This window comes from Ochotona princeps, chromosome 9 (assembly GCF_030435755.1).
Source record: "Ochotona princeps isolate mOchPri1 chromosome 9, mOchPri1.hap1, whole genome shotgun sequence".
NCBI lineage: Eukaryota > Metazoa > Chordata > Mammalia > Lagomorpha > Ochotonidae > Ochotona > Ochotona princeps.
Genome location: NC_080840.1, coordinates 17824925 through 17897013, shown reverse-complemented (window position 1 = coordinate 17897013; position 72089 = coordinate 17824925). Strand labels below are relative to the sequence as shown.

The 72089-nt window shown below is 37.6% G+C and overlaps 1 protein-coding gene across 1 annotated transcript; it reads left to right on the top strand.

Annotated features, from left to right (window-relative positions):
• Positions 1 to 29741: 29741 nt before the first annotated feature.
• On the top strand, positions 29742 to 66884 carry COLEC10 (collectin subfamily member 10). Its single transcript, XM_004580699.4, has 6 exons — positions 29742 to 29949; positions 48887 to 48958; positions 52094 to 52165; positions 61759 to 61812; positions 63146 to 63241; positions 65215 to 66884. The coding sequence occupies exons 1-6, from the start codon at positions 29802 to 29804 to the stop codon at positions 65604 to 65606; spliced, it is 834 nt and encodes a 277-aa protein (XP_004580756.1). The 5' UTR covers positions 29742 to 29801; the 3' UTR covers positions 65607 to 66884.
• Positions 66885 to 72089: the final 5205 nt, after the last annotated feature.

The window sequence follows — 72089 nt, the reverse complement described above, 5'->3', positions numbered from 1 at the left end:
AGGAGTCCGGTTGTGGTTCCTGTTTTCCCAGACCCTCAAAAGTGTGCCTTGTTGGTAGTGTCGTTGCTGGTCAGCGACAAACCAAAATAGGAGTGATGGAAAGAAATTCAGTAGTAGCAGCCTTAAGTTGAGGGGCTAGCTATCGGGAAGCTTGTCTTCTCTCCACTTATCTGGAGCTTCCCACAGACTGAAACCGAGCAGAAACCAGAGCACAGATCCGCTTCATAGGGACAAGCATATCTGAAGGACCAAAAAATTAAAGATTCCCACCACAGACATTATTTCTTAAGCACCTACACATATTTCCTGTTTCCTCGGTGGAGCCTTCTCTTCTAAAATTGGGAACATGTAACTCCTGCTTATTATTTAAAAATATCTCTGGAGCTGGTTAATACTTATTCCATGAAAACCGCTTTCATGTTTAATTGGGTTCATTTCTTGAATTATCATATTCAAGATGAAATGTTGTTTCCAGCTCTGAGAGACTGGGCATCTTGTTTTCATCTTGCTGTTGACAAACACAGAGTTTGACATGTAATAGGTACAAAAATACAAGTTGAATTTCTCCAGCTTTTCAGTATTCTCAATCCTTTTGCTGAGCTGTGCCAGATAAATCCCCAGACTTTTGGAAATGCTGCAGGAAAACTGACTCTCTCTTTCTAATGAGGAACATGGCAGGACAGAATCAACCGAGACTTTGATTTGGGACTGACCTGGGCTCCCATCACAGCTTTGCCTTTTTTAACTTGATAACCTTGATCATTATTTAACTTGGGTGAGCTTGCTGGGAGAAGCTAACAGGATTACACACGTCGTAATTCACTGCCACTTCATAAAATATTAGCTTCCCTTCTTCTATCCCCTTCTCCTTATGGATGGTGAACATTATTCTCTGGTGAAAGGCAAAGGATGGACTAACGGATCAATGGGGGATTTTGAGGACCTTATTGTAATTTTAGAAAAGTGGCATGGCACAACAGGGACCAGCATTCCTCTTTTAATATTTCTTTTGTATGAGATGTGGGAATCTAATCTTAGAACCTTACGGTTTTCTGTCAAACAAAGGAACATAAAAGAAAAAAATCTGAGCAAACACCAGCGTTTATACATATTCACTCTCCTTTCTTCTGTATAAAACTGGCATGTGCCCTTGTTTTACATTTACATTTGAACCAAAATATGCTAGTGTCCAAATGGACATGGAATGACTCTGACTCTCTCACTCTGATTCACTTGTGAAATCTTGACCTTGAGAACTTCTGCCAAGATTTTATTCATTAGTTCAGCTGTCCTCACTACTTACTTCGTATTCGTGAATTGTAGTCAGGTTTTCGACCTTCTCAGATTGCTCCTGATCTTCTAGGTCTATCTTGCGTCTTTTCTACTGTCTTACTTTACTTGTGTTCAAACACCTGAGGCTTCTTTGAGTTATTCCCTGCTACATATGACCACTGAAATTCTGTTAGCCATATAATTAAATATCAATATATACTTAATAACTACATTACCATAACACTAGTTTCTATTCCCACAGGAAGAAGGTACACAGTCTATCACACATGTCCCTCTGTTCATATTTGACAGCTCCCACCCCCACAGACCTTGGCTCTACCTATTTAGAAACTACTTTGAGAGTGCACAAAGGCATTTTTAAAGTTCTAAGACATACTCTTTCTACTATTTTAGTTCCTTATGTACCAGCCTCCGATTCCACCATACTTTCAAGGTTGCTATGTTTCTATTCATACTGCAGAAGTTTTCGGCTTGAAATAACTGCCTTGGATCCCTGCCAACACACCTACTATTCACTCCACCTATTGGGTCATCTTAGAACACTTCTCCTCCTCAGGGTAATACCTTCCACACACTAGTGTTTATGTTTATTTTACTCTGTGGATCATTCTACCTGAGTACAATACTCAAGAGGTAGATAGAGCACCTGGTATGGTGTATGACTGATACAAGGCGCTTAATAATAATAATACTTTGAATTGCTGAGCTACAGACATGAAAACACAGGGAGGGTGGAAGGGGAAACCTGAGCCTAAGGAACTGTTTCATGAAAATTAAATAAAAAATAAATAAATAAATAAGAACATTTGGTGTAAAATCGTGTCAGTTTCCATTTGGCACTGTTATAAGCTACCATAAACTGAATCGTTTAAAAATTCCAACTAATTATTGGCAATTTTGGAGATCAGAATTCATAAAATGGATCTCACTAAGCTAAAATTAAGGCACTAGTGAGGCTTGTTTGATCTGAGGGTGCTGGGTGGAGGCTCCTTCCTTGGCTTTTCCAGCTTCTGGAAGCCCTGCTGGTGGCCACTTTCTCTTCAGAGCTGATTCCTTCCTTTGCACATTGTCTTCTTTCTGGCTCCTGCCTGTCTCTGCTCCTAGCAAGGGCTCTGACGCCACTGAGTTCATTTGGATAATCCAGGAAAATCTTACTATTTAAAGTAAGTTGATTTAACTAGCTTAAATGGATATTTTAATTCCATTTATACCCTAAAATCCCCCTTATCCTATATTCCAAACTGTTCATATTTTCTAATTAAAAAATGGCCATCTTTGATAAGTGTCTTTCTGTTGCTCTTTTACTCAGTCTTTCTACATGGAAAGGTATGAGCTGCAGGAGTAGAATTCCAAGAGACAGCCTATTTCTAACCTATACAAAGCCCGGTATTGAACCCAGGCACTCTGAAATAAGATTCAGTTATAGCTGTGGGCATCTTAACCACTAGGCCAAATATTCACTCATATTTTTGCTATTGATCCAACTTGACTATAGTTTTTAAGATAATCTTGAAATTATCTTAAATAAGGATTGTCGCTTTATTTTTTAAGATTTATTTTTCTAAAAGGCAGAGTTACAAAGAGAGAAAAGATACACAAAGGGAGATCTACCATCTGTGGGTTCACTCTGCCAATGGCTCTAACAGTGAGGATGGGGCCAAGCAAAACCAGGAACTTCCTTCATTTCTCCCTCATGGGCATCGGGGCCCAGTGACCTGGGACATCTTCCACTGCTTTCCCAAGCACATTAGTTGGGAACTCAAACCAGAGCCCATATATGATGCTGCCACTGCAGGGCCATGACTTAACCCACTGAACCACAGTACCATCCACAATCCCCCAAAAAGCATTTTCTCAACTTTTAGGTGGAAAACGGAAATGCAGCTTTACATTAAGTCATTTTTTGAACTGTAAGGTAAATTTAAAATATATTATCTCAAAAGTAAAAGAAAAATAGAGGCATGAGAGGGAGCATGAGCAGGAAGCAAGGAGAGAGAGTAGAGAAAGGAATAATTTTTGTATTTTTGAACTATCTTAAATCTGCTTAAACTAATTAAAATTTTAAAAAATACAGTTCAAGAAAGGAAAAAAATAAAATAGAAAGAAAATGGAACTTTATCCTAAACCATTAAAAGTGAAATTTAAGATACATTACAGGGGATATTTATCCTAATGGAAAGAAGAAAAGCCCATCCCTCTTGGTTCAAGGCAACGTAGGGAGAAAGGTGTGGTGAATGGGCGCTGTTAGTAAAGTAAGCATGCTGGCTCTCCTTCCTGTAGTAACAGCAGGAAACTGCATATTCAATTGCATGCAAAAGGTAAGGTTAGTGAAAGGACTGCTAAAAGGTTAGGAAGCAGCAGTCAATGCTGAAGCACTGACAGCTACCAGCAAAAAGGAAGAACCAGGAACTGCAGCCACTGATAAAGACCCACGGTTAGAACTATACCTGGCTCCACTTGCACTTTCATTTAGGAAACAAAACAAATCACAGGGCAACTGAGATTGTGAGAGCATCTGAATAAAAAAAAAGGGCAAATGGAAGATGATACAAAGTGTCTCATATATGGTAGATTGTGGATGACAGGCTCCAAACAGCAGGGTGAAACTTTAGATTCAGTCTGACAGCATGGCACAGCAGCACATACGTCCTGGTGTAAGAGGGGCTTTGGGGAAACTGGAACCAAAGCAGGCTTGGAGCCGAGTCTCCAACATGGCTTTGCCTTGCTCCAAACCGTACACTATGGTGGCTGCCGGGTGCCGGCTCCTGCTAACTCATCAGAGGAGAAAGCACTCAGGCAGTTTTTTGTTTTCCTTCTAATGTGATCCCTGAAGATTGAGTAAAAGTAAACTATTTCCTGAAGATTTTTTTTTCTCAAAAAATATGCACTATATCCATTGATAGCCAAAGATTATAGGGAAGCATTCTAAACATTTTCATAAATTTGAATGGAAACAAAAAGTACAATTTAACAGAATTGTTAAGTGCTACTGAGTTTGTAATCTCTTGAACGGCATGTTTTAGGTTTAATCTCTTGCCTCGACTCTAGAAAGCAACTTAAATTATTGGCATCTCCTGTTCTGCATTCATAAATTTGAAATAGACTACCACTTATGATTGTTGTTTTAAGTAGTGCTTAGAAGATTATGTGACATACAATAAAGAATAAGAATTCAATAGCTGTTAATATCATGACTTATCAAAATACAATCTATCTTAATGAAGCCAACTTTTAGTTATGACCTGTACATAAGCAACATTGGAATTCAGCAGGAAAAATATGCTACTCAGTGGAGAGTAGCACATGGTAGGGGAGAGGGGGTCATAGATATTGTGGTTGTATTAGCCATGCAAATTTATTGAGGCTGTCACAAATTTAGACTGACCAAGCTGAAATTAGGATATAGGTAGCCATGGGGAAGTATTAAATGGGGCCTCCAGCATTTTTGTTTAATGTAACTGTGCTTTGTTGAAGATTGACGATGATATTATAATTTTTGTTTCTTGAGGTTTCTTTTTTATCTTTTCTTCATTTTTCTGAGGAAATTAATTGTGTTTTATGGAATTTATACTAGACACAAGTCCAGGGCATGGGTTCAAGTGTGGGTTCTGCCACTTCATGGTTTTGCAGCCCTGGAGGGGCCTCTCTGAGCCTTGGTTGTTCATCTATAAAGAAGCCAGAACACATCTCTTTCTTGTTGACTTCATCGATAACTACAACCCACACTGCATAAACAGGGTTGGAAATGGAGGCATGTACAATTGAGAAAATAAGAAATGAGACAGACACAAAAACTGAAAAATTTGGCAGTCAGAAAGAAGCCCCTTCTCTGAAGAAGGAGGCAGATCAAGAAGGTTTGCTACCTCAACTGTTTACTGAACTGCTTGTGGAGTCAAATTACAGGAGTTGATGTGGCACAAATATTGATAGCTAGGTCCCATATATGTGTTAGCCAGCCAGTGCTTAAAGTCAGGAGGCAACAGCATGCTCCAAGTACAGAAGTCAGTACGTGACTATCTCAAGGATATTGTAAAGCACACAGTCCTGTAGCCTTGGATCCTTGCCCAACTACGGACCCTCACCCACAGGCCTTGACCTTGGTCTTGGACTTCTTCCCACACACAGACTGCTGCCCACAGAGTTTGACCTCAGTCTCCAGCACAAGAAGTCTGTGAACTCAAGATTCCATTCCAGGCACAGTTTGTCCTGCTCTTCTATATCAAGTCACACTGTTGTTTTTGTTTTTGTTTTTCTTTTAACAAGCTGTCTGTGGTATAGATCATCATGAAGGCCAAATATCTCATTGAATGTGCTAGTAAGAGTTTTGAAACTATAAGACTTTGTGTAAATATGAACAAGAGATTTACTCTCCCATAGTAGACCTTGAAGACAGTAAACCATAGTTGTTAAGGACACAGGCTTTCGATTTTCGATGCAGGTGGTGTTGAATCCTGACTCTGTCATTCACTAACTGTTTCAACTGGGCTGAATGATTGATCTTTCTGACCCTCAGTCTCTACAGTTGTGTTCTAGAAAAAAAATATCCTCTAAAATTCATTTCTAGTATTGCTAGGGGTGGTCTATATAAAATGCTCAGTATACTATCAACGCCATAGCTCAAAAATAGCAATTTTTCATTACTTTATTTATGTTGCTATATCTTGACTAGAAACATATGTAGCAATCAAATAAAAAGCTGTTTCAACTTCAGTTTACAGCAAAGAATCCTAGTAGGGGGAAGGAAGTGTTGTGACATAACATGCTAAACCACAGCTTGTGTCATTGGTGTCCCGTATTAGAAGGACTAGTGTAAGCTCCAACTGATCTGCTTCAAATCCAACTCCCTGCTTCTGCTCTTGGAAGAGCAAAGAAGACATCGTAAATGCTGGGTCCCCTGACACAAAGCAATCACGCATGGAGTTTTGGACTGCTGATTTTGAGTTGGCCCAGCCCCAGCCATTGACAATCTGAGGAATGAACCAGTGGATAGAAAATCTTCTTTCTCTCTACCCTCTTTTTATCTTTCTCTCACAGACACACACACGGACACACTCGTACACACACGTGCACACACACACACACACACACACACACACAACTTTGCCTTTCAAATAGCTAAATCTTTCAAAAAAAAGTCATGACAGAAGCGAGAAACCAAATGTGTTTATGTGTGTTTCCTCCTGGACATATGATTTGAGGCAATTTTGAAATGCCAGAGTTCAGACAAGCTGCATGGAAACACAAAGCATTACTCCAATTGTGCTTGCCACATATGCAGAAAGCAGATAAGGTTTATCACTTATAATTTTAAAAAAGAGAATTTATTAAAATGATACAGATCTCGAAGTTATGATGAATTGTTTCTTATCCAACCACTTTTATGTTTTTAATAATTCACACCTCTAAAATTACATCGACTATGTAATTCCCTTTCACTGCTCAGTCTTTCCTTTCAGAAAACACATAAAAGACTGTAAGAATTTGCAGACATACAGAAACAATGGTAACATAATCTACATAAAAATTGAAGGTGAGTCAAATAGGGAAAGTCTTGTAACCAAGAGCAACCAGACAGTGTCTGGTGTGACTTTTCCACATAAGAGACCCTGTTATAGCACCAAAGCCACCAGGATGCAATGGTGTAGAGTTTTGCCAAAGATACACAAGATGAAACACTTCCTGTCTGAACTATTGAGTTGCTATGGCAATATGTCTCTGAGTGTGACTTTCAGGATGCATGTGGAATTCTACTCTCTTTTCAAAGAAAATACTACCAACAATACTTTTCAAACGCACATTCTGGTTACTTTCTTGCTTATTATTCTCTTTGTAGTTGACCTGTGGATTTCATGTGTGTATACTAATGCAAGGCATCAAACAGTTCAGGGAGGTAGGCATTCACTGGAGGAGTCAAATGGCCAGTTAGGATGACTGTGTGTCATATTGGAGGGTGTAGACTGAAGTCTGGTTCTGGCTCATAATTTCAACCTCCTGGTAATGCAAACCCTGGAAGGCAGTGGTGACGGTTCTAATAGCTAGTTTCTTGCCACAACATGTGGGACATATGGATTGAGTTCTCAGCATGCAACATCTCTCTATAATCAATGCAGCCACTTTGTTCTTTAGGAGTGTAACCAGCTGGTTTAGGAGAGCCGTTTCTTTCTCTCTCTCGAACAAAAGAATGTTGAAAACAGTGAAAAGTGAAATCAAAGGTAATTTTATGTTCAAAATTTTGAACTTTATGTAGTTTATTTGTAACATTCACTTTCATGAACTTTTTAAAGATACTTCATGTATACATGAGCATATACACATACATACATACAAACATACATGTTAAAAGGAAGGTCTAGAACTCATATACCAGTAGAGCTAAAGGAAAGCTTAATGGTGTCTTTGTCCAATTGTTATCTAGAATGTATACAAATGAAATAGAAATAGGAGCATAATTTTTTTCTTCCTTCTTTACTTGTCCAAAATATTGTGCTGTGTTTCAGCTCCAAGGAAAAACATGAAAATTAAAAACAATCAAATGCTACACAAAATGCTCTACAAATCAAACAGATGTGAATATCTGAATACAAGAGAGACTTATGTTCTGTTTTAAGTGCTTCAAATACTAAAGTGAGGGCTATTACATGCCACGGTTTTCTAAGAATGGCTCAAGTTTGCGCCTATTGTTCTAGTGTAATAATCATTAGCCTGTACCTTCCTTTGCAATCAGAAATGTGCTGGTAGGTGATAATTTATAGGATTGTCATAATGAAATTCAAATTTAATGTTGAATGTAACAGATTTGACAATGAATTTTAAAACTTGGCTTCCCATAGGAAATATTCAAACAATATCATAAGAATTTGGGGGGATTAAAAACAAGGGTACATGATGCTGTATGTTTAAAAGTTACCAAAATGGCACAGAATGACTATGGAAATGATAAACTTTGTCAGAAACACTCAAGCAGATGCAAGAGTACTTTGAGCAGTTCATGAGACATTAAATTAAAACAGAAGTTTGTTTTCATGGGAAAAAAATCTTTGCATAGTTTTTCATAATATCTGTTTTCCACAGACCTTTTAAAGACTCGCCCATGTCTATTTTTGTAAGATGTGTTCAATGAGAACTGTGATTATGTTTCTGCTTTCACTTGTTTCAAACAAATGAAATTCAGGTAAGTGAAAGAATGATACAGTCACGCTTTCTTTGAAAAGAACACAGTGGAAGTCAAGACTCAAGTGCACATCTCAGCACAGTGTGTCTTAAGGCTAATTGCTTTGTTTCCTTGTGCCTTGCTGCTTCTATCATTTGTAAAACAAAAGGGATGGATTAGATGATCTCTGACTTTTTGTAGCTTTAATTTTAGACTTTGATAAGCTGCCTAAAGAATTTTCACTTTTTTTTTCCTTTCCCAGGAAAATGTCTTACGCATCTGTGCCCTAATTGATCCCAAGTATTAGAATTTCAAAAGGTAGATAACTGACACCAAGTATGTCTCCTTCTAGAATTCCTGTATGGAATTCATATGATCTAAACACCAAGATCTAAGAACCAAGAGAGTCACTTCTCAGCTACTCTAGTGCCCTTCCTGGGACAGATGTCGCCTGCTTATCTCACACTCCATTTTATCAGATTAGAGGCCAACCTGCACACCCATGACCTTGATAAAATGTGGCATGGTCAATTAGTTCAACTCTGGTTTCTCTTCCATTTGTTCAAACCTTAACCAGCAACTCATGTTGACAATAGAGAAAGCAGAAATGACGGGATTAGATATGCTATAACCTTTTCTGATGGTGTGAATAGACCTAGCTTCATTTTTCTGACTCAACTGCTGAGTTTTAATGAGAGGTCTGAAGGTCAATTACTTATGACTGCTTATATAGAGAAAAATCTAATATCTGGGGAAAATTGATTGTAGTATTCACTCTAAATACACAGCAGATTGGTTGTTTGCTTATAGAGAATGTTTTTAATTAGTGTTTGAATTGTGCATTAAAATTGGCATCCATAAATAGTTAACAGATGTGATATTTTATACCTTAAAATTCAAAACTTTTCCCCCCATTTGATGAATTCTAAACCCATAGCTCTCTGTTTATATGTTTGCTATTTTGGTTCTGTGTAATTCTAGAAATAACTAGTTTCAGACAGTTATGGTTTAGTGAACGCGGGGAATTGCTTTAGCTAAAATTATTGTTGCTTGTTTCTAAAACTCCTACAGAATAAATCTACAGCCTTTGGAAAAGCAGAAGTTATTTCCAATGACACATACTATTTGCTGAAAATTTACGGTAGGTTGACTCATGCATCTTTGCATTGTACTCAGATCAAAATACTATAGCTCTGGCGGAGGGATAGATGTGTCAGTGGCCTTGCTGTGGCTCGGCAGTTTGTTTTGATAGGGCAGAGAAAGTTTGCCTAATTATAGGAGGCTCGTTATTGGTTCTGAAGGAGGAAAAAACTCATTTCAACATTGATTTCTTCTGGAAATGAATCATGCAGCTGTATAACTTCTAGTACAGCTGTCTGTCTCCATCTCTGATCATTTTTTTCCTCTTTTAGCTAATGTGAAGTTTGTCATTTCAAATAATGTCTGATGTCTGGTTCCAGGCTATTTGTAGACTTAACCTACCCAACATGTGTCACTCATCTTTGTTTAGAATCTGTAAACTTCATCCTAGCAACCTCTTTTTATTCTATCCTTACTTTTACTTCTTTGGTGGCTCAGTATTAAATATAACAGGCTCTCACAGTAGGACTATGATTAATGGTGAGAACAGATGTACGGTAAATTGGAATTGTTGACATGAATTTATCTTCCAGATAAATATTACTGCATCTTAGTTCAACTGTTATTTAGACCATATTTTATAATAGCCATGTCATGCTTCCAGTGGTGCCTCCTAAGGAAACAATAGAGTTCGAATGTTTTACCTGACGCATCCAATCTCTGAGTTAAAGCTAGGGAAGTCAGAATTCTTGCAAATATAGAAAGGTCTTTGATTTCCAAGCAGCTTTAATTTATATATTAGTGTTTCATGATACTTATTTCATGTTCAATTGATTATCTGATGACAAATTTAAAAAAATCTAACATGTTACTGTCTGCTTAGAAAACAATGTTTTCTTTGCTTGTAAGGTATTTATTAACTTGAAAGACAGAAAGAAAGACAGAAAGAAAGAGATCTTACATACTTCTCCATTCCCTAAATGTCTACAAGAGCAGAGGCTGGATCACGCAAAAATTGGAGCTGGAAACTCCATCTGGGTCTCTTATATGCTTAGCAAATTCTCAACTATCTGAGACATCACATGTTGCTTCTAAGGATGTGCATCAATAGGAAGTTGGAATCAAGTGTGGAAATAGGGCCTGTTATGATGGCTCAATGGCGAAACCGTCATGTTGCAACTTCTAGAATCCCATATGGGCTCCATTTCATGTCTTGGCTGCTGCACTTCCCATCCAGATCCCTGCTTATGGCCTGGGAAAGCAGTGCAGGATGGTCCAAAGTCTTGATGCCCTGCACCTCTGTGGGAGACCTGGAAAGAAGCTCCTGGATCCTGACTTTGGATCTGTTCAACTCTTGCCATTGCAGCCATTTGGGGTATGAACCAGTGGATGAAAGAATTTTGTCTTGCCTTCTCTCCATAAATCAGATCTGCCTTTCAAATAAAAATAAATAAATCTTAAAAAAAAAGCAGAGAGAGAACTCAAACTCACATTCTGATATGGGACATGGACATCACAAACAGCATCTGAACTCAAATATCTGTCCCATCCTTTCTTATAATTCTTATTTGCACCTGATCCTAAACTGTAGGCCTTTGTCCTATAGTTTAATGGGCCAGTCAATTGTCCCTACACACACTGAACACCAGAATTTGCTATAACTTCAGCTTTAACATGCATGAGTAAATCATCCAGAACTTCTGCGTGGATGACACGACTGAGACTGTGCTGAGACTTTGGGGATAGCATGCCGCTGGAAAACTCCATAGCTCTCCATGTGATTGGCTCAACTATTCAAACACCGTATTTATTTGGAATAAAAAGCAGCAGGTATTAATGGGTACCACTTCCAAAAAGATAATGTATCCTGATTAAAAAGGCACAAGCACTCTTCAAGAAAGAAACTTTTGCATCAGCAACCAAGGTAAACAATTAAGGTGTGTTTGAACCTTGGTGCAGCTGGTTTGCCACTTTGTTCTCTTGCCACACTGGTAACAGGTCAGGCAACCAGAAAATCATGGACTCATTTCAACGGTGGAATTTCAGGGCATGAATCCAAGCCAAAAGTGTGGCTATGGCCAAATGCCTCCAGTTTCTGTGTGTATTCAGTAACCAAGAGCAAGATGCAGCGCAAGCTTTGTTAAATGCAATCGTGAGGCTTCCAGACCATGGTAGGGGAACACTTTTTGCATTTGGTGCACCAGATAAAAAGCTTTGTTTGAACTGTATAAGTCAATCAGCATCAAAGAGTTGAAAGAGAAACCCATATCTAAAGCCAACATCCAGTTTTGTCTCCTTTTAGAAATGACTTGCATATGAGCCATATAAATTCAGGTTTCCATGCAGGTTTCCAGACTACCTCCACTGTCAGTTGAAATAATGAAGAACTTCCTCTCTGAAAATGTTTATGTGTAGTTATAGAATATTTCAAGCAAAATGGCAAAAGAAGTGTTGGTTAATATTCTGTACTGCAGTCCTCCAGTTTTCTACATTTTATTGTAAGAAAACAAAACAATGTCAAAGGTATCATGCAAACAATAATTTTAATGAAGCTAATTAATAAAAACACAGCCCTTACCAACAGTGTAAATAAATAAAGAATTTGAATGAATTGTCCTGTTCTAGTAAACAGAAAAAGCAATGTCAGGAAAGCAAGCATATACCATTAATTTTATCTACTAAAATTGGTGTTTAAAGTAAATTCTAGAGTCTGAGGAGATTCATCTCCATATGTGTATCCTTTTATTGTACTATAGAATAAGATCCATCAATGTAGACGATTAACAGCCAGTCTTTTGAGGCTTAAAGAAATGAATTATTTTGACATATTTATTATATTCAAAAATCTGTATATATAAATGCATGAAATGTGTTCACCTTATATAAATAAACTTAATTTCAAGTAAAATATTTTAACGTATTTCCCAACATAGAATAGTAGGATAGCAGTTTGCAAAGTTTTGTTTCTTTTTGAATTGATTTTTACCAAAGGGAGGTTCTTAAACTTAAGCAACAAGTTCTATCCATTGCACTGTCTCCTGGAATTAGGTAAATGCATAGCACACAGTGGGTGTTCATAACTGCACACAAGTCAACGTGTTTCAACACAAATTATGGTAGATGGTAGTCCTAGCTTTGAAGGGGAAGCAAAAAGCTGCCTCGAATTGATGGCGTCTACATGAACCATACTGTAGCTTCTGTTACTAATATCTGTGTCCCTCAATAGTCACAGAATTTAATTATCTAAAAATCTAATTTTCTCCATTTTGGGAGGAATATGATATTGTTATGACCGAACAGCTGTTGCTAGAAGAGGCAGTATAGTTCAAACTAAACTCGAGCATGCACATGTAATGGAAGAGTAAGGAGCAGCAAATACATAATGTTTAAATTTTATTTCCTTATAGACCCTTCAGGTCCTTAATTAAATGAAAGTATTTGCTGAACCTCACAGATCCTCTTCAAACCTGAAATCCTGGTTGACTAAGTTGTTCTGAAAGACATTGTGTTTTCTTTAAATACTTAGCTTTGAAAAGAGGATAGAAATAAAGATTGATTCATTTTAAGAAGCAGTCAAGTTTTCTCTTTTGCTCTAGCTCACCCTTAGCTCCAATATTTATTGATACTCCAGTATTTGCTGTAAAGGAGACTTCATTTTAAGATGTATGGAAAATCAATTTGTTAACTGAACGTGAAGGCATGAAGGTGCCATTTCTCAAAAGTCTAATACACACATTGCTTAATATTTTAAAGCAATATGACAAACAATATAGATAAAGATTCTGAATCTATTGTCAGGGCATGGTGATAGATTTCCAGGTTTGGCCTAAGTTTTGGGCTTAAATCGCAGCTTTGCATCTCCATTTCTGTGAATGTTAGGAAAGCTGTTTAAACTCTGTGTCTTCAGTTCTCTCATACATGAAACAGGAAGGATAGCAGTTGTATTATGGTAGCATTAGTATTCAAAGAAATCGCTACGGTGCTCATAAAAAGAAATGAGCCTTGCAGGGTAACTTTGTCAGTCCCTGAGTACATGATAATAGAAAATATAAAAGAATGACAAAAATGTTATAATAATATTCATTTTACATTTTAGCAAACCTATTTAAGTTTCTCATTTTACTATTTAATAAATATTTATTTACTTATGTGAAAGTTACTCAGAGAGAGAGAGAGAAACCAAGTGAGAGAAAAACCTTCTATTCACTGCTTCACTCCCCAGATAGCCACAATGGCCAGGCTAGAACAGACTGGAGCCAGGAGCCTGGAGCTTTCTCTGGATCTCTTCTGAGCAGGTAAGGACCCAAACACTGGTGCCATCTTTTGGTGCTTTTCCCAGATTATTAACTGAGAGCTGGATGAGAAGTGTAGCAGCCTGGACACAAACTGATACCCATGTGACATGCTGGTATCATAGCTGGTAGCTATACTCACCAGGTCACAATACCAATACTTGTTACTCATTCTTAAGCAAAATTCCTTTACCTTAGTGAATACAAAACATTTTAGCTAATATGTTCCTAGCAAATCAGTTGTAGAGCTTAGGAATCACATGCACTTTCCATGAGATCAGTTATTAGTGAAATTATGGAGAAAAGTGACCAAGGTCTTGCTTATACTGACCTCTTACAAGGAACACATTGATACCACCAGGGCAATGTCACTGGGTACGAGCTCTTTTACAAGTCCTATCTGCCACATAAATACTTGAAACACCCTGGAAACTCACTCCGTTATTCAAGACATCATGCCTAACTGAATACTTTATTATTTAAAAAAATTTTATTTTTATTGGAAAGTCAGATATACAGAGAGGAGAAGAGACAGAGAGGAAGATCTTCTATCCACTGATGCACTTCTCAGAAGGCTGCAACGGCCGGAGCTCAGTCGATCCAAAGCCAGCAGCCAGGAGCCAGGAGCCTCTTTCCGGGCTCCCACGTGGATTCAGTGTTCCAAGGCTTTGGGCCATCCTCAACTGCCATCCCAGGCCACAAGCATGGAGCTGGATGGTAAGCAGCCCCAATAGGACACTAACTGGCACCCATATGGTATCTGGGCGCATGCAAGGCTGCTATATTACCGCACCTGGGTCCCTAACTGAATTATTAAAGCCACAACCATTATCACTGACATGATTACTTCAGTCTGAGTCTAGCTCTAACATTGATTAATTATGCAAGTTTTTAGTTTTCTGAAAGTCTGTGAACTTCCATTTCCTCACAAAGTGAAATTATCAAATGAAAGTACCATCTGTGGGACAAAGTATAAGAAGTGTGTAAGCCGTTGTTTTTTCCCAGTAATGTTTTTAGTTTGGTAATGCTTTCTGTGCCATCCCACCTTCAGTAGAAAGACAAGTATGTATGATTCCACTCTACTTTCTGATGGTCACACATCTGTTAAGGAAAAGGGGACTATTTCATTTTAAACATCAGCAGGCAAATTTAGTGGAAACAAAGCCAAAAAAATTGAAATTGTTGTAAAATGAAAACAAGAGCAAAAAAAAACCCTGATATCTTTTCTGACAGCACAAGAGGAAGTGGTGTTGAGAGCAACTGGAAGCTGACACAAGAGGAGAAGGGCAACCTTCTGGAGGTAAATACTGAGAGGAAAAGGTCCCAGAGAAGATGGCGACAAAGGAAGTCTTAGTGTGACATCAAATGCAGAGTTTGAAAGAAGGTTAAGTGCCTCACACCCAATTGTAAGTGATTTAATGTGCTCTGAAATAACTGCCTCATGTTAAGCTCAGCTTTTCTGATAAGAAGAAGAGAAGCAATATAGAATTTCCTTAAGCCGTGTTGCTTCTGGGGTGTCATGGAGGGCTATATTCTCTCTGAGGGTGAAGGCAGGATGGAGAGTCCGAGGGAAATGTAGGAAGGTGGGGTAAGGGAAAATCTGAATATCTTATGAAGGAATCAAACCAACAAATTTATCAAATGGATTTATCCATTTATCAAATGGAAGCTCAAGACAAAGGTACTTTAAGAAGTATTAATGACCCCAGAAAGTAGGAAAACCTGAGGACCCTTACGTGGCTGACACCAGATTCCATGTATCCTGACTTCCAGAGTATGGGAAGCTGTGTTTGGGGGGTGTGAGATGGTTCACGAAGCTGATTTGCTGTCCACACTCAGGGTTTGAACCCTGATTTCATTACTTCTCAGTAAAACCTGCAGGAAGACAATAGACCCTTCTAGTGTCAGTTCCTTATTTGCAATGTGCAGATAACACCTGCTGCTCAGAATGACAGGCAATAAAAAGTGAAATAAAATCCCTAGGGTGAAGGCATGCTCATGGTTGAACTTACAAAAAGGCATCTGTGGTTTCCTTCAGTCTTGATTTAGTTCATTAACTTGGGATCAAGTACTTCCAGGATGTAACTCGTGAATGTAATTACTCATTAGGAAAGTCTTTGTGTCAAGAGATTGCAGTCTATTCGGCAGAGAGGTTTATAGTTCAAAAGGTGTAAATGCTGAATTTATTTCTATAGACATTTGTGACAAAGAGCCACTTATCAGAGACACAACAGACCCGCAGTTGCTTTGAAGAATGAAACACAAGCCAAGAATGACCTGAGTTCTACAGTATAAACCTACACCCGGCACCTACAGCATTCTACCAGAAGACCTTGGATTCCAACTTCTATTTTCTATGATATATTCTTGCCTCTGCAATTTTGCATTTAAAAATATTTTTGCAACCAAATGTTTAGTTTCAAAGAAATTGGTCTTCAATGTTACATAAATTGTGACATGCCCTGGTAAGCTTTATGATCTCTTGAAACAGAAAATAATTACATGAGGAGTCTATTTCAGTATGTAACAAAGTAGAAATTTTAGAATCATTTATGGGAACTTAGATAATGAAAGATATTTTCTCAATGATTAAGCCCAGACATTCTCAAAAGTATTTCATGACAATATGCTTTGAGAATTAAGTATCACATAAGCAACCATAATTCATGATGCGAAGTCTTTAAAACATAAACAGAGCATTTTAAAATGGAATGTATCATTTATTAGTCACATGCTTCCCAGCAGAGCTGAAATAAATATTTATCTCCATAAGGAAGAAAATATTTTCCCAGGAATGTGTTATATTCTGTATTTTATCAGTTGTCAGATAATCTGTCTTAATTCTTCCATGTTGAATGCCAAACAAATATAAAAGGTCAGCTGTATACTATTCAGTCTGTGTGAAAACGCTACTGACAAATCTCAGAAGCAAGGAATAAAGGAAGATGGCAGGTGGAGTTATGCTGAAGATGGCTCTGCCATGACTCCTGTTTTCAGTAAGGAGAGGATGCAATGCTCTTTAGCAACATAAGCCTCAACTGCCTACAGGAGCCAGGTAGCATGAGCTTGTTTCTGACCTGCTGCACAGGAGGGTTTAGAACTTGAATGCCACATGAGCAAAACAAAGAACTGACATACAGAACAAGTCAATAATCATTGCAGAAGCAAAATGCATGATGGAATTGAAAATGTGGTCCAGTCTTGTGAAACGTCAAAACAGAAATCACACTGTTTAATATAGTTTTTGTTATACATTCAATTTAATCATTGACATGTCCTGGTGAACATAAAGCATTTAAAAGAGATCCTGTATTTGAACTGACTAAAAGAATAAAAAGGCCTTGTCAAAAAAAGGAGGGAAAATGCTATAAAATATCAATTTCCCTTTAGTACTGCCAAAAAACATGAAAGACCTCCCAGTTATAAACTCTGAGCTACACAGAGTTGACAGACACATCATCAAATCTTATCAATTCAGTCTTTAAAACATTTTGGCTCTTTTTTTTCCTTATTTCTGTTGGTGGAGATCTTATCCATCCCAACTGGCTTTAGTTATCAATGATTCATAGATGACTGTCTAGTCTCTACCTTTGGTGGGCGTCTTATGAGCCACTGAATATGTTTCCTTGAATTCGCCATAAAACTGCTGGCCTCAAAACTGAGATTGTAGTCCATCGTCTTTTCATTATTTGTATGTTTTCATAAATAGCACCACAACCACATGTTCAAGGCGGAGACCTAGGAATGACCCTGACTCCTTCCTCTCCTCTCCTCTCCATTTCTAAAGCATCAGTGGTTCTTATTGCTTCTACTATTGTTACTATATTTGGAATAATTCCGTTTTTCTGTATCTCAATTTTTCGTGGATAATGTTCATAGTACTCTGAATAAACCCTATAGACGTGTTGCCTATTCATTAACGATTGTTGCTTCGCAAGCACTAATTTACCTAATTAGACACTTACTCTCCTAGTTGCTTTGTCGCTAGCAAAGGTCCTTCCCAGTGAAATATAAGTAGATTTCAGCAGAGATGTTGTCCAGGAAGGCTGTTTAAAGATGTTCACTAATTTATCCTTCTTCTTTCTTCAGTCCTTGGTCTGCTATATTTCCTTTCATCCTGCTTGCAAGATAGGTACAATGTTTGAAACCATAGCAGCCCTTGAATAGCTGTGAAGAGAAAAACCACATGCAAGATGTTGTGAAGCAAATATGTACTGTCTTGGGCTCTGGTGACTTCGTGGGACTGCTGCTGGGATTCTCAGCCTGCATAATTCATGGCAACTGAAAAAGTATATAACTAATAACAAAATCAACAATAAAAATATCATGCCCTATTTCATGAAGCCATATTCCACTTTCTCTGGGTTTCTATTACATGAAGCCCATGAAGTTCTGTCTCTCACATATCTCTCAACTTCTGTTTTTCATTTCTAGCTGTGACAGCTTTGTCTTAAAATTGCATGTGGACCTTAACTTCATTGAGAATGGACCACATACGGAAAATTACCAACAACACCTGCTGACCAGGGGCAAAAAGAACCCTATTTCACTGCTGGTGGGATTGCAGGCTGGTGCAGCCGCTGTGGAAGTCAGCATGGAGAACACACAGACAACAGAAAATTCACCTAGCAGCAATCCCTCTCCTGGGAATATATCCAAAGGACCTGATACATATACATTGGCTCACACCCCTGTATTCATTGCAGCATAATCAACAATTGCAAAACTGTGGAAACAACTTAGATACCCATTGAAAGAGGATTGAATTAAAAAAACTGATACATCTGCTCTATGGAATATTACTCAGCTATTGAAAAGAATGAAATTCTATTATTTGCATCCAAATGGACCCAATTGAAGAATATTATGATAAGTGAAATGAGCCAATCCCAAAAGGACAGTTATCCTATGTTCACTCTAACATAAGACAACTTCCATCAAAAATACAAAACAAAAAAATAAAGGTGATTAAATAGTGTGTAACCCCACAATGAAGGATGATATGGAGACCAGAATACCAGGAATCAAAGAAAATTAGCAGAATGCATCTCTGCTAAGAATTGGAGGTATATCCCCATTGAAACTTCTAAATATACCCAGACAGCAAAAAGTCAGAATCTCTACTATTACCTATGCCAGCAATGCCACGACCCATGTAAAGAGCAGAAAGTTGGAACCATTTCTCTTTCATCTCTAGTTTTAAGTGGTTGTCCTCTTGTTGTTGCTCATGACTATTGGATTGTTTTGCTCATCGGTTTAGGGAATGGCTTTTTCTTGTTTCAACTTTTAGATTTTCTTTGTTTCAAATCCAATTATTTTTGCTGAATTTTATGAATTTTACTCTTTTGCACTTCCTCTTCATTTGTGTCTTTTCCAGTAAATTCCAGTGATTCATTAATCATTCATATGAAACATTTTGATTTTTTATAATTATCTAATATCATAAATGTCCCTTTCAACACTGTTTTTGCTACATCTCATGGGCATTTCTTCAATGCCACATGGGCCACGCACTAGCATTATTTTCTACAAGAAGGTTTTTGATTTTCTTTTTCATCACTTTAGTGACACATTGTTCATTCAGTAGCATGTTGTTTAACTTCAGTGAATGTAAATTTTCTGTTTTTCCCACTGTTGTGGATTGTGTTTTCTGGCTCTGCATTTAATGGCATGTATGATAGAAGTGTAGCAGAGACGAACATGTCCAGATATGGACACATAGTGCATTACACATCTCTGTATCCAGACCAAAGATGGACTCCCAGTGAACCTGTTGAATATGTGCTGACACCAGGAGGCTGGACTCTGATATTGTGCATGCCTACAGTGTTGGGAAACGCTTCAATAACAGAATGAAGGACTATCCATTGTAATACTTGTGGGGAAATCAGGAGGTGGGGGACTTGGGGAGTGGGAGGGAAATCTCAGAGCCTATGGAACTATACCATAAAATAGTAATAATAATAATGTTTAAAAAGTTGCATGTGGACTCCCATTGCCCATAAATCATTTTCCAAACTACAGAGCAGCACAGCGTCCGGTGCTCCAGCCTCAGAAATGTCCATCTATTTCCAGCCCACATGCTGTTCCAATCAAGTATCTTCCTTCTACTTCTGCCCAACTTTACCTGTTGAACTCTGACAGATTTTCCAAATACTTGTATCTTCTTAGGAATACCTATCTTGATCCAAGCTTAGGTCAGGTGCCTTTGCCCTGGGCTCCCATGACAACCATACATTTTGGTTATTTGATGGATATTTATCCCATCAAAACATTTTTCACAGTCATGACTGCTACTTTTATACTTGTCTGTCCCTTCAACAAGGTAAAGATACATTTCTTAAGGGAAGAACCAGGCTCACTGTTTTGATTCCATAGCTAATCAAATTGATAAGTAATATTATTGAATGAGGTAAGTGAATGGATTTTTATTGCACATACCTGTCATATGTGCATCTATGTTATGCATCTGTAGAGTTGTCTGTCGTAATTCATCCAATATTATCCAGGACATTGCTATATGTAATTAGTCACAAAGCAACCATAATGAAAATCGAGAATGTGCTTCTAGCTCCGTTATGATCAGAAGAGAGTATTGATCCCTTTGTAAGTAAAACAGCTTGGGGAGATCTGTGATCATGAAGGTAATTAATTTTTACAATTCATTTTCAAATTAGGTGTATTTAAATAATAAAATTTAGTTATATGTCTTTATTAAAGTTTTTGTCATTATATAGATACATATAATTTTAAATCCATTACTTTGACTGAAAAAGTGGCAGTGACACTGCTTGGGCGTGCCAAACCAGAACACGTCTCCAAATTCAGAGACAAAACCAAATTTATTTCATGATCTATTTCTATACCTATATAAACCACCAAGAATGGTAACCATTGTAAGAGTTTTGGAATCCACTTTTCATGATAGCCATTCTATAGTTTTATACAGATATAAATAGATCACAATTAATCAATTGTAAGTGAAGTTTGAGTTTTTAGTATTTTTATATGAAAGAACATCAAATTTCTCTTGAAGAAAGAATTAATATCAGGTTTTTTGTGGCAAAAAAATTGAAACCCATGAGGTTTTTCAAGTCATGAGAAGACCATATTATTGATTTCAAATGAAGTTTGCACAAAAATAAACAACTTTTAATTCGATTTTCAATGAAATTTCTATTAAAGATTTATATTTTTATTGGAAAGTCACATTTACAGAAAAGTAAAGCAGAAAGATCTTCTGTCTGATGGTTTATTCCTAAGTGGCCACAACAGCTGAATCTAAGCCAATCTAAAGTCAGAAGCCAGGAGTTTCTTCCAGGTCTCCCACATTGGTGCAGGGTTCCAAAACTTTGGGCAATCTTCTACTAGCAAGGAGCTATCTGGAGATTGGAGCATCCAGGACATCAACTGGTGCCCATATGGGATCCTGGTGCATGAAAATAGAAGATTTAGCCATTAACCTATTGTGCCTGGTCCTCAATGAATTTTTTTTTCCATATTTTTCTTCGTTTTTGACAATCTTTACATAGTTAATTATGGCACAACAGTTCAAGGGCTACAGGATAGTGGGTAAGACAATTATTTCCATATTTTTTTTTTCTGTATCTGGGGTAAAGGGTGACATAAAGGGAAAAGCTCCACCCATCCCAGGTCCCCTATGTGGAGCTTGCTCCGAGGGTCCTGCTCAAGCAGTTTTGATAGTTCAACAGTTCCGAATTGCTGCCAATCTCGCCACTTCAATCACAATGAAATTTATTCAGAATCCACTGGCTGACATAGTCCCTTCCTTGTTGGGATTCTGAGATCAGCAGTTCAGTTGGAAGGCTCTCCAAAGAAACTTCGTCTGAGGTGCTCAATGAATTTTTTAACTACCCTTATAGCTGTGCAAGTTTTGTAGGCATCAGGATTCTTGCAACTCCTCCCCTTCTCCCTCTCTGTTTTCCACGTTTGCCATTTTCTCCCAAATTATCACAGTAGTATAATGCAGTAGTAACAGTTACAAGGTTAACTTTCTGCAAGATAAATGTATCATGACATGGTAGCTGTAGGCAAAGGTAGAACATCTAGTATCATGTTGTTAAGGTATATTTCCATGTTATATTGGAAGTCACATTTTTGTCAGGAGTAGAGACATGTACTGCAACATATCTTTGGTTCCTGATATTCTCATCCCTGTTATGTCATTCATCTATAAGATTATATGTGTATGCTTAATTTCCTGTATACCAATTTTTTATACTTTGTATGAAAACTGTCTTACATCAGAGAATAGATCTGGTATTCATCATCTTGGGATTGATTTATTTCACTAAACATGATGTTCTCCAGTTGAAACCATTGTATTGTAAACGCTACAATTCTTTCTGATGGTTATGTAGTATTCTGCAGAGTAGATGTACTAGAATTTCTTTATCCATTCATCTATTGATGAGCACTTGGATTGCTTCCATGTCTTCACTATTGATTGTGAATTGTTCCGCTGTAAATATAGGACCACATTTCACTCTCACAAATGCAGATTTCATTTCATTTGGATATATTTCCAGTAGTGGAACAGTTGGGTCATAAACTTCAAACAACTAATGTGCAGACTCCCTAGCTGTTGGGAAGATGCAAGTAAAAACCATATTGAGGTTTCACCTAACTAGTGAGAATGGCCTTCAGAGAGACATTAGCTGACAACTGTTGGTGAGGATGTGGGGAAAGGTACCCACCCTAACACACTACCAATGGGAATGTACACTAGTGTAGCCACTTTAAAAGTCAGTATGGAAGTTCTCAGACAACTGCGAATTAACCTACCAGTATCATTCAGTTTTTTGACACAGCCATCACCTCCAAAACTTCCTTTGTGTTCCTGCGAAGTTAAAACCCGCTTTGAGGAAACTCCATCAATTTCATACAAAAGGAATCCTACGATATATGCAGTGGTTTGCATTTTCTCATCCTTGTTGTTTTCTAGCTTACAGATATGCTAGATTCTGTTTGATTTGTCCTTTCGAGTCAGTTTTTAGCTATTATGAGCATCTTGGTAAGAGCACTCCTCTGTGAATACTTAATACGGGCATATGTTGTGATATTAGATATCTCAGAGTTTCATGTCTGGGTTATCGTTGAAATTGATGTTTAACTTGTAAAGAAGATTCCAGATTGTTTTCCAGAGTGATCAGATTTTTTGTACAGGGTTTAATTACTGGAGGCAAGGGTTTGCTTTATCCTAATTTATTCTTGGTATTGCCATATTTATTTTTACTTGATATCATCTTATCTGTGTATAGTAGTATCTCACTGAAATTTGGTAACTAAAGATTATGGGTATCTTTTCAAATGCATATTAGTTATTTATCTTCTTGTTGAAATGTCTATTCAAATCATTTTTCAAAATTTATGTTATCCTTTGTGTTTACTTGGATACAAACACTTACTGAATATAAGGTTTTCAAATATTTTTTCTAGTTTATGATTTACTGGTTTATGTTTGTTTCTTCAATGATAGGCTTTTTTGAAGCACATGTGATTTTAACTTTATTATAGCATAATTTATAAATTTCTAATTATCATGCTTTTGATATAATATCTTGGAGATTTTTGCCTAGCCAAAGATTGAAAAAAAAGTATGCATTATACATTTTACAGTTTAATCGCTGAGATGAACGGAGTGATATGGTCTGCTCCAGGCATGAAGACTTCACACTTCTCTTGAATAAAATATTACCTGTTTCCCAGACCCCCCAGAATTTTCTAAACTTTTTCCTTGGATCCATTCTCAAAGCACAGAAGTAAAAAAAAAAAAAATCTATAAAATGTTAGGTGCATTGGTGAAAAAGGTCTTCTGGTATCTTACACAGCCAGGGTTAGAATTTCCTACATATGCCAGATCTTAATAGGAAAATATGGTACAGAACTTTATTCTGCACAACAGGAGTTTTTACTTGTGTTATATTTGTTTTCATATATTCTATGTTTGATTATAAAGTATTCTTACAGCAGATTAAATCTATATGTGATTTTTTTTAGTCACTGCTCCATGCAGATTGTCAGCAAAATACCAGCAGTAGGATAAAAGCAAATGAGCGGTCACCCATAATAGAAAGAAAAGACTACAAGAAACAAAAGGAAAGTGACACTATTATTATTTTGGAAGCTAGCAAAAGTGTATATAAGTGGTTACTGTTTTCACAGACCGGAAAAATGTGAAAACTATCTGTTACTGGGAACAGAAAGATTAAGTTGACAACACACCAGAAATTCAAAGGTCTCAGAAACCAAAGATACTTGATGTTGTGTAACTTGAGTGGTAACAAAATGTGGCTAGAGAAACGTGATTGAAAAATCGGTAAAATGAGAATGAGCAATTACTGCTCCAGATTTCCGTACCCATTCCATGCAGCTAAAACTCCACATCCGCAACACTTGAGAACAAGACCAAAGTGTGGCTCCACATGGGTTTAACACTTGCAATTCTCAGCAATACATGAGGTGATAGCAAGCTACTAGATATTAACAGGAAGATAAAATAGTGAGACACTTCATTTCCCGTCTTTATCAGAATGCTAATAGTGAGAGAAAAATATCATGTTAGATGAATGAATAAAATTTTCCAACAAGGAAAATGACATATGGAAAATGAGAATCATGATCTTTCCACAATTTATGCCCTTTTTAATTCTACCATGCTGCTTTTAATTCTAACCGCTGTCCACTAATACCAAACTCCACCTATATACATCAGCACATAAGTGATTCCTACAACGAAGTAATCAGCATATGATATCTATACATTTCAATAGCCACCAGAAACACATTCCACAGAATCAAAGAAGCAGGGGAGAAAAGGCAGAGTTATACAGAGAAAAGAACAGGCAGAGAGAGAGAGAGAGATCTTCATTTTACTGGTTCACTCCGTAAATGGTTGCCATAGCGAGAAGCCAGAAGCTTCTGGATTTCCTAGGTGGGTCCAGGGGTCCAAAAACTTCAGCCATCATCCTCTACTGCTTTCTCCAACCCAAAGTGGGAAGCTAGATCGGGCTACCAGAACATGGACTGGAGCCCATAAGGAGTCCCAGAACCACAGATGGAAGTTTAGTGCGCAATACAATTACACCAGGATATCTTTGAAAAGCTATACTTTGTAGACAAGATCATAAATCATTAAAACAAAGACAGATGCTATAAAGCAGGAAATCCTAGCAAGACTGACCTATAGTGTACTCTTGATAAAATTTGTTGAATAAATTGCCTTCATTATTATCAAGGTTATATGTGTTTTACAATGGCTCAATATATACCAAACATTCAACAGAAAAGTTGAAAGGTTATTCATATATATATATATATATATATATATATATATATATATATATGTCATCAACTCAGGAAACTGAACCAGAAGAAAAAAAAATGCAGTTAATAAATCAATAAAGGACTTAAATATACAGTTATAAATATATAAATAAAAGATTCATTTTATTTTGCTTAAAAAGAGTTACAGGGTGAGAGAGACAGAAGAAGGAGAGATGTTTTATCTGCTGATTGGCCGATGCAACTGCCTGAGCTGGTCTGGGCTGAAGCTGGGAGCCGAGGTAGAAGTCTCCTCTGGGTCTGTAATATGGGTGCAGGGGCCCAAGGACATGGTCCCTCATCTACTGCTTTAGCAAGTGATTAGCAGGGAGCTGGATCAGCAGTGGAGCAGCTGGGATTCAAACCAGTGCCCATAAGTCAATTTCTCAACAATAATACTAGAAATCAGAAAGGAATGAAACAATATTTTTATATCTCAAGGTGAAAATCATTTCACCTGATGATTTTATATCTAGCCAAAATATCACATGCTTTGATGATAGAATTATTGAACTTTCAGCCTTGCGATCTCTAAAAAATTTATCTGCAGTTCATTCACTTTTAGACACTACTAGAGAACACACTATATGAAAATAGTGAATAAAACCAGGAGAAAAAGATGTGGATACCAACAAAAGAAAAATAACTTGTGATACAGACTCCTAGATAAGCGTGATGAGAAGGTTGAGGACAAACAGCTCCAGAACAAGCCATTCTGTCAGGCTGGACCAATACGCTTGAGGCCTTATGAAAAGACATTGCTTTAAAAAAAAGCAATAGAAATTAATTAGTTTACATTCCCACAGAACTGACAAATCTAAGAAAAAAAAATGGGTACTTATGGTGGGATTGGTACACAGTAAGCTATGCCAAAGTAAACCAAACAATTATTAAGCTTAGGAAAAACATAATTAGTACAAGAAGTAAATTGTCACCCTAATGCACCATGTATCTCAGCTGTGAATAAGAGAAACAGAGCTATTCTAATATAAATACTAGGCACCATATTAAAGTTGTATTCCTAAGTTACAAACACAGAGAGAAGTAAAATGTGTTTGAGGGAGAATAGATAGAGAGCTAGGAATTAGAGAGAAATGTTTACCATGCATGGTAAGTAAATATCTAATTGGAAAAACCACAACAAGAACATCAGGTTGTTATTTTGAAATATAGAGAGCATAAATGAAGAAGCAGTAAAATTATTATTAAAATACTTCCTTTCTTGGACACAGTCAGCAGCAGGAAGACAGAGCAGGACGCTTCTACTTCTGCCTACTGAGCCTGTGAAAACCATTTGATTTCTTAAAACATATGCTTTTATGAATCTGAAATTTGAAATGCAAAAGAAAAGTGTGTGCCTTTGCATTTTGCCTCCTAAATATGAGTCAGTTTAAAAAAAAACTTTCTTCAAATTTCCATTTCTTACAGAGTACACTAAATTCAATTAGTGCAGCAGAGAGGACTTCAATCCAAGAAGGTGCTTATGGAACTGGCAAAGCCAAACCCAAGCCCACAGTTGAGTTACATCAGTTTGCTGGAAGTCTCTTGTGGAGATGATGTTGTCTTTTTGTGATTATCTTCTTTTAACTGAAAAAAAGACCTCTCCTTCAGGATATGCTTGTTGCATAGCCTGCATTTTATTTCCCCTCCAGATAGCATCTAAGCTGAATGCAAAATAATTAAAATGTACCAGAACAGATGCTGCTAGGTCTCTGTCAGGCACTGAGCAAATGTTCTGATACGTCATTTCTTCCAGTAACAGTGTGAGAATAGTGCAAGAATGATGTGTGTTTCCCAGGGCTGCCATTGCAAATTACTGCAAAGTTGGTGTCTTAAAAGAAGAAAAATACATTATCTCACAGTTTTGAAGGCCCCGGTTTGCAGTGAAGGTGTTGACAAGGCTGAGGCAGTGGTAGAAGCCGTAAGGGAGGACCCCTTCCAGCCTTTTATAGTATTTTGTGGTTGCAGCACCGTATCTTAGCTTGCAGCTGCATGACTCCACTGGCCTGCCTTCACATGTCCTTCCCCCCTTGCAAGTGCCTCTCTCCTCGGCAAGTCAGTTACAAGGGTAGTTAGATTTAGAGTCCATTCCTATAAGATGGTATCATCCTGGACTCTTAGCTTCATCACATCTGGAAAGATCTTTTCAGCAAATCAGGTCATTTTTCCAGGAGGCAGAGATTGGGATGTGCACATATCCTTGATCGCTTTTCTAGGCCAGAAGCAGGGAGCTGGACAGGAAGCAGCACTGCCAGGATTAGAACCGGTGCCCATATGGGATCCCAGGTGCATGCAAGGCGAGGACTTTTACTGCCAGACTACTGCATCAGGCCCTATCTGTATTGATTTTAAAAATATATGGGAAAACGGACAAGTAAAATATTCTGAAAAACGATGTTAAGGACTATTTTTCACTTCAAATTTTGAGAATGGATTTCTATGTATAAATGCAGTTATTCTGTTTTTGTTGTATTCCAGAGAATACTTACACGACAGAAGAAGTGAAGTACACTCAGAGTAGCTTTGTGACTATTGAAATTGAGTGATTGCTTGTATGTAATTTATATGGCTGTGACAAATGTGGAATTTGCTGCTTCTAACATCATTCTATTAATTTTCTCTATTTTCTTATCACTGTTAACCTGACAAATGAATCCACTTTGGACATTTTAAGCATGTATGAAAATTAATGCATTTTCAGAGCTTAAGATTTATCCTTAGGGAAACAAAATAGTATTTTTAAAGCAGAAATTCCTGCAAGTAATTCTTATTTGACTTTAACTGTTGAAGAATAAATGTTCCTGTATGAGCTGCTTACCTTTCGTGAGCCCCAGCTCCATTGCCTGCAAAATGGAAGGATCACTGTATACGCCACTGGGCTAATTTGAGATTTACAGAAGATAAACTTGGCAACAGCCCTTAGTTTGTACACAAGGTCTCTTTGATCAATGTCCATTCCTTTCCCTTGCTCTTAATTCAGCCACTGTAAGAAATTAATGGATTGGGATCCCGTACGATGACTCAGTGGCTAAACCCTCACCTTGCACATGCCAGGATTCCATATGGGCTTCAGTTCATGTCCTAGCTGTTCCATTTCCAATCCAGTTCCCTGTTTGTGTTCTGTCATAGCAGTAAAGGATGGCCCTAAACCTTAGGACCCCACACCTGCATGGAAGGCCTAAACAGTCTCCTGGTTCTGGGCTTCAATCAGCTCAGCTCCAGCTGTTGTGGTCACTTGAGGGGTGAACCAATAGATGGATGATCTTTCTCTGTCTCTGCTTCTCTCTGTAAATATAAATAAATCTTAAAAAATAAACTAATGGGTTGAATCATGTTCCTCTGACACCAAAATAAATCTGTTGAAATTCTGAGCCTCATACCTCAGGAAAACTTTTTTTTAATTAAACCAGCAAGACTTACAGGGTGTGTTGTAGCAGTAGTGCTAGTTTTTATTATTCAGATTGACCACTGCTTATGATGGTAACATCTCTTTGAGATAATTATTTAGCAATTTTTGTTGGGATATGTAAGGTCCTTCTTTTACAGTTTTAAAGAAAATAAATTCAAAATCCCTTCTGCCAAAATCTTAGTTACTATGACTTTTAAAGAATGGAGAAAACCAGGAGCCTCTTAAAAGTTTGTTATTCTGGTTCTACTTTTCAAATATCTTATTAAGCCTGAACTAGTAACGCAAGTTACAGGATGGTGGAATAGGCAGACTGAAAGATAAATTTCAATCTCTCTGTGCCTGTATCATATCTACACAATTTACACCAAATCTGTACTAAGAATCGTAGTATTAAAATTTCCCCAACCCATTATAAAAAATGAACTCAGCATTGCCACTATCACCCTTTTGATAAACTATCATGTTAATCCCTCTTACATGTTTTTGTTAAGAATAGTCTACTACGCCTTCATGTATTTTGGGCAGTTGATACCCCTACCCCTTTTCGCCATAGCTCTTCAAATAAAAATGTTTCCATACTTCAGAATATCTCCTTGGGCTAGTGTGCCAAGTGCAACTTTTAGGCCAAAGGTCAGAAACATTTTTAACATTCTTAATACATATTGCCTAATCATTTTACAGAGAAATTGATTATTCTGTCCTTTTGAGTTCAGTCCCATGATAATTCATGGTAGCAGGAGGAGGAAAGCAAGGTCAGAGAAGGCATTGGAAGTGTTAGAACTCAACTTGCATAAGCAAGTAATGTACATTACTTTTGAAAAGGTCAAAGACATAGCATGTGGATAAGTGAAGAAATCTCTCATTCACAGCCTTCCTGGAGCTCAGAATTTAAATGCAACATAACCTATTAAATTGTCAGCCCAAGTACTGAGTAAAGACATCTCTACCCTCTCTGCTCTTGGGAATGTTTCTTCTGATAGGCACTCTGAGTGTTTAGTTCAGAGATAATTTAAAATAAACTGCTGTCAATTGAAAATAAACAGTCTGGACAATGTATGGTCCATTTGGAATACTGAGAAAATAAACAATCCACGATATATTTCTTGCTTTTGTAACCTTTTTGGAATGTGTGCTTCACATACTGCCCTTTCTTCCCCAAAGCTGAAGGTTTGATTTAAAATAAAGCTACCTAGTTAGCGTTTCTTGGAAACCCCTTTCTGAGCATCCAACAGCAATGAATGGCTTCGGAACCCTGCTTCTACGAAACCAGTTTATCCTCCTGGTGCTATTTCTCTTGCACATTCAGAGTCTGAGTCTAGACATGGATAGTCGCCCCACGCCAGAAGTTTGTGCCACGCACACAATTTCACCAGGACCAAAAGGTGAGGAAAGAAATCAAGATTCTTCATAAATCTGGCCTCTTCCCACATTTCTTGGCCTTGTCCTAACTGACAATCCCTCTCCTCTCTCTCCCACTTCCATTCTATTCTGGAAAAAAATCTGTGGGTTGATTCTTATTTAAAGTCTTTTCATGTTAGGTGGGAGAGTTGGGGATGCCAAAACCACTGGGGAGGAATCTAGCCAAATCTACCCAAGATCTGGAGGAATTTCCTCTTCCAGAGGATGTCTTTCTTTAACAGCATCTGTACTTTTTTTCTTTCTTTAAAAGAATGTCTCTGTTCTCAAATAGTTTTTGTGCTACTGCTTTTTCATACTGATTCTGGTTAAGCTATTTAAGCGAAAGAAAAAACAAACAAAAAAGATTCAATAATGTAAGAACCAAATACTTATTTATCTCATAAATGAATTGGTTCTTGAGTTCCAATGAGTAGGATAAGATAACTTTGTCAATGATTTAGAAAGTAGTACATAAATGAGCATTTCTTTATTTGAAAGTGAAGACTTTGATGCCATGCGCCTTTTGCTGAAGAATGCTAGCATATTTCAATTTTTGTTTCAAGTAGAGCCAAGGCCCAAACATGCTTTAAGCAACTAGTGGATTAAAACAGAAATCTTGTTTTCCTGATTTCAGCTCTTACACTTTTGTTCTGAGAGTGGTCACTGCAGTGCAGATTTGTGCTTTCATTAGGAATTCGTGCTATGTTTCTCCAGGCTATAGGGTGGAAGAATTGCAGCTGCTTAAAATTTTAAGCAGAAAACGAGTCTTTCCAAAAAAAAAAAAAAATCAAATGTACGTGGCCCTGTGCTTGTCAGTTATTTAAATGTGCATTGCTTAAAGTGCATTTTCTTCATCAGTGAATTAATTTCCCTCTAAGATTGCAATCCAAGTTTTAACCTTTGATACCATAAAATAAATGCAGAGAGGAACAATGAGACCTTACGGCTTCCAAATAATTTCTTGGGTGAGTAAATGAATAATGTAAGGGCAAGCATTCAAAAAAGAACAGTTTCTATTAGAAATAAAGTATTCACCAAAAACTGTTACTGGAAATTTTTTTTTTCAGAGCGGGTAGCAAACTTGCCTGATTCCTGGAGTCTTATGAGGAATGCTGAAAATTTAAGGCTTTCCTTGAGTGTGCAAGTGGGAGAATTCATTTGAGAACAGCGCTGTTTAAACAATTTTCTTTGCAGAGACACTGCAACTTTCAAACTGCAAGAAGATGGACAAACATGTTGGTGTTCAAAGAATGCTTAAAATATGATTCATTTCAATCCAACGGTCTGTTTATTCCAGCTCAGTATATTAATACTGTGCTTATTAAATGGCAAATACTATCCTAGGCACCAGAGATACATTACAGAACATATATGAGTGTCATGAGCACTGAACAAATTAATAATTTAGGAGGGGAAATGAGGGCCCCAAGAGATTTTCTCAGAAAGTAGTTATTGAGTCGGGCACATTCAAGGGAGAGGCAAAGCTTAGTAGAAAGAGAAGAGAAAATGCATAGCATGTGCTTGGTGGGGAGGATCTCATTAATTCCCACTTTTGAGGATTTTATTAAGTCCAGGTTAAAAAAAAAATCTTAACTATTTTCCAGAAAACAGCCAGGAATATACCTTTAAATTGGAAGATATGCTTAATGTTTCCTTATCATTTCATCAGATGCAATAAGTATTTATTGAATACCTGCAGGGTGGCCGTCAGGAATCCTCCTATAATGTTTCTTCACCTACCACAAAGCTCCTTCCTTGCCTGTTACGATTTCAAACAATGGAGACCTCTCTAACTCTCTTCTTTTGGCCATGTGAATGATGAGATGATTCAAGCCCAGCTGATGTAAGGCGAGACACTGCATATTCCCCAGGCAAGAAGGACCCGGGTTTCTCAGAATTCTGAGTTTGGGAACCAAGTCTACTGTACACTCTGGTGTGGGTCCTGCTGATCTTTCTCTAGAAGTTGGGAATTTCTGTTTCAAAGAGATTCTAAGTCCTCTTAAGAAAGATTTACCACAATTCTGGAGTGTTCTGAATTACAATAAGCCCTAGATATCATGTTAGATGTTAAGAAAAGGTACTTAGTGTGGCACTTGCTGCTACATGCCAGGCTTGGTAGTGGATTGAAGATTCTTGCGCTCAGCATCCAATGAGCCTGATAGTTCACTTGGTAAAGTGCCTTACACCTGCACATAGAGTGACAGGAGTCCCTTCACTTCTGCCTTCCTTTTGTGTCAAATTTGCATGCCAAAAACAGACATGGTACCTTCTGTCAAGATGTAAACTGCTCTCTCTTCTACCTCATTTCTTTATTAATATTAGAACAGTCCCAACCCGCAACGAGGCAGAATTATGTTCTTAACAAAATGAAGAAACAAATCTTGAGAGACTAATTTATGCTTTTGTCCACTAGTTCTCCCTTAGATGAAACTGATCTCTGTTTCTCTTCATGACTAATAACCCCTCCTTAGTACATAACAACACTGCAACTTCACACCCAGAGACTTTTACTGGGAAACAATTAAAGGAATTTCCCAAAATTCATTTCAGAGAGTGGACCAAGTAACTTAGCTAGAGTAGAAGGCAAAAAGCCCATAACAAAATTAGAATATGAAATCATTGACAATCCACGGACATTATCTTTTTGGAATTAATTACCAAATGTGACTTACTGGGAAAAGACTAGACTTGAACTGTTTGATCTTCAGCCTGACATTGTATCTGTTTTGCTTCGATTTCTTCATTTGCAAAACGAGCATTATCAGAAACTTGTTGTAAAAATGGTGTAAGATACTCAATATAAACCTTAAGCTACGTAGACGTCCTAAACAAACCTTTAACACACTTCATTATTCTTTCCATTAAGACTGTTCAGGTGCACTTTGGGAAATAAGCACTTTTCCAGTTATCAAAACTTCTTTATTGAAAGGCATTATTTTCCTCTCTCTATGCCTGAAATTTATTATTTATGTTACTTGATAGGAAAACAATTTTTTCCCTTACCTTGGTGTGGTTCTTGAAACAACTTATGTGAAATTCTGACCTCTAGTGGTCAGAACTTAAAAGAACAATGACAGGAAATTTCAAAGAGAAATGTTGCAAGGATTTCAAAACTGTGTCTCAAAACAATATATTGTATATTTTATGAATAACTGCAAGAGAGGAACTGAAGGTCTGAAAACATGAAGTGATGATCATGGGATTGAAATGTTAATTACCTTAATCTGATCAGTTCACATTCACATTTCATAGTTACTGAATTGTCTTACAAAACAAACATGGACATTTTCTTTGTGTTAATTAAAACTTTTAAAAGGAGTTTAAGTGGCTTGAAATGCTAACTTCATGGGTTAATACCTATGCTGAAATATTACACTGCATCCCACAAATATGTCCAATCATAACAATAAGTTTTTTTAACAGTAACTTGAAAATAGTTCTTCACATAGTTTTCACAATTGCTCCATGTGAGTGCAATGTCTTTAAGCATAAACACAAGGTGGGTGGCGCCATGGCAGGGCAGGCCAAGCTTCTACCTTTGGTGATGGCACACCCTATGTAAACCTGTTCAAGTCCCAGAGGCTCTATTTCCAATGCAGCTCTCTGCTTACAGCCTGAAAAGGCAGAAGAATACAGCTCGAGTCCTTGGGCTCTTGCACCCATGCAGGTGATCTAGATGATGCTTCTGACTGCTGGCTTCAGCCTCAGCTGCTGTGGTCACCGAGTAAACCAGTAGATGGAAAATCTCTCTCTCTCCCTTGCTCCCTCCCTCTGCGACTCTGCCTTCATATAAAATAAAACAGAATAGAATAAAATAAAACAAAATGCTTTAAAAAAAAAACAAAGCACAGGGAAACAATTCCCATTAAGCCAAGTGCATATAGTGTATATGCCCCAGGTCTCGCAATAGGTGTAGCCATACACCACAAAGTTAACCCCCAACCTCTCAAGGTCAAGTGTTATGCAGTGACATCCACGAGTTGTAAGTCAGACTCAAGCAAGACAGATCACAACCCACTTAGAAATGAATGGGATAATACCTAAGAATAAAGAGTTCATACAACCTCATTGTACTGGGAACTGAAAGTGATGATGTATTTCATCTTTGAGAATGAACTTTATTATTAATTTGTTTGGAAATTAGTGATAATGCACACTTTTGTTTGCTTTGGATTAGCGAAGGCACTTTTTCTATCTATGGCACTTTTGGATATATGGCCTTCACATTGATTTTTCTCTTACAGCTTCCTCGATGCACACTGCCCTGGTCTTTCACGTCTGACTCAGGAAATTTTCTGTTGGTGCTCCCTTCCCCTACTTCAAGTTTGCCACAAATCTTACCACAAATAAGGCCTTCTCCTCCTTGAGCTCTTAAGATTTGTTTATTTTTATTTGGAAGGCAGATTTGCAAAAAGAAGGAGAGACCAAGACAGTGAGATATTGCATTCTCTTGTTCACTCCCCAAATGGCCACAACAGTCAGAGCTGAGCTGATGCAATGCCAGGAGCCAGGATCGTCTCTCAAGTCTTCCAAGCAGGTACAAAGGCCCAGGGACTTGAGTCATTCTCTACTGTCTTCCCAGTCTATACGCAGGGAGATGGATCAGGAGCAAGGCAGCCCATATGGGATACTGGTTCTACTGCAGAAGGACTAGCTTGTTGTCACCATGCAGCCCAAGCTCATAACTTTAAAATCTATGCATGGCTGGTATCATGCCTCCATTTGAGCTCCAAATCATGTCCCAGAGATCTGGACAAGGGTCCTTGCTCCTGGCTTTGGATCAGCTCAGCTCCGGTTTTTGTGGCCATTATCTCTACCTCTTTATAACTCTGCCTTACAAACAAAAATGAAATAAGTCTTTAAAAATGAGAGAGAGATTTGTGCAGTAGACCCTGTGTGCCTACTTCTATACTATAGGTCACGATTCCCAAAACATTTTATTAATTTCACAGAGTAAGATTTCTTGTGCTTTTTTGTATGTCTATAGCCAATCGTAGGTTGCAAGTTTTGTGAAAGAAAATTTTGTCTATATTGTGAGTATATTTTTCTAAATATTTAACTTGTCTGATCCTTGACACAATTTCAGAAATATCTCTTAACTATGTCCTACAATTCCTAAAAAATGAAGCACATTTTCTCAAAAACAACCTGTTTCAAAAGGCCGTTGTGCAATATATCTCTGACGAGGAGGCAGGAAAAGGCTCTGTCTTTCTGAGCAGGTGACAACAATGACAGCCTCTTTCAAAAAATGGAGCAAGGAGTGCCCTTCAGCAGACTGTGCTAGAATTCTGCAATCACTTTGAAGTTCAGTTATCTGAGGCCTGTGTTTGGTGCAGCAGGCAGGTCACCATGCCAGGGCCTAGCATCGTGGCACATCAGGTGAAGCTGCCATTTGCAGTTCCAGCAACCCATATGGTCAGCAGTGCAATTACTGCAGCTGTGATTCCAATCCAACTCCTTACTGCTGTGCCTGGAAAAGCAACAGAAGATAGCCCAAGTGCTTGGGCCACTGCACTCAAATAGGAGACCTGGATGAATCTCCCATTTCATAACTTTGATCCACGCCAGCCTGACTGTTTCAGACACTTAGGGAATGAACCAATGGCTAGATTTCTCCGACTCTCTTAACTTTGGCTTTCAAATCAACCAATAAACCTTTTTTTTCCCCTCAGGTATTAGTTTATTTTGTTTATTTATTTATTATTTTTAATTCATTAATTACATTGTATTATGTGACACAGTTTCATAGGTACTTGGATTCTCCCCACCCCTCCCCCAAGCCCTCCAACCATGGTGGATTCCTCCACCTTGTTGCATAACCACAGTTCAAATAAACCTTTTTTGAATTCAATGCACCACGTGAGACATCTGCTATCCCATATTAGAATTTTGATGTTCAAGTTACTGCTTGGCTACTGGTGACAACTTCTTGCTAACATGTATCCTACAAGGCAGTAGGTGATAGCTCATGTAGTAGAGTCTCCACCACTTATGTGAGACCCAAATTGAGTTCCTGATGCCTGATTTTGTCTGGATTCAGCCCCAACTGTTGTGGGCATGTGGCATTCCATATACGGAAGGTTGCTCCCTCTCTCTGTTACATAGGACCATTTATTTTCATATCATCTGTTTATCTTTGGCTTGATGACAAGAAATGCTTTACTAAGATCATGGGGGAAAGGAAAAAATCTAGTCAACCCAAAGACAATCGGGGATATCATAGTGATTAAAAAATAGTTTACTTGCTAGTTTCATTACAAAAGTCTTACCTATATTCTGGGCCATTTATCTTTCTATCTCTCCTACATAATAACTTAGCTTTAAATCAGGCAGGGACCCAGTAGTGGGGATTTGCGTATTTGAATGCACACAGACAGCTAGGAATGGAAGTTTAACTGCTCACCTGGCTATGTGAATGTAAACCTCCAAGACCTCATTTTCAAAGTACAGATACTGATATTTCCCACCTCAAATATTTATTTTTAAAATTAAAACGTGTTTGGCATACAATTGAGTCATAATTTCTTTCATTAACTTCCACGGTCATTTCTTTTGTTACTAGTCACCATTAATTTTTTCTATCTCCACATCCACAAAGGAGTGACCTGAATTAAAAATAGGAGATGAATTAGGGATAAGAGGCATTTTAGAGTAAAATTGATAAATTACAATGAGTTTTAAACTGTGTTACACTGCATTGGGCACCCAGAAATTAAGGTCCACGGGTGATCGGAAACAAGCATTGTTAAGCATCATTTCTTTAACAAAAGTTGATCACCTGACTCATGGAGTTGACTCAAGTTTTCATGTTTTATTTCGTTTTGTGTTGGCTATCCAAAACAACACTGCCATTCTCACAGATCATTGAGGATTCCAAGTTATTACTCACACTTAGCAGCAATGCTATTTCATTTCTTTAAATTTGTTACTTCAATTTTTTGTATTGGAATACATCTTAAATAGAATATTGTACGTTACATCTGGAGCATTATAAACATTCCAATGCCGGAAGCACACATCTCTGAAAGAAAACCACACATCACACAGGATAGTGCAAATTTGCTCCTGGATTCTATACTTCTTCCCAGTGCGTTGCTTTATAGAAGCAAGTCACTTAACCCCAGGATGATGGAATTCTCCTAGGGTAGATTTCTATTGACTCTGCTGAGAATACGTTTTAATAATGAATGATACTTATGGGCCAAAGAAAACCTGCCTAATGAAACTTACTGTGATTTTTCAGTAAGTGCAATGCAGATTTCTTCACTCCCTTCTTCTCGGTTACACTTTCAGTGACGGCAACATACCTGTACCCCCAAGTAGTAATTCTTTAAGCCTAAGGAGTCTGTAAATACAGAATGAATTCTTAGTCATTCAAGTACGAAAGACCATGAGATTCTTGAAATGCTCACTTTTTCATTTTTTTTTTCTGGAAATAACTGAAAGGAAAAGAAAGTTCAGAGATTCTGGGAATTTTGTTAAAGTGATGATTATGCACATCAATCCCATGAGCATCATGTCAATATTAGTTGTTATCATTATTCCACTGAGATTATTGTTGGATAAGTTCATCACAATATCTCCCCTCACGTATTATATTTCCATGCATTTGTTTCACATGTTAATTTTGAATATTTTCATGTCATTTTATTATTTGATGATTCATCATGGAATCTGAAAGGATAATAAAGAGCAATATAGAGACGAGTAACAAAGCAACCAAAGTTTCCCTTTAGTAACTTCTTTTTAAAACCTTCTTCCCCACCTCTCAGACCACCACACACAGATTATATATTGCCCAAGAAAGTGCTGTATCTCTAAGAACCCAACACAGAGTTGGTATTATGTAAGCATGGGGTAAACATTTGTTAAACGACTGAACAAGTGAGCAAATTACAAAGGTTTGAGCAACACTATACAATAAAGTGTAATTACTCACACCATAAGGACCTTATACTCTAAAAGTAGTTGGCATTAATACACAGAATATATTAATACAAATGTGTAATTTAGAGGCTAGTGTTGTGATGCATTCAGTTAAGTGACCTATATGAGGGTACCCCCTTGGAGTCCTGGCTACTTTTTTTTAAAGACCTTTTTATTTTCATTGGAAAGGCAGATTCACAGAGAGAGATACAGAAGGAGTTCTTCCTTTCACTGGTTCATTTCCCAAGTGGCCGCAGCAGCCGGAGCTGAACCAATCCTGAGCCAGGAGCTTCTTCCAGTTCTCCAATGTGGATGCAGGGTCCAAAGACTTTGTGCCATCCTCTGCTGCTTTCCCAGGACACAAGCAGGGAGCTGGGTGGGAAGTGAAACAGCTGGTACATAAACCAGCACCTATACGGTATCCTGGTGTATACAAGGTACATTGAGTCACTGAATCATGCCAGACCAGCCACTTTGCTTCTAATTCAGCTTTTTAATAATACAACTGAGAAGACATTGGAAGATGGCCAAAGTACTTGGGAGACCAAAATGGAGTTCCTGGTCCTCACCATAAGCCTAAACAAATCCTGACTATTGTGACCATTTGGAGAGTGAACCAGCAAATGGAAGGCCTCTAGATCTCTCCTTCTCTTTGTAATGCTCTGCCTTTCAAATAAATGAATATATGTATACTTAAAGGCACATTTAAATGTTATTTCATGGCACTAAATAGAAGATAGTAACAAAAGAATCAGATGGCGAATTTCCAGGGAAATAGCCATATCAATGAATTCAAGCAAATTAGATTTCAAATTAAAACAAGGATCATGTGCAGAATTTACAAAGAGGAAAAAGAAGCACAATTCTTTCTGCAATGTTTGCGTTGCACTTTTCCAATTAAAAGAGTATTTCTTGGTGATTGTAACATGTAGCATATATTAAAATGTGCAAAATATAACTGAATAAAGAAAAAGTTAAAAATCTCTCCTCTACAACTCTTTCCTTTTTGGATTCAGTTCTCCCAGGTAACTATCATCAATGGCTTGTTATTAGCAAAATTCTGTCTACTTGCACTTATCGTTTTTTTCTTTAAGTGGTAGCATATTACTACCTCAAGAGACATTTTATATACAGTGTAACATGGAGCTAAGAATTTCTTATAACTCATTATTTTAATCAGTTTAATATTGTATATCTATTACAACTTTAATCATTAGAATATAATAGTACTCATTATTTTTTAATTAGCCCCATGATGATAAGATAAAGACAATGGCAGTAAAAATTGAAAGAATTAAAAAGAATGGATGTAAAGATGGACTTCCAATGAAACGATTAAACATATCTTGTCAATAGAATGTTGACTTTATTCCATTGTCTATATCTACAGTGTCGGGATACACTTAAACAGAAGGATGGATTCGTGACTATTGCTGAGGAACTAATCTATTGCTACAAGATTGGGGAAAACAGTGGAGGGGGAGTGAGGAAAGGTGGAAGGGAAAATCCCTCAGCCGAAAGAACCATGTCATGAAAAATAAAGAAGGAATAAAATAAAATTGGAAAAAAATTATAAAAATTGCTTGAAAAAAATAAGATGAGCATGAGGGCTTATTTAGGTATTTAGCTGGAGAATTAGCAGATGGATGGCATGAGATTGGGAGACAAAGGAAAATTACAAGACGAAATGAAAGTTTGGGATGCAGGCATCAGTGTAGATGATGGTTTTTGCGATTACCTGGACTATCTTACCAGGGCATGCAACAGCCCACTGCTAGAGACTTCTCAGCAGACTGAAGTCAGTGAATTAATCAGCCATTATTTACAATGACAATTCAATCAATCATAAATTCATTTGAATGGCAATTAGGCTCACATTTATTCATCTTGTCTTTTGGATGATACTTCTTTTACTTCAAAAGCAATTCTTGAGTAAGCACCTAGTATTCTCAGGCTGTTTCTGGTGCTGGGAATACAAAGAAAACAATCTATCATTGAACTGTTTTACTTTCTACGACTCATTGTGGAAGGTGCTATGATGCTGAACAGAGCATCCTTCAGAGAATGAAATCAGGCACAACTGTGGAAGAGTAGGATGGAGCAGTGGAGAATGCCCTGAGAAAACTTCCTGGTAGGGAATGTGACAGATGAACTGGAACCCTAAGGAGTATGTAGTGCAACTGAAAATAGAAATCCACCTAAACTTTTTGGGAGAGAAAATTGTGCACCAGCTTGCTTTAATATAATGACACTTTTTTTATTTTAGCTTATTCTTTGCACACATCTTGAGATACAGGGGTATTCTGGTGAAGTTCAGCTCAAGAGATTTAATCTTTCCTTAGACTAGGAGAGAATTTTAGATGTGAACATGTTGAATTAGGTGTTTTCTCTATTGTGCTCTCATAACACCAACTCAGCATTCATCACAGCAATGACTGTACTCATGCCCATCTTCTCTTGAGCCCCAGACCTCCTCAGGGGAAGCAATTATTCTTCTGACCCTGATCTAGTCCTTGTACTGGGAAGGATATTTATGTTTGCAAAAAAAAAGAAAAGAAAAGAAAATCACAAACGTAAGAGATCATTGAAAGCAACACACAGAAGAGCGAACTTACAAAATCACATAAACGCAGAGGGATTCACAGTCTGCTAGGTTCAGATGCCAGAATAATGGGATTTAGACTCAGTCTTCACATATTAAATCTGCTTTCCTCTGCATTGACTAATCATAACCTAGGCTGACTTCATGGTGCCAACATAGATTCAGCTACTTCAGTAACAGTCCATCCTGTCTGCAGATCCAATAAACAACTCTTTATTTTTTCAAAGTACAAACTAAAATGTGTACATTGACCAAATCGCTACTTACTGGCTCTTTTTTGTTGTTGTTCTATTGGTTTGTTTGTTATTTAATTCATTATTTTTCAGGCTACAGTTCATAGGCTCAGGAATTTCCCCTTCCATCCTCCCTCATTCCCTCCCCCACTGTATTCCCCTATATTGTAGCAATATTTCAGTCGCTCAACAACAGTCATTAGTCCATCATTCTGCTATCTAAGTGTAGTCTGACACTATAGGTGTAGACAGTGGTATAAAGTTCAGCATTCTTTTTCTTTTAAAGATTTATTTATTTTTATTACAAAGTCAGATATACAGAGAGGAGGAGACACAGAGAGGAAGATCTTCCATCCAATGATTCATTCCCCCAAGGACCTCAACGGCCGGTTCTGTGCCGATCCGAAGCCAGGAACCAGAAACCTCTTCCGGGTCTCCCACATGGGTGCAGGGTCCCAATGCATTGGGCCGTCCTCAACTGCTTTCCCAGGCCACAAGCAAGGCGCTGGATGGGAAGTGGAGCTGTCGGGATTAGAACCGGCGCCCATATGGGATCCCGGCGCGTTCAAGGTGAGGACTTTAGCCGCTAGGCCACGCCACCGGGCCCGAAGCTCAGCATTCTAATGTCAAGATATATTTAACAGTTTCATTGGGAGTTCATCTTTTATTAAGAAGTAGAAGTGCATATCATAATGTATTTCCACTTCATTGTATACTTCCCTTCATTATATAGCTCCTCTCTCTCTCTTTCTCTCTCTTACTCTATATATATACACATATAACACACATTTATATCGTTTATATACAGATATATAATATATATATAAATACAGAGATGCTTACCTGTATCTCTATTGATTTTGTATTTTGCATGAAGGCTGCCTTATATCAGAGAGAACGTATGATATTTGTCCTTTTGAGACTGGCTTATTTCACTGAGCATGATGGTCTCTAGTTGAGACCAATTTCTGCAAATGGTAGAATTTCATACTTTCTAATGTCTGAGTAGTATATTCCATAGAGTAGATGTACCACAGTTCCTTTATCCATTCCTGTTTTGATGGGCTTCTTAGTTGTTTACACTTCTTCACAGTATGCTGCTGTAAATGTAGGATTATAGATCACTTTCTCATATGCAGATTTCCTTTGGATAGATATTCCTTTTGAATATTTCCTTTGGATATATTCCCAGAAGTGAGATAGCTGGGTCATATGGTAGATCAATTTACAGCTCTCTTAGTGCCTTCCATAGTGACCTCCACAGTGGTTGTACTAGCCTATACTCCCCCCAGGAGGGAAGGAGGATGCCTTTCACCCCACATCCATGCTGGACAGTGTTGTTAATGGAGTTCTGGATATAGGACAATCCCAGTGGAGTTAGGTGAAACCTGTATGTGGTTTTTGTTTGTATTTCTTTAATAGCTAAGGAAACTGAGTATTTTTTCACATCTGTTAGCCATTTGTAGTTGTTCTTTTGAAGAACTGTTCATTTCCTTTGCCCGTTTCTTCACAGTCATTTGTTTTGTTGTCACTGAGTCTCTGAAGCTCTTTTTAAGTCCTGGCTATTAATCCCCTATCACCCTATCAGTTGTATAGTGTGCAAAGATTTTGTTCCATCCTGTTAGTTGCTTTTTTACCTTGTAGATCATTTTGTTTGCTGTTCAGAAGCTTCTTGGTTTGATGTAGCTCCATTTATTTATTTTGACTTTGATTGCTTATGCAATCACAGCAATGACTGTACAATGACTTTTCTAAGATGTCTTTACCAGGGCCTCTATCTTGCAGAGTGCTTCCTATGTTTTTCTCTAATAGTTTGATGATGTCCAAGTGCAGATTCAGGTCCTTGATCCATTTAGAGCTGATTTTTGTATATAAGACACTTACTAGCTCTAAATGCAATCACATGTCAACCAGGGTCCAGATTACATGGATTAAGAGAAGAGACTGTGGTTTCCTGAGTATTCCAGAGCTGTAATCCTGTATTCCGGAGTATTCCAAGAAACACACGGAGTAGAACAAAGACAGTGACAGTAGCAGACACTGGTTCTGTTCACAGCAATCATGCATCACAGTGCTTTTGCAACAGGGGTGCTTTTAGGGATTTTTACCATCCAGAATCTCCTTTCTCATTTGAGCTTCTAGTAACTCCAGAAGAAAACAGTCACTATCCCCATTTTCCAGGATAGGACACTGACACTAGAAAGTTACTTGTGCCATATAAAATTCAATGTAAGTTTCAATAATTAATTAGAGTACAGTTAGTGTAATAAAATCATTAATATTAAAGTATGTAAAGCACAAACATTAAATACATATCGTATGATCAGAGACCTTAAGTCTGTGTGGTTACAAAACTCTTCTTTGTTCATTGCAAACTCCACGGGCAACTTGAATGAGCATTCCCTCTGCAGACATGTGACCCCTGAGAGTAGAAACTCAGGGCCTATTGCATCTTTGTAAGGTGCTGTCTTCCCTGTAAGGTTCTCCTGGGAATAACTGTCCTACTTAAAGCCATGTTATTTAATTTGTACTCATATGTAGTGGATTCTTTTATACCCATAGTCCTACCATCGGCAGAGAACAACAAATTTTTGAATGCTTTGAATGTGTTTGAAAATAGAGTACATTTTACATGGATAATATTATTTCATACATATTTCTTATAACTGCGTACGGTAATATTAAGGGACAATCCCAGAAAAATCTCCTAAAGGATCCCTGGGCCACTGCCATTCAAAAACTTGTTTCTATTGTTCTTAAGCATGGTTGACCAAGGTCAGGGTCGCTCTTTCCCACAGATAAGCTATCTTACAGCAATGGAGATAGTGAACTTGCAACATCTAAAATCATTGTTAATTTAGAAATAATGCTGTTTGCTTTTTATGCTTTTATTAAATGCAATAAGAAGAAAACTTCCCCCCAGAAGCTCAAACGGAAAAAAAGAGTTGTGATGAAATGTCACCACAGGTCCATAGTCACTTCACGGAGTGTGCCCACTGCTACCTCTGGGAGTCAGCATCCCAAGCTTGTAGAGATTTCATTTTAAATTGAATGTCACCTTCTCCTGTTGGCTTCTATTAACTGAGTGATTGGTGCCAGTTCAGGGGTTGGAAGCATTTAGACAATTGAAGAATCTCAGCAATCAGCTGGAGCAGTTCAGGTTATCCTGGACATCGCTCGATACCACATCTGACATGGAAGGAGGAAATGTCTGCTCAGCCTCCTTCTCTCCCTGCAGTTTCCACCACAGAGCTCTTATGTTGAGTCGTAGTAGCCGGTATCTGAGGGAGAGGAAACACCTCCAGTGTGGGAGTCCAAAACAAGTAGATACTTTGCCTTTCCCCCAATGATCAGTAAGAAAGCAGAGACTTCAGAAGATGAAATATCAGAACTACACTCACAAATCTGGCAAGCAACATGAGAACTCAATCTCAGGCTGCATCAGATCAGAGTCTCCGGTGTTTATCAATCTTTCATCTCAACCTTCCAGGAATGAACAGGAATGGCCCATGGTGAATGACCAAAAGAAATTAATTTTCTTCCAAATACCTGTGATATTTCTTGATCTATTAGTAATTTTTTTTCAGAAAAGAGATGATTTTTTTCACATTGGATTATTTTCAAAGGATCTAGGCTTATACTTTGAAATTTATGACTCTCTTCTTGAGTGCTCACTTCTTTTATTACTACAAGTAGCACAATAGTATGCACTCATCATAAATAAGATCATAGAACCCTGTAGAAATGACTTTAGTCAATATAAAGACTCTTGGGAATGTTTCTGGAAAATGCATTCTATAAAAAAAAATTAAGCATGAATTTCAAAAATCTTTGTGCACACCTAAATTTATCTTTTAATTTCATTTTCCACAAGCTTTCTGAAATACTCTCACATCTGCACCCCACTAAGAAATAAGATTGCTATTATGATAATGTTTTATGGGAGACCATTTTTATCTATTGAGCTCAGCTATTGAAACATTTGTTGAAGTCCTTATGAGCGACATACCATGTCTGCAATTTGCTTTATTTTAGAAAAATCAGCAAAAACTAAATAAATGAATATCAACGACAAGTGGTGAATTGTTAGATCACAGTAATGAGTCTCTCTCTCTTCTCTTGCTCTGGCTCTCACTCTCCTAACTGTGTGAAATGTTCGTAGTATAGAATAAAAATACATATAGTCACACAAAATATGATTGTAGGATGTCATTGGAATCTGGAATACAAGGAAATAATCATTTTTATATGTCCTCCAGGATCTGGGCAGGTATGAAGCCATGAACCTGAAGCTTCTTCTAGGTCTCCCATGTGGGTGCAGGCGCCCAAGGACTTGGGGTTATCCTTTGCTGCTTTCTCAGGTCATTAGCAGGAAACCATATTGGAAGCGGAGCATTCAGGACTTAAACTGGTGCCCATATGGTTTGCTGGTGCTGCAGGTGGAAGATTGACATGCTGCGCCATGTTGCCAACCTGTCCAGAGTATTCTTATCAGAGCAAGTGCCACACTTTTGCCTAAGAAAGAAGAGTGAGAAAATGATGGCATTAAAATAATGTAAGACTGGTGGGAAGGGAAGGATAGAGAAGGTAGCAAGGGACTGATGGGTGTGGCAAATTTTTAGTTGTTACTCTCTTTAAATGCAAGGTCTTGGCCTGAGTTCAACCATTCAGTTTCAAAATGTAATGTAATTTTAAAAGACTTTTGTTTATAAGAAAATTCACCTAAGAAGTGATATCATGTGCTGGAATTCTGCTAGAGAGACTATCACAGCAAGCTGATGCGCTACAGAGCAACAGAACCAATCAATTTTGCAAAACTGGAGCTACTTTATTTCTGTTTATAGCTTTCATTTAATTTTAAAATGTAAGTAGCTCTTTCGTGATGAAGGACAGAATCTCTAAATTGTTCTACTATTCCACAGAGTTATTGTCAGGAGGGTAGAAGCTGACAACTGTGAGTCACAAAAGGGATCTCTTCCAAAACTGATTTTGTGTCTCTATTCTGTTCTCAAAGATCAAATGAAGTCATAACCCAAGCCAAAGGCACGGGCACAGGTTGTTGTCTTCGCCTCTGCCAGCAGCTGGCTCACCATTAGGCTCCCATGCTGTCCCACAGGTCACAGGAGTAACAGTCCTTCTTCACCCTCCTAGACTCTCCACCAAGAGGCACCAGGGAGTACCAGACTATTGCATCCCTCACCTGGCTGCTTCCAGTTACTCTCCAGCTTGAAAAGGAATGGGGTTGGGCAGTGGAGGAAGGGAGGAAATAAAAATGACAGCTGTAACTCAAATACATGTGACCTCATGATCCTGATTTTTAACGAGCAGGTTATGACTTGCTAGTTCCATTGCCCAGAAAAGCCACCAATCCCAGAAATGCTGTCACAGAAATGTGTTCTAAGTACTATGGCTTGTTCAGAAAATGAATTCTACAAACAAACGCTCTGGTTTGAATGTTGGCTTTACCACTAGTGAGCCTTGTGATCGTGCCTGCATTACTTAACTTCTCTTTAACCCCATTTTTGGTTTTGTAAAACTGGAGACAAGAATAGTAATGGACTCAAAGGTTTTGGATGGGGATCAAGTGAAGGAATGCCTGTCATGTACTGAGAATACTTTTGACATATTGTGCTTGATAAATAGTATGGGCACATTTAAATGTTTTATGTTCACACAAAATATAGTTAATTGTATTATATATATATCAAATACTAATGGCAGGTGCTATACTAAATTCTGGAGATGTTAAAATAAGTCATCTATAATCCCAGCCATACTCAGGTAAAAAGGAAGAAAATGGGTAGCAGAATGATACATTCGGTATAAAGTGGAATTTTAAACAACAAAGGTATTTAGAAAAGAACTTAGCCCAGCTTAAGACTGTTAGGGAGGGTTTCTTGCAGGGGAATACCTCTCTAAATTTGCTTTTGCTATCAATTCTCTGAAGAAAGATAATATTTTGTCCTTTCTACAAATAAATGTAAATTTAAAGGACCCCCCAAGGTCTCTCAGCTAAGGGCGTCTCAAATCCAAATCTCAATATACTGATTAACTTCAAGGATACATTTCCTTTAAATGAAGTCCTTGGGATAATATTTTATTTTCCTCTCTCTCCATATCTTTCTTTTTTAAAAGGAAATAAAGACTGTCATTCTTCCTGCATTTCCCCTCTTTCTGCCTGAAAATTTGGTAAAGATTCAGATTCTCTAAAATTTACCATCTGCTAAGAGTCACAAATCCTAGGGTGAAAGAGACTGTATCTCGCTAGGAAAACTACAGGAACAAAACCATGTGTTTGATCCTGGTTCAGCTACTAACAAGCTCTCTGACAATAGGAAAACAACTTAACATGCAGAGTCTCCCTTTTCCCCCATTTAAAAAATGGAGCAATAATAGTTTCCACTGCCTGAAAATGCCATGATGTCAAGTCCTTAGAACAGTGGTTGGCACAGTTTATGATGGCTGGAAAAATACTGCCTTTTCTCCCTCTCACCCCATGTTCTGACTGTAAAAGCCATATGCTCATTCTTTTCTGAAAGCCTTCGCTGGAAGGAGTTTCCAGCTTCCCTTACAAAGCATTACAATGCTTGGCCAATAACACAACCAGGATGTTTGACTTTCCCATCTACTGCTCAGGCTTTCATTTAAAAGTTCAGCATTCATCTCTCAGTGAAAAGAAATTTATATTATGTTTAATTTTGTTTTTTCCTAATGAACCAATGGGCATCTCAACTTTCTCTCTTCCAAGTTCTCTGGCCCCGAAAGTTTCTTTTGTTGCCTTTTCAAATCTTTGTTTCTCCTTTCCTTGGGTGATAGACAAGGTCCCTTCCTCCTCCGAGTTTGCTGAGGTGATAATAGTGGCGTCTGCCCATGATATTATGAGTGCTGTGCTCTTTATTTTCAAAATACATTCAAATGCTTCTGTGTTTATCCTGAAACACAGGAACAAGCTAAGGGGGTTAGATATTATCCCCATGTTAAGGGTGAGGAAGCTGAAGCTTAAAGGAGACGAGTAGCCACCATGGCCATCAAGACATCGCGTTCCAGGTCTTCTGTGTATAACACCTTCTGAGGACCCCCTAGGAGACCGCTTTAATAAGTATTATGAAGTCCATCTGCAGGAGAAGAGATTAAGGCTAGAGTCAGAGGTTGTGCATTAAAGCTACTCCAAGCCTGGGCCTATTTTATTCCAAAGCCAATCAGCTCAATCAGTAACAATCAAAGGTTGACCCACCCCATCAGTTACAAACACATTAAAATTAGGACTCCAGATTCACAGCCTAGGGTACCTTTCTTTAAAATCAAGTCCCTCTTGTTTGTCCAGTGGACTGGAACTGCACCCAACTGTGGCTAAGCAGGTGCAACCACACAGGCTTACTTTGCAGCAATTCCCCACTTACTCCCATCTTAGATTCCTGATATACTTTTGGAATCCCCAAGCATTATAGTCAGAGATAATAAATTTATGTGCATATTATACACATTTATATAACTTAATATTGTGTATATATGTAACACAGATGTATAATATACATATGCATGTAGTATATACATAGGTATATTGTATATAACACATATTTTCATTATATATGTGATATGTACATGATAATATATGTGTGTATGTTTTTCATGTGTGATGTATACTTGTGATATGCATGCATTATGATTATGAGTAATATGACATTCTTAAGTATAGAAAAGGTATACAAAAGTATGAATACATAACTATATATAATAGTTACATATGTATATAATATACAATATATGTTTATGGGATAATATATATGTGATCATTTGTATTTATACGTATACAATATATATCTAAATAGCATGCATGTTGGTATATATTGTGGTTTCAGAATCGTGCAGCAAAAATAAAGTTTTATCAGATCAACCATTGTTTTCAAAGATCTAACAGCAAAGTATCTCTTTCAACATACAGAGGAATGTTGAAAAAAGGAAAAGAGAATCTATGGAAAGTTTCCTTTGTTAATGAATGTCCAGACCATGTTGGCCTGTGTTCAGACTCACAAGTGAATCAGATAAAAGCACTGAGCCAAGGGATGAATTCCAATCATGTTCACCTTACTCTGGGGGAGAATTGCTTATGCTGTTATTTGAGCTGCTCCACATTCTCATTTTTTTTTTCTGTCTTAAAAGGAGATGATGGTGAAAAAGGAGATCCTGGAGAAGAAGGAAAGTATGGCAAAGTGGGTCGCAGGGGACCCAAAGGTAGGTGAAGTCATGATACAAAATTGCCCTGGAATATCAGAATTAATCTTTTCTCGCTCCAATCCCTTCTCAAGAAATCATCAGCTCTCATAATGTCTTCTGTCCCCAAGATGCATAAAATGTGTTTCACACATGAATTAGTTCACCAAAAAGACCTACAGCTGAGGCTAAATCCTTAGAGCTTATTAGAGGACCCCTTGTCAAGGCATCTCCAAGGGATAGAAATATCTGCAAATATGCAAGAAATTGATCTTTTATTTTAAACGGTGACAATTTCATTTTGATTGACAAATCTAAAGCAACACCGTGGGAGGAATGGTAAGACATGGAGGGAGGAGGAGCAGAAGAGATGTGAGGATCACTGGGACTGTAGGGTGACGATTCTGCTCACAAGGCTGAGTGAGTCTCTTTGAAACACAGCTGCTGGCTGGATTGGGCTGTGTGGACATGTATCTTCTGAACAGTTGAATTATGACCATCAATTGAAGGAATATCTATTTAAGCTAAGCTCATAGAAGTGTATACCAATAGCAAAATATTTTGAAAAAATAAAGCTTGTATTTAGTAAGTACTTTTAGATCATCATCTAAAAGACAAGTAACAATGTTGAAAGAACTCAGTGGGTTTTTGGATAAAAACTAGTGGGACAGTCTCCATTACCGCTTTGATCATGACATTTCATGATTACACATTCCTTTCTCTATTTTAAACTGGCTAATGTTGTCAAGACTTGTTTCAAAAAAGAGAAAATAGAATCCCAAAGAGAAGCCAAAATGGTTCTGAAGAACAGATCCAGAATGAAGCTCAATGCGGCTTCCATTCACCCTTGTCTAAACTTTTGACATCCTCTGCTAGAGCCAGTCTAGAAATGCTGCACCATAAGTTACTTAATATCATCACATCCAAGAACATTATATTCATCTGCATTTTAATTTTAATTCATTATCACCCTTCTAAAATAGGTAATAGAGTCGAAGATATATTTTAGATATAAGAGCTTTAAAAAAAACTACTTTTTTGCTGTTTACTTCAGATAAAGAGCATGTTAGACAACTGGTTGATAGCCTGCAGAAACAAAAAGATAGACCCACATCTCTCACCATACACCAAGATCGAATCTAAATGGATAAAAGACCTAAACCTACATCCAGAAACCTTCAAACTTTTGGAAGAAAATGTTGGAATCACACTGCAACACTTAGGGGTAGGCCCTGACTTCCTAAAAAAGACTCCAAAAGCAGTAGAAATTGAGACCAAAATAAACAACTGGGACCTCATCAAACTAAGAAGCTTCTGTACAGCTAGAGAAACAATCAACAAAGTAAAAAAACAACCTACAGAATGGGAGAAGATCTTTGCACACTACATAGGAGATAGAGGGCTGATCTCCAGAATATACAAAGATCTCCAGAGAAACCAAAACACTAGAACAAACAAACTGCTCAAGAAATGGGCATGGGAAATGGGCAGACATTTCACAAAAGAACAAACCCAAATGGCAAACAAGCATATGAAAAAATGCTCAAGTTCCCTGGCAATAAGGGAAATCCAAATGAAGACAACAATGAGGTACCACCTAACTCCAGTAAGGATGGCACACATACATAATACCACCAACACTTGCTGGCGAGGTTGTGGGGAAAAGGGAACCCTTCTCCACTGCTGGTGGGACTGCAGACTTGTACAGCCTCTGTGGGAATCAGTTTGGCGAATACTCAAACAACTGAAAATCAACATACAATATGATCCAGCAATAGCACTCCTAGGGATATATCCAAAACATCTCCTACACAAGAAACCAACATGCACGCCTATGTTCATAGCAGCACAATCTACAATCGCAAAAACCTGGAAGCAGCCAAAATGCCCATCAATAGAAGACTGGATAAGAAAGCTATGGTTCATCTACTCTATGGAATACTACTCAGCTATTAAAAAAAACGAAATGCAGTTCTTTGTGGTCAAATGGGCCTGACTGGAATCCATCATGCTAAGAGAAATGAACCAATCCCAAAAGGTTAAATACCACATGTTCGCCTTAATCTGAGATGAAAAGATGACAACTTGAAAGATAGTACCTGTACATTGTATATTGTAATATTAGTACAATCTCTAACAACCTGTATCCAATGCAATAAGATAACGCGATATAATCTATAAACCAACAATTAATGTCAGAATATTTAAGATCTACATCGAAAAACTGTAATACCTACTATACCCTCAATACGCTATGTTAACCGGTAATGGGGAGGGAGTGCAGGGAAATCTTTCAGGACCATAAAAAGAGTGAGAAAAAAGTACAATATAGCCTATCAAGATCAAATCTGGTAATTCATAGACAACAGACTCAAAGCAGCACTAAACAACAATAAAACTACTATACCAATGCATGAGGGGGGAATCGGGTGTGATCCTGACAACCTCTTAACAGGAGGTCGTGTGCGTGGAGCAGGGGGGGCACTCCAGAGTGAAGCAGGTGGTAAGGAGGAAGCTTGGATCCCAACCACAAAGACTCCCAGACCTTCACCACAAACTATTAATACGAGCAACAAGGACTATATCCCAACTGCCAAGGAGGCCACAGGGAATTGGATGCCCTCGGAGGCCGAGCACTCTGAGGTCACCCACCCCCAACCGGAGCTTCCGCAGGGGATGGAAGAAGTCCAAACACTACCGCGCAGAAACCAACGTCATCGGAAAGACAACCAGAAGCCCTGAGCAGTTCGCAGACACAGAAGAACAATAAATGTCCTTCAGGACCAGGGAGGAGAGCTTTCTCTGGTCCGAGCCTGGCTCCACCTCTGGACCCCCGCCCTCCCTCACAATGACCATCGGGATCGCTTCAAAAACCCCTCACAGCAAACAATCATACAAACTTAAAAAAAACTAAGATAAATAGACAAACAACAGAAAGTACAGCTTGAAATCTGACAGGAAAGAGCTGGCGTGGATTGGCTCATGCCTTGCTGGGTGGGACACAAAGATTAGTCACTCCTCACCATGGTGTTGAGGATTTTCCTGCACACCACCCCCCCCCAAAAAATAAATAAAATAAAAAAGAGCATGTTAGCCATATCTGTAAAAGGAAATATAAAACCTAATGTCATAAAGATGGCATCTTATTCTTTTCAGGAATTAAAGGAGTATTGGGTGATATAGGATCCCAAGGTAATATTGGCAAGACTGGACCTATTGGCAAGAAAGGTAAGCTGCATTTAACACTTCTTCCATGGACATTTCAAGCAAATTGAGCATACCCTTAATATGCATTTTAAGTTTTGCTTCAGGAAAATGAGCCCTTTCCTTTCCTTTAAAATATGGATTATCTCTGTTTTGATTGCTTAAATCTTTCTTCCATGAATAAGCTATATATCTCACAGTCTGGAAATAAAAGGCCTCGAGGAAAGTTAAACAAGATCGCAGGTTGAGAATCAAGCATAAAAAGCATCATCATCTCTATATTGATTTCTCCTTAGGCCTACAGGTTGAATACTACATTTTATATAATTAAAACTTATTTTGTGATTATTCAACCATATATTTTTTATAGTTACCTTAATTTGAGTGAAGTAACTAATAGTGCATCATTTGTGATCATTTCATAGGATAGAAACTTGAACATATATAGGTATACCTATTTGTATTCAGTCAACTCCTGGCCTTGGGCATAATGGCAGCATAATTGTTATAAAATGGAAATATTGCTCTCTTTATTGTCTAAATACTTTTTCCATTTTTCTTTGCTTAAAGCCCCACAATGGTGGCAAATTCAAATTGCTTCTGATATCCAGTAATTTATAAGGCATTGTTCTACTTTTTTTAGATGAGACAGAATTTTATTTCAAATGACACAGACTAATCAGGAAGAAGTCTCTCAAAAATAATTATACTACTTAATCAGGTGACTGCCACTGTAAACATAGGAGAGTGCATCCAAAGGAGCACAGGGTATTATGTTTTAGCAAAATTAGTAAAGGAGAATATTTTAGCCTTAACTGGTCAAAATGGTGCTTATAATAGAAATATACATATATTACTCCTTACGCAACAAGGATTTTACTCAATTTTCCCCCTAGTTTCCTGTGCTCATGGAATAAGAATATCCAACCATGACTGTAGATCTGCTTAAGTATTACAGATACAGATCTAGGTGTATGTGTATATATATTTCCCCCTCTGAGAACTACTTTTGCACAGATGATTTTTCTATTTTTCATTGAGAAAATACGAGATAAATTATTCTCTTCTTCCCTTGCCTTCATACTGCTAGCACTGTGTGGTTTTGGAGTGGATGCAAGTATTTTGGGAGCTAGCTAAGAGGAACATGAGTGAGGAAAACATTTAGCTTGGACTTAAAGAGATCTAGTTGTGTAATTTGAAGTTACTTCCACAATCAGTGAAGTTATTGCTAACAGTCCTAATGTAGGAATAGCTTCCAAGAATACTCTGACCACTTACTGTGCAATTTATCAAAATCGGGATGCACAGCTGCTAAGCCAGAAATTGCATTAAGGAATGAATGTATCCTGAAGCATCCAGAACAAGAAGGATGTTGATCATGGAAAAGAAACACTGTTTGGGGTCAGGAATCTGTTTAACTGCCAGTTAGGCCATCACATCCCATGTCAGAATGCTAGATTCAAACTCAGATCCTATTCCAGATTCTTTTTTTTTCTACTAGTGCACACTAGTGACGGCTCAAGTAATTGGGTCCCTGTCACCAAGACAGTCCAGACTGAGTTTCCAGTTTCTGGTGTTGTGTGTGTATGGGGAGTGAACCAGTAGATGAACACTTTATTTCTCTTTCCTCTCTCTCTCTTTCTTTCTCTCTCTCTCTCTCTCTCTTTCTTTCTCTCTCTTTCTTTCTCAAAAGAAAAAAAAAGACTCTCTTTCAAAGGACCTCTGCTTTGAATAATTAAAAACATTTTTAATAAATGAAATGACTAACCATGAAGAAAAGCAAACAATTGAGCGTCTACTAAAACAAAGAATAAAAGACACCTCTGAGGGGGCCAGCACAATGGCATAGGAATATTATCCTCCACCTGTGGTGACAGCATCCCATATGGGCACTGGTTCAAGTCCTATGGCTGCATGACTTCTGATCCATGTCCCTGCTAATGGCCTGCGAAAACAGTCTAGGATGGTCCATGTCCTTGAACCCCTGAACTCACATAGGAGAGAGTTTCAGGCTTCTGGCTTTGGATCAGTTCATCTCTGGCCACTGCAGCCATCTGGGAAGTCATCACCAGGTGAAGATCTCTCTTCTCTTCGTCTCTCTGCATATCTGCCTAACAAACACAAATAAAAAACATAAAAAAGACATTTCTGAGGCAAAAAGAAAAAAGAACATAATTGATTATGTGCTACATTTATGTCCTTTAAATGACTGTGTAAATCGACAACAAATACGAGATAACCCAAAATGTCAAAAATGGTAAAATAAAATAAAATAAAATAAAATAAACCTTGAATAGACACTTTAAAATTAATTATTCAAATGACCAACAAATGTATGAAAGCATATCAGCTTTACTAAACTGATTCAAACTTGACTAAACTGTGATAGCACTACACTCCCTCAATATAGCTAAAGCCAAAATGACAGACAATATCTGGTTCTGACAAGGATGTAGAACAACTAAAATTTTCGTTAATGCTTCACTGTGGCAATGAAAAAACATATGCTATTTCTACATGCAACAAAATGAAGGAACATCATGGAGCTAATAAGGCGAAAAAAACTATACGCAACAAAATCCCTCTACATACCAAGCAACTCCCTTAAGAGTTTCAACAACATGGAAAACCTACTGCCTAGAAAACTTATGTGAAGCATATCATGTGGTTATAAATCAGGATAGAGACCTTTATAAAAGGGAACGATGATGACTAAGAGGACCACAGGAGAGGCTACCTGAGGCTTTAGTGTCTGTCATCGGTGGTTCTACAGACATTTCATTCTGTGAAAAGCCATTAATCTGCATCCTTATGTTGGAACACTTCCCTTCATGTTCCCCTTCAATACAATAGGTTAAGTTTAATAAAATAATTTGTTATTAACCATACTAGGTGAAAGACTGCATCTAATTGCATTATCCTTCTAGCCTCTCTTAAAAATATTGTTAATCTCTAGTCAATCAAAGAAAGAATGCAATCAAAGGTATATAAATGTATATATCTCATAATTGTCCTCCTAAAAGAATTAGTTACAATTCATTCTTTCATTAAAATACAACTTTTAATGATTTTTAAAAATGCAGTATTTGTCATCTTCCAAAATGTAATCACTTACTTTTAGGTGTTATCATAAAGATTCACTTGTACAATCACTTGTCCATTTGCAAGTCTGTATTATTTATAATTTTTAAAAACGTTATATTTGATAAAGAGAGGTAGAGACTTTCATCCACTGGTCTACTCCTCAAATGGCTGCAATGGTTGGGACTGGGCAGGACTGAAGCCAGGACCCAGGAGCACAGTGCAGGTCTCTCTCTGTTGGCAGGACCCCAAGTGCTTGGTCCATCTTCTGTTATTTTTTCCTCTTGGAGCATTGGCACGATGCCAAGTGGAAAGTAGAGCAGCTGGGCCTCCAACTGGTGCTAATATGAGATGCTAGCAAGCATCATCTTAGCCCACTGTACCAACATGCAGCCCACACGTCATTCTTCATAGAGATGACTGTGGGAATTGTGCAAGTTTCAGATAATATGCACCACAGATCTCCCTTTGCCACTGTCAACTTCATTAACAATTAGTTAATGAAGAGAAGGGAAGGGAAGGAAGAAAAGGGAAGGGAAAGGAAGGGAAGGGAAGGGAAGGGAAGGGAAGGGAAGGGAAGGGAAGGGAAGGGAAGGGAAGGGATAGCCAGAATGTAAAATGTTGGACCTTAATATTTCAGAGATGGAGCCATGTTAAATAAGGTCAAAATCCCATGCAGTGTCCTGGGTTAGCAAGTTCCATGGACAAGTACACAACTGACGCTTTTGACTTCACATTGAGTCATTGCAGGGATTGCAGTTCCTAGATTTATACAAGTCCATTTCAATTTTTTAAAATTTATTTTATTTATTTAAAAGGCAAAAAGTAGACAGAGATAAAATTCTCCCACATGACAGTTCACACTTCCAAAGCCTACAGCAGTTGGGACTGTGCCAGACTCAAGCCAGGAGCCAGTTCAATCCAGATCACCCAAGTGGTCGTCAAGCACCTTTGTATTTGAGCCATCACCTACTGCCTACTACAGTGTACATGATCAGGAAGCTGTAATCCAGAGCGGTTGCATGACTCCAACCAGGGCATCCTAAGTGACATTTCAAACCCAATACCAAATGTTCAGCACAAATGTTAACTTCAGATGCATCTCCAGTTGTAAGATTTGGAGTTAATGGTCTTGAACCAAATTTTACTGTTTTCATAAACAAAGTAACTTGAAAAAGTGATGGAGAACAAAGACAAGCAAGAAACTAGACATTTTAGTATGACTGTCTGTGCTTCAAGATTAATGAATTTCCAAAAACATTGAAAAGTGTTAATCTGGAATGATTGAATTTACTGATCTTTTCTTTAGCCCAATCCCTTCCATATGGCTTAACCACATAGTACCTGTTTCAGTTACCTTTATCTACTCCTTTTAGTTGGTTTTTCGTTTATTGTCACTGAACCTCTTGCACAAATGTTCTGTACACAAGGAACACAACATTACACAATAAAATTATTTTTTTAAATAGGGGCCTATGTTGTGCCATAGATTAAAACACTACTTGTGACACTGGTATTCATATTGACATACTGGAGTGTCAGGTGAAGGTTCAGTTGTTTCATCTCGAACCCAGTTGCCTGATATTGAGCCACGGAATGCAGTGGAGAAGAGCTCAAGCATTTGGGCCTGGATGGGTTCCTGGCTTCAAGCTGACCCAGCCCTGTTCCTGGCCTCTGGCAAGTGAACCAACAGAAGGAGGCTCTCTTGCTATTTCACCCTTTTTCTCTTTCAAAAATTAGAGAAATAAAGAGAAAATTTGAAATATAAAAAGTTGAAAAAACAAATAAAAAGAACAAAGGTTAGTATTGTCTATTTGTTTAAATAAATATAAGTTCTATGGTAAGCCTACTCTTTAATTATTTTCTCATAATACTTGCTCTAGAGTAGAAACTAAGTGTTTGTTATGTTAAGAATGAAAAATTAATGCAAAAGTATATTATTTTCCACAATATGGTCCTCTTTTCTATTTCTGCTCCTATAGGTACCACTTTTCCTTACCATCAATTTCTACTATTGGCTACTAAGATTTCTTCTTCAGATATATGCCATCAAAATTTATGAGTGTGTCTGCAATTTTTTTTAAATGGAGAAGTAATGTTCTGGTTCACCTGGATTGATTTTATTTTTAATCTTTACTTTGAAATTTATTGTCCTCATTTCGATGATGGCCCTTCTAAACTTTTCACTGCCTAAGATCCATCTCCACTTTCCAAGCTGTTCTTAATGTTGCCAATTGCAAGGATAGGGCAGATTTCTGGATGTCAATATTTCATTTTAGGACTAAGAAGTAAGAATGATTTAGTATAGGTAATTTCAGTCTCAAAGCAAAACAAATATTTTTACTTAAGGTCAATAATCCTTTTACACTGAAAGTACTATGATTTTTGTTTGTTTTGAATTTGATCTCTAACTCTAAGCATAAGACAGTTATACAAGCATTTTACCACTTTGCCCAAAATACACTTTTGTGGATGGCTTTAAAACATAATTAGTTTTGGAAAAATAGATGTTTTAAATCTAATTGTCTGTGATCTGGCTAAGTATTTTGCATGCATTCCTAGGGGGAACAGATGTAAAGATTTTTTTAAAAGAGATTTATTTTTTTATTTGAAATGCATAGTGACAGAGAGATGGAGAGAAAACAAATGGTCTTCCATCTACTATATCACTCTCCAATACTTAACAATAGTTAAAACTATGCCAGGCCAAAGTCAAGGATCAGAAAACCCATCCTATCTTTCACAAGGATGGCAAGACCCCCAAACCTGGACCATCATTCACTGCCTCCCAGGTTCATCAGCAGGAAGCTGAATTGGAGCTTATTTATAAAAAACTGAATCTTACAATTTTAGAAACTATTTTTTTAGACACCATTATTTCCACAAAGAATGACTCATATGTGGGCATAAAGCTTGCGAAATGAGAGCGAAAGATTTCATGATGCTGCTCAGAATGAATTAGAATTTAAAACCTAAAAATGTTGGGAAAGGCATGTAGAGGAGCAGTTAAGTCATTTCTTGGGGCTTCCCATCCTTCATCAGAGTACCTGGTTTGTGTACCAGGCTCCTCTAATTCCAATCTTGCTTCCTGGTAATATATACCCAGAAGCAACAGGTAATGGCTTAAGTATTTGGATCTCTATCACCCACCTAGAGATATAGATAGAGTTCTGTTCTCCCAGTTTTCACCTGGCCTAGTCCTGGCTGTTGCAGCCATTTGGAAAGTTATCCAGCAGATGGAAGATCAGTTGATCATGTGAATATAGAAAACTGAAACTAAAAAGCCGAATAGCAGATAAGGTGACTACTTCACACGATTTGTAAGGACAGACCAATTCTAAAATAAATACCCAACCCATGTTGAATTGAAGGGACTCATATGCAAAGAATATACTGTGTTTTTTAAAATTGTGATACCAAAACCATATTCATATGGTCTTTTAAATTTATCTTGTTTCACATCGTGATAAGCACTGATGTCCTGTAACATTTTTTTTAGTAAATTTTTATTTATTTGTTTATAAGGCAGAAACAGAAAAACATGGAGGTGGAGAGAGAAAAGGGAAGGAGGGAGGCAGAGAGAGAAAGAGAAACAGTGCAAAATCTACCTGCTACTTTACTTCCCCAAATCCCCAATGGTCAGGGCTGGACCAGGGCTGGACCATGTACCAAAAACCAGAACACAATTCAGTGTTCCTATGTGAATAGTATGAATCCAACTAACGGAGCCATCATAGCTGTGTCTCAGGGTCTTCATTGGTGTGAAGCTGGAGTCAGGAGCTTGAAGCAAGTAAGAAACCTATTGTTTCAATAAGGGACATGAATGTCTTAGCTGACATCTTAGTCATTAAATACTTACCTTCCTTTCAACCTTGTTTTTTTTTTTTTTTTAAGATTTATTTTTATTTGAAAGGCAAAGTTACAGAGAGAGGGAGATATAAAAGAGAAAAATCTGCTGTCCACTGGTTCACTTCCCAAGTGGGCACAATGGCTGAAGCTAACCCAATTTGAAACAAGGAGCCAGGAGCTTCATCTAGATGCATGATCCCAAGGCTTTGGACCATCTTCTACTGTTTTCCCAGGCCACAGGCAGGAAGCTAGATGCGAAGTGGAGCAGACAGAACACTAGCACCTATATGCAATGTTGGCGCAGGTACAGCTAAGGTTTAGCCACTGAGCCATTGCCCTGGGCCCATCAACCTTATCTAAGTATTTTATCTATTTAGCTACTTAGTTAATTAAAAGGAAGAGCTGCACAGAGATAGTGAGAGAGACAGCACCCTTCCACTAGTTTATTCTTCATATGGCCGCAACTTCCATGTTTGGATTAGATGAAAGCTGGATCAGAAAGTCCAGCATTTCATGTAAGTACTTGGGTCATGTTCTGCTGTATCCTCAGGCACATTGACAGAAAGCTGCAGCAGAAGCAGAGCAGGCTGGACTCAAATCTGAACTCAGAAATGAGCAGGCTGGTTCTTTGAACTTGTAGTGACATCTCGAAAACAGTTTACTTTCCCTCGTTAAATGATTAGCTAAAACATTTGGGAAAACCTGTGAGCTGAGGGGGCAGAAATGGTGGACCTTGATCACCAGCACTGTGATTTAATTACTGGACAACCTTGAGCAAGTTATTTTACCTCTCTCATCTTCTATTATCTCAGTTATAGAATAAAGCTAATGAGGGCTCCTAGCTTGTAGGATTTAATATGAGAATACTTACATGTGAAAGCCCTCCAGAATGACAACAGATTGACAGTAAACAGCTCTTCTTGTTTCTTTTCTTCCATTAGCATATGTTCGAAATCTGCTCTTATCATTTCCAATTTACATACAAAGACAATAAGGGATTTGGAGGATACAACTGAGGTGCCAGCAGATTAACCTGCCCCACAACACACTCCAAGTACTCTGCTTTTTTCCCCCCAGTTACGCATTCCCTGTTGTGTGCTGTGTGTTACTTAGCTTGTGTCGTCAACTATGGAAACCTTCAGATGGTCAGGTACAAATGCTGCTTCTTCTGGGTACCTTGAAGAGTATATTGTTTTGATTCACTGTCTCCTTCCCAGTGCTTCGCATTTCTTGTTACAGATTCCACCGTTATCTCCTTTTATTCAAGTATAAGTTCTGAGGATTATACCTGCCTTCATGCCTTCTTTAGGGGAGTTTATAAAGGCCTGAAATTTATGAAGATCCATTGTAAGGAAAAATTTCCACATGGATCAGCTTAGAAAAAAAACTCAGAAAAAATTTAGGGGCCTCAGCAGACATGCTTATTTCAGTACCGAAGGGATTCCTACCAGAAAGCACACGTAGACAGTGATGTGAACATTGCTGTACCCTTTTTGCCAGTGATGGGGGCTCCCCACAGACTTCCATGAGATTTCCACAGTCTCCCTGTTGTTGGAGTAGGAAGAGGTTACACATAATCTCCATCCTGACTGCCTTCCTGGTCGCATTATCTCCTTGCTTCCTGTTCTCAGTGCCTTAGCTAGACCACCTGGGAGAGTAACTTCATACTCCTTGTAGCCCACATGACCTTCATCCTCCCTTCGTCCTTTGTGAGTTCTATCCAGTTCTTTTTCCAGGTCATTATTGAAGTATAAACTCTATTTTACTTCTGTCAGGGTCTTCTCTTTTGATTCTCAAGAATCTCAGCCAAACGTTTTCTCTTGTAAATCAAAGCCTCTTCCTTTCAATTATTGTGTCTGATGTGAGCTTCAAGAACTTATTTTGAAGTCAGGCAAAAAAATAGAAAAGTCAACATTATTTTTTCTATCTCTCTGTTTTAAAAATCATACTTCTCTGAAAATTATTTTATGGATACCTCTGAGTGAGCAAGAATAGGAGCCAAAAGGGAAATTTCAAGGTTGAGATTAAATCAGATTATGTTTGAGTTAACATTATAGATATTTGCATACATCACTTCACACATCACGTGATTCCTTCAAATCAAAAGTTTGCTCTTGTCTCTTCATATATCCTGTCAACATACCTGATCTTTTATCCTGCAAAGTGTGTAAAAGTAAATGTTTGTTGAATTAAATGGAAAAAACACAATGCATGTTTGTGAAAATCTAAGAGCGAAGATATATGGACCCAAGTAGGGCATAATAAGTACACAGGCCCTGCAATTTGATAACCAAGTTGATCCAAGTTTGCAAAACAATGGTATTTTTTAAATTAGAATCATGCTAAGAATGTCATTAGCTTTATTCATATATATATAATATATAGCATATATATATTTTATATGGAAAGAGGTAGGTAAGTAGGTGGAATGAGTAACACAAATTCAAGCGTTGCATTTTCTTGCCACTGGAATTAACATTTAGTCTAAAAAATTATGACTTGTTTGATTAGATGTGCCCATGTAGTCCACTCAAATTAAATTATTTATGTAAAATTAAAAGACATTATTTGAAGATATTGCTAATAAAATTTGAAAAGTGACTTCCCCGTAAATGAGGATAATTTCTGCTTGAAAACTTCACCTTTTAATTTACTGATGTTTTCTGGTTGCTGTTGTTTTCATTCAGGTGAGAAAGGGGAAAAGGGTTTGCTTGGGATTCCTGGAGGAAAAGGCAAGGCAGGTAAGATATGCTCCTTTCGTTCTTTTGTCTGTAGAATCATCTTCCCATTCATCAACAAAGCAATGCATTTTAAGGAGAAAAAAAAAAAAGCAGAAATATGCAATGTGCTTCACCTTCTATTCCTTTGGACAATGAAAAGCGAAGAATGAAGCTTTCCTCTCTTTTCACTCACTCTCTTCACCAAGCACATTCCAGCCCAGGCATGCCCATGGCGAGGGACAGTTGAGACTCTCTTTCTGAGAGGTGGCTCTCTTTCTGGACTAAGAGGAAATTCTGCTGGGCCTTTCATTCCACTAGCACTTCACCCATCTCCCAGTCATCAGCTGGCCAGCAGCAGACTGGCTTGCACCACAAAGGCTTGACAGTTACAAAATATGTTCTTCACAGTTAGGAAGAGTCTCTATAAGCATGGGAAAGAGCTTATTACCAGAGTTTAATTCAGGGAAAAAGGGAGATTACCCTTGGGAAATTTCAGTTTTTTGTGTCCACAGAAATACAGTAAACATTAGTTCTAAGAACTATTTGACACACCTAGCATTTAGCTATAAACATGAATAAAGTCACAGATGTTTTTCTTTTACTGCTAATAAAATTACTTTTACTTTCATACTAAGAAATTGAAATGTTTATGTAAGTTAACCATTAAATGAAAAACATGAATGTTCTTATCCTTTTCTTTACAATTTCTTCTCTGTCACAGTATTAGGTAGTTGAGAACACAGATGAGCAAAGGGGAAAGGATGACAACTTAAAGTCCAAGTTGATCCACAAACTGAGAAACTGACTTTCCCAATTGTAAATGGGACCTATAAATTTACACGGATCTGAACTTCATCTTTGAAACATGCAAAAATCTCCTTGAAATGGATAATCAGAAATAACATCTGATTGAATTTTGATAAGTTCCTCCTATCTTGGGAGAGTTGTGTGAGCTACTGAATAATGCAACAGCTAAAGAGAACTGGCTGGAAATATGTTTTAAGGAAGCTGTGAAAATTTTATTCTGAGATAGGACAGGCAAATTCTGTGTTCAACAAAAATGCCAAATGGTTCCCAGGGTGAATGCCTTGGCTTGTCATATGTCTTCTTTTTCAAGATGCAGTTTAGAACTGTCTCTTAACTCATTGGAAACAGGTAAGATGATCACTTCTAAAATTCCTGAACATGACAGGAATTGCAAATCATGCTTTAAATAAAAGTTTCAAAGTATAGCCATTCACAGAGAAAGAGCGAGTCAAACTGGAAAAAGATAGTCAACATTAGAAAAAACTTGCTCTTTGCAACAAGTCTGCATGGACTTCAACAGGAATTCACAGTTTTCATCCCTTAAAAGGTACTGTATGTGACTGTGGAAGATACCGGAAAGTTGTTGGACAATTGGATATTAGTGTTGCTCGGCTCAAGACATCTATGAAGTTCGTCAAAAATGGTGAACACATTGTCTTCTGTTTTGTGTTATATATCTATTGACGCAATTCTTTTGGCTTTGCAATTCTATACTCTTAGCAGGAAATACCTTTGAACAGGCAAAAACTTACTGAGATGGTGTTTCTGCTTTAAGCTCACCTGGATCCATTCAGATTCCAGAATAATTCAAGTCTGCAGTGTACTCATACATCATATGTATGATACACACACACACACACACACACACACACACACACATTACCATTGAATAGAAAAGGATACTGATAGAGAATGGAAAATGGGTAAAATTTGATAAACTGTGCCTTAAGAACAAACACAGAGTGCAAGAGTCAGATGTAACTGCCTTCTCAAAAAAGGTGATTCCTTGAGTCCTTGCAACAGTGCACAATTACCAGCTTTAGCTCACTGAGTTCTGCTTCGGTTGTGTTAATGTAGGTCCTATAGTGAAAGGAAAGCTCAAAGAGTGCACCTCGCCCCAAGATCTGGACTTAATAAGCCCTGTAATGGGAATTTGAATGTGAGTTTCTCTAAATCCATCATCCACAACAAAAACTAGTCCAAGTATTACTGTTTCCTTAAGTTTAGTAAGGTCTCATACCATTTTTCTTATCCCTTGACCTGTTCCCATAATAGTTAGCAGTAAGGTCCTTAACAGAGGTGGGGCTGAGTTTTTCATTCTGAGAAAGCACTAATGAACGACCTGTTGTCATCATATCACAACTTATTTCTTTTGCTGAACTTCAATTTTTTGTAATTCATAAGTGTTTTCAGTATGTTGTTTGAAGTACACAAATATTGTCCTGAGTTTAACCTACCTGGTAATACTAGAGCACAGAAAATGCTTGACTTAGCTAACCACTATGTTTACAGTTCTGATTTTGCCTTACTAAAGATTCTTTCCTTGATATGTCTAAGACTATCATGTTTCTTGACATTGTACTAGATACAGATTTTTTTTTTACAAATTTAAACTACAGACCTTAAACTTTAGAAGTATCTGTAAAGCAAAACATATCAAATGACTCCAGGAAATTTATGAAAAACAAGTTAGAAGGGAAGTTTGTTGTGAATTAATACATAATATTCATTTCCACAATCTTTTGAAGATCCCCCAACATATGCTGTGTTATAAGAGATGATTCTTCCTCCTTTGTTCTACCCAAAGCTTCCTTGATAATTTAGATCGCCTCACTTCCTACATGCATTATGAGAAAGTTCAACCAATGTACATGTTCCTGATACAGGCATTTTTCCCAAAGTGCACAAACTTCTTTGTCATTACTGTTATCTTTTCAATAAACATTCGCCATGCCTTGAATTATTCTAACTATTGAGGCTGAAAAGTATCAAAGATTTAATCATTGTCCTCAGATTTTTTACAGTGGATTTGGTGAACTACAAAGCAGAGAGATAGAGAAAAAAAATAATATGCTAAATGCATATGCAGGAAACAAACACAACGATGAAAACACATGGAAGAACCCACAGGAACCATAGCCATGCAAGGGTATTGGGAGAGAGTTCTTACAGGATGTGGTTTTCCTTTGCAGTTTAATAGATGAGTCAAACTTTCACAGGTGGAGTCGCAACAAGCAGATATTTTTCAGGCATGAGAGGAGTGGAGCAGAGGGGCAAGGGCATGCTGTGAAGCTGTATATCTATGCCTAAAATCTAGACTACATTGGGGAAATCAAAATGAGTTAAGCAGGATAGTCATGCCAGTTATAAGCCTTGTCAAGAAAGATGTGTAGGAAACGGATGAGGAAGGACAGTGAGGACAACTGGTAGAATTTCAATTTTCATTTGCCAACTAGAATAGGGGTGGAAAAACTAAACTGATGATTACTTCACAATAAGACCCTGTGGAATAGTTCCTGAAAGCTGAATCAATGGATTTCAGTCAGGCAATTTTATATGTGTACTTGCTTTCTCTCTCTTTGAGATATGTAATGACACTTCTTTTTCTCCCTGCAGTCATAGCAGGGATTAGGGAAACTGAAGAGAAATTCTATTACATCGTGCAGGAAGAGAAGAACTACAGGGAGTCATTGACGCACTGCAGAATTCGGGGCGGCATGCTAGCCATGCCCAAAGATGAAGCTGCCAACACACTTATTGCTGACTATGTCGCCAAGAGTGGCTTCTTCCGAGTGTTCATTGGGGTAAATGACCTTGAAAGGGAGGGGCAGTATGTGTTCACGGACAATACTCCACTGCAGAACTACAGCAACTGGAAAGCGGGGGAGCCCAGCGACCCCTATGGCCATGAGGACTGCGTAGAAATGCTGAGCTCAGGCAGGTGGAATGACACGGAGTGTCACCTGACCATGTATTTTGTCTGTGAGTTTCTCAAGAACAAAAAGTGAATTCCCCTATACCACACATTTATTATGTCCCAATGACCGTCCCTGCACTTATTTATCCCCCTAGTTACACTGAAGTCATTCTGACTCAAAAGGAAATGCTAAACTGCGTTTTGGGATCTGCATCACTATGCTGTCTTGTGACAATGTTATCGCCTTCATATATGGTCTCTCATTGATCCAATAATTTACCGGGTTACACGTATCCTGAGAGTATTTGGATTATTGGTCACATAGGAAGTGTTGGTCTACAAGTCAAATTACATATTCCCTTGGAATATATGCTGCCATTTCTCCCTAGAGCCCTGCCCAATGAGTGTGACTGGACAGTGTGTTGATAATGATTAGGCTGATTGATCATGATTAGGCTAATCTGCCTTTGCTCAGAGCCAAATGTATAGGAAGGCCTTCTCTGAGTAATGTCAAAATATTATTTAGCTATGAGCTCAACATCCCTCATTCTTTTGGTACCCATCCACCACAACCAGGTCATCCTTAGAAGTCTCCCTTATTTACATAGATGTAGAATAATTTTAACCTTGAATCTCCATAAGAGTATCTTCCAGCTTAGTGACCTGTTCTAGACATGTGGAAATGTAAGGAATCTTTTTAGGCTTCTGATCAAGATTTTCAAACTATATCAAGCAGGTACTTCTGACCCCTTTCCATATGCCCACTCCATTATGTCAGGCCATAAGATATCAATCATTAGATTTGTCAAAAGGAAGACTCTTGAAATCTAAAACAAAGGTAGTATTTATTTTTCCAAAATATGTATTGCAGTTCTATCGAATTTCCCTAGCTATTAATCTGGCTTTATTTTTCTTTTTTGTCATAAACTTAACTATATCACCTTTACTGCCCTTAAGCATGGGGGTGGTAGGAGAAGGGATTTGTAAGTCCTTCAGAAAACTTTAGAAGATTCAAGGGTCCCAAACATCTTGCATCAAAATCTAAACATACCCTTGCCACCAAAATATCACTCATTTTAGCACATAATAGGAGGCCTTTCAGTCTCTGGAAATTAATATTTTAAGAACTGAGTCAGAAATGGCATTTCTAATGCTCAGACATCCCAGGAATGTGCCACGTGTGGAGTTTAGAGCATGTCTAGAATGCAAGTTTTTACTCATCTGGTAAAATTCTACCTTGAACTATAGATCAAACCTCAAAGTGCTTTGGCTTGGAATTTAAAAGTAAACAGTTCAACAAAACTGATGCTTCAGTTATGATTTGTGACATGATTTGGCTGTTTAAAATGCTGGCAAAATAGTTCATGAAATAAAAGAAGCAGATCAACAGCATTGGTTCATCTTAAACCATCTGTCCATGATCTCACTCACGACTTGCTGTTTATGAGATGGGATTTATTTCTGGGGTATTTCTGTGTGTTCAAGAATGATCTCGAGCTCAGATCCCGTAGGACCCAGCCAGATGTCATCAATGAATGAGATGGAACGGTTGTGTACTGATAACAGTTTACCCTTCTAAAGAAATTGGCTGCTCCCCAGTCACTGCTATCTTTGCCACACAAGATTCATTGTTGGTACATATCTTTACTTTTTTTAGCTTGATATGTGAAGGGAAGTCAGGAAGCTGTTTTTCTATATCTTTATATTTTTAAATGTTGGCAACTAATCAATGTTTAACCCAAATTCAAAGTCACATAGAATCTGCTAGCTAAAATTTATGTGATCTTTCCATTTCTCACTTCTGGGGAAACGTTCTGAATAATGTAATTAGAATATGATGACGTCAGAGTCAAGATTTTCCATTAATGCCTTATTTAATTCAGCTCAACAGAGCAATCTGTAAGTTGTGTGACATTTATCAGATTTTCAAACTGGCTCTGTAGCTTCTTTTGAGAATATGACAAAGGATATTGTGAAGGAAAGGCGATTTTAATAAAAATTACACAATAGTATGTAATATCAAGGATAACATCCTTGGTAGAAGGTCAACCACGATGACAAAGAATGAGAACACCTAGAAATATTGGGAACTTTTTCAAGGGGGATAATAGAAGAGGAAGATAGTAACAGGTGGTGAACATTGGCTACAGGAAACTCAGTGTGATCCATGACATGTTCAAATACCCTTCCCTCGATTATACATTTCTTGTATGTGTGTTTTTGATGGTAGTATTATTTCTATTTTAAATATTATAATAATAACGCCAGTTCTCTCAATGACTCATCTTTTCTCTGGATGTTCCCAAGAGAAGATGAAAGAACTTCAAAGAACATTTTTCTTTTCTGCAAAATTGCCTGGAAGAGATTTCAAAATCACCACACAATTAGATCTGTAGTGAAAACAACATTTGTGAAGTACTTTATGATTTATAGTATGTCCCTGCATATTATTTTTCACTTTATTCCTACAAACTCTGACCAATAAAAAAGCATTTTTACTACCATAATCCAAATAATGTTACGGAGACAGACACAAGCTAAGTAATTTACCAAAACCAACTAATTTGCCAACCAAGTGTTCTCTCCAACATCTGTCCATGAGTGTTAAATTGAACTGAAGTACATCCACATTGTCCTTGTGAATAGCAAGGGCTTAAATCTCTCTCTCTCTCCTTCTCTCTCTCTCTGTTCTCATTTCTAAGGGAAAAAATGAGGGTTAATCAGGAGAGATAGCAGGGATTTTGAAACACTTAATAATTCTGTGTTTACTGGTTTATATTTTAAATTACAAACATCTGCATAATAATGTAAGTGTGGTCAAAGTGAGTTAGAATAACCTCATTACAATATGCAGATAACAGCAGATACATGGAAATCAGGTATATGAAAACCAACATTTGCCTAAACTAGAACTGAATAGGTAGTTATTTTCCCACTGAAGAAGTTCATTAAATAATTCACATTTAAACAATTTTCATTCTTACAATGTTGAATTTATACAGAGACATGTACCTTACAAGAAAGAACTACAGCTGTTCCAAGTGAAGAAAAATGAAAACTTGTTCACAGCCTCAAAACACATCCTTTTCTAAGGCTTCTTCTCATATCTTGTCAACCCATTCTCTAACCATGCAGGAAGAAATACTTTATGTCTAGAGTCATTGTCCAAACACAGTAGAAAAATGCGCATACACCCTGGGTGGAGAAAGATATAATACTATTTATTGAACTTTGTACAGCTCACCATAAAAACACTGCTGGAATTTAAACAAAATGTATTTTGCCCTGCTTATATCTGCATGGGCCAATATGGGTTTCTCTGATTGTCATTAACCAACTGATTTTTCAGCTCTCTGGATTACATGTTTTGAGACCATAAGATTCCTGTAAAACAGGAGAAGTAAATAAATTAAGTAGCATCATCAACAGACTGAGATGGAAGTTTTGCAGGTGTTATTGCTGATAAGAAAATAATAGTGTGATCCCATTTGACAATGTTGCTTATGAATTCAACATCTGTGCCTGTTCTCCTGACTACCTGATTGCCACTGTCATGGTGCCATCAACAAACCACACACTAGAGGAATATTTTAAGGGCTCTAAGCCTTGTTTCCCTAATCTCTACAGTTTATTCCTGTAAGTATATTGTAACAATTAAAGGAGATAATGTAATGATGTATTGAGCACAGTAGCAGCTAGACACATTGTATGGTTGCAATGAAAATTAACCATCATTACTTGTTGTGTGCAGTCACTTGGGGAGTGAACCAGAGAATGCAAGATCTTTCTCTTTGTCTCCTTCTGCCTGTAGATCTGTCTTTCCAACAAAAATAAATACATCTCAAAAAAAGAAAGAAGCCATGACCTAAGATAATGCACACAGAATTTTTTTATGAATACAGAACTTCATTTTTCTCTCCCTTTAACAGACGATCATACTGTCAGTATTTGAATGATTTTGATAACTTGATAAGCCTACTCAAATTTTTTTCTTTAATATTGAAAGTTTGTTAGTGAAACATTTCAAATCTATGCATTGTTTTACATATAACACATTTCCATGAACTTTTTAAAGACCTTTCCATAGTGTATTAAAATAAACTTCTGTCTGATTCTCATCCATCTTTCTGTTTTGCCTTTTGATGTTAATTGCTTTCAGATCTAGCCCTGAGACAAGCTTAGGCATCACTCAGAGGCTCTTAAGGATACACAAAATAGGGTCAGAAAACATGTGCTCACCATGGCACTGGTCACAAGGTACAGATCCAGTACTACCCGTTTCTCAAAATCTAAATGTATGTCATTCATACCCAGGATTCAAACTCTGTTGGTGATACAAAAGAGATACATGTGTAGAGTAAAAGTGGCATTCAAAATCAAGTGGACCACCTCAATCATACGTAATGTATTCATTATGAGAGAACATGTGTTGGGCAGCATTGAACACTAGAGGAGGAAACAAGAGATGGATGATTGACAAGGCCCCCTAGAAGGCGTTCTGATTAGCTGTCCCAGTGCCAGTGGGAAAATGAAGTCACTATCAGAGTTCAAAGGCACAAAGTCTACATGGAGAAAAATAAGAGAGGGTGTGGCTTAAATGAATGGTTGAATGCATCACTCTTCAAAATGTTTGTGGAGTATCCAATGTTTTACACAACACTGTGTTGACGACTGTGAACCCAATGGGAGAAACAGATCTGATTTCTACTGTCATGGACACAACTCATTTCATTCTACATCAAGCTATGACACTCAGGCATAACAGTGACTCCATTGTCAGAATTACACAAACCTATTGCAATTTTATAACTATGCAGTGTTTCAACATCCTAGCTCCTCAAATATATAGAGAAATAAATTGGACCCAAAAAGAATTTGCAGAAGTTAACACCTTTTCTTGAAAAGCAACTATGACACATCTATTCAAATTCATCAACACACCTATTTTGGCTGACTCATTTCTATGTGAACAAGTTCCCTTATCATTGTGTATACTCACCTACACCATTTCCTCACAAGATAGTCTAGATCCTTCTTGTTGTACATGACAAGTAGTCAACATTACATTGCCTCCTTTTTTTTCCTCCTGATAACCTGAACCTCATAGTGAAAATCAGCTTTGCTATAGGCTCTCACTTTCATAATGAAATAAAGAGGAGTAAGAAAGAAGCGAGGGATACATTTTACAACAAGATTTGCTAAAATATGAATACACAAATTAATCACCATATTGGTGTCCACAGTTAATACCGATTATTGTGCATCTAGGCAACTTTAAAGCTATTTGATCCTCTGACCTACATGCTTTTCACTTTAGAAAACAAACGGGGGTGGACATTTAGACAAGTCATGAAGACACTGATTGGAGTACAGGCATCCATATTGGAAGGTCTGGTTTGTTTTTCCAGCTCGTGCTCCTGATATAGCTTCCTATGTACTCTGGGAGGCAGCGATGATGCCTCACCATCCTTGAGAAAGACAAATTAATTTCCTGTATCCCAATTTCATGAACCCGACCATTCACGGAATGTGGGAAATGAAACACAAAATAGGTACTGACTGCCCCTCACACTCTCCCTCTCTCTCCATCTCATCCATCTGTCTCTGTGTCCCTCCATCTTTATACTGTAGCTTTCAAATACATAAAAAAACTAAGTATTTTCTCTGCACTATAAAATTGTAGAATTGTAGTAGATCGTTGTTATTCCCAAATAAACAGAGAAAACAATCAATTAGTTTTACAAGAGAGTACCTTCCGAAAATTTTATGTCTAGAAAATATTTTCTCTTAATCTACCATTTTATGTGAGCTCACATTTGATTTTATTGAGTCTGATTCTTCAGAGAAATAAACGCTAGAATTGAGAAAGAACTATTTTCCTGGCATTGTTATGCATCACAGATATCCCAGTCACACAATAGGGACATCATTTTGGCCCTTCAAGACCTTAAACGTAAAGGACAAAATGAACAAGAACAGAAAGCTATTTCCAATGTTGGCCTCTGTCTTTGAATAGCAGTAGATGTGCCAATATGCTCAAAAATACATTTCAGATATTAAAATGAAGTATTCAAAAAGGGAGGTTTCTCGATAAGCTTGAACATACGTCTTCTGGGATTATTAACTCTAAACACACCTAAATAGCAAGATTTTATTTCTTAAAAGAAAGTAGGACGTGGAGATCATATATGTTTTTATCTTGGCCTTTGAAAAATGCAAAACAGACAACATCTGGGAATTTTTTGCCCAGATGTTTCAACATATTGGATGTAGGGTGGGGCATTATGTAATAACCCCTTTGTGAAAAGTATTTTTGTTACAAACTTCTTATGCTTTAGGAAATTCAAGATCTCTCTATGTACAGCCTTATCCATTTATGCTCCTGTGAAATAGCAAGAGTATATTTATAATGTTAAGTGCAGCATGCATCAATGGATGTGTCATCACAACTAGGCCATCACTTGCAAATGGGCAGAATGCTTTTGATATCTGAACCCTGGAATGAAAAATTCTTTTTCACTGACGTCTTCACTGTAAAATTGCTTGCAATTAGTCCTAAATAATTTTCATATTT

Bases quoted from the DNA above. Each gene is read 5' to 3' on its own strand.
- COLEC10 (XM_004580699.4), top strand. From the start codon at position 29,802: ATGAATGGCTTCGGAACCCTGCTTCTACGAAACCAGTTTATCCTCCTG. The intron at 48,959-52,093 runs GTAGGTGAAGTC...TATTCTTTTCAG, and splicing joins GGGTCGCAGGGGACCCAAAG to GAATTAAAGGAGTATTGGGT. The intron at 61,813-63,145 runs GTAAGATATGCT...ATCCCTTAAAAG, and splicing joins TGGAGGAAAAGGCAAGGCAG to GTACTGTATGTGACTGTGGA.